Source organism: Cucumis melo, chromosome 11 (assembly GCF_025177605.1).
Source record: "Cucumis melo cultivar AY chromosome 11, USDA_Cmelo_AY_1.0, whole genome shotgun sequence".
Lineage (NCBI taxonomy): Eukaryota > Viridiplantae > Streptophyta > Magnoliopsida > Cucurbitales > Cucurbitaceae > Cucumis > Cucumis melo.
This window is the reverse complement of record NC_066867.1, coordinates 388325-445163: the sequence shown is the minus strand read 5'-3', so window position 1 is coordinate 445163 and position 56839 is coordinate 388325. Positions and strand designations below refer to the sequence as shown.

The window sequence follows — 56839 nt, the reverse complement described above, 5'->3', positions numbered from 1 at the left end:
GAAGGATTCATCGGTTTTCTCAACAAGAAACTCACAATGCTAAAATAGTTTATTATATAACATGATTGAAAATGTATAAATGGTTAGAAAAGATTTTTTTTCTAAATTTTATTCTCTAATTCAATTTTACGAGGAATTTTTTTTCTCTCTATAGATACTATGCATTATTTTTTGTTTTAAGATTTTGTAGAGATCGATGAAACATATTACAAATATTGGGACATGTTTGGATTTGACCAAGAAAAAAATATTTTTTAAAAAAAGTCATTTTTATTCGTATACTTTATATATATAATTACATTTTTCTTTGACATACTCAAAGTGGTTGATAAAAATCAAACAAAAAGTTGTGAATTAAATTAAAGCATTGGCAATGGTTAAGTAAGTAAACAAGTATCTATAAGAGGTAAAGGACAAGTTCATTTCTTTTTCAATAATTATTTTTTTTACACCCAATTCCTTTTTGTTTTATTTTCTTTATAAAAAAAAAGAAAATATTCAAATGTCAAAAAGGATAGTCAAGAATATTTAAGCTTTAATGTTCCCTCAAGATTAGGTAAGTTTGGCCAAAAGATATTGGAAGAGAGAGAGAGAGAGAGAGAGAGAGAGAGAGAGAGAGAGAGAGAGAGAGAGAGAGAGACATATCCAAAGCCACAAAAAAAGACAAATAAATGAGCAAAATACACAATCTATTCAAAATAATAATTTTTATTCTTTTATTTTTTTTTTCTCTTTGAAAAGGAATTAAGAAAATGAACTTTGAACATAATCTTGTCGGCTTCTTCAATAGTTTTAAATTACACTATTAATTCTTTTTAAAACAACTATTAATTAATAATCTTTTTATTAGACTTTTATCTAATTGAAAAAAAAAATCTTTTATTGGACTTTGATGTCTATATTTATATATTTTAAAATGTTTCCTTCTTCTTTTCTCGACCAATAATTATCGGAGATAATAAACAACTAGAAATGCAAACAAAAAATCTTATATGTGATTGTGGATATATATATATATAAATATAAGCAATTGTATGCATCAGTATGAGACTTCTACTTATGGTAATGATTTGTAAAGTTTAACATATATAGGGATGTTCAAGTATTAATATAATGATCCGATGTTTTAAGATAAGTCGTAAAAAATTGTATATTTCACAAGTTTTTTCCCTAGGTAACCACTTTAGGTCATTTTTTCAAGGGGTATTACCGATAATTTCTAAATAACTCCTTTATTCTTTTAGTTTTAGTGTAAATTCAAGTTTTAATTTCTTGACCAAAATGAACTTAGTTCAACAATAATTAACATGACTTTCTATCTTAGAGATGTGAGACGTTCGAATCTCTCAACCCTCAATTGTTATACTAAAAAAAAGTTTCAATTACTTATGTATATATTCGAAATAAATCAATTCGCTTTCGTGCTCCAATTACTTTTATACATTTAGCAGTATTAATACGAAGTGATTAAAACTTTAATGGAATTAGTTGCGTAAAAGTTTATTTTGAACTATTTGTGATAAATTGTTCGATCAATATATGAATTTTGGAATTGATTACTTATAAATTAATTATTTTACCGACAAATAATTGTAAGTAATGCCCTAGAACAAAATTTATAGATTAGTCCCATTTTGAAGTTAGGTTTGATGCATATTCTAATATACTCCTTGTTGAAACTCATGGAGGTCATCATTTTTACTTCATGATATGCTATAATAAAACATGGGTGAGAAAAGAGAAAATAATAATAATCGAAAGGACAAATTAAAATTAAATTAGAGGTTCAATAATTAAGATTATATATTGGGAATTCAAATATCATCTAAACTCAAATACATCTCATCCAAATAAGAAAGTTCACTTTCATTATCATCATCATCATCTTCCTCATAACAAAACATACTTCTTCCAATAATATTATTATTCTCTTTTGCTTCAAATACTCGACACACTACCCATAATCCAAACTCCTGTTCAAATCAGTACAACACAATCAAATTAATAAATCAAACACAACAATTTGGAGACTATCCAATCTAAATTATATGAATAATTAGATTGAGGTAAACCTAAATTTTTAATAATGCAACCAACAACCTAAATCCAACCAAACTCAAATTTTAAAGATTTAGTTCGATTTGATTGAAGATACAAACATTTGGTTGTCAATTTGACCAACCCAAAAATTCAAATTGGCCGTCCGTAATCCAATGCAACTCAACCCTTTTACCTTGAAAGAATTAATTTTTATACATCCAACAACTACTCATTTTGTAGCTTTGTTTTTCTCTATTTAATTTAATCATGCTCTTAGGAAAATACATACACTAGTTAGATTTTTTTTTTCTTGATGCATTTGTATAGTTTTATTCAAGTAAAGCTCGTATTATATATTTAGTGTTCGAACTTTTGGATTCGTCTTTATAGGATCCCTCAACTTTATCAAATAGATTATTGATTTTTTTTCAACTACTTTTGTAAATTTACATACGTTAGTGATTGGAAAACATTAATAAAGTTTGGAGTCTAGATTCGCTATTTTTTAAAATAATTAATAATGTTATCAACTTATTAAACTCAAAATGTCTAAACACATCCTTAATGTATCATTACTAAGTTTTAAATTTAGTTTTTGTTTGATAATACTTCTAAATTTAAAATATAGTTATAAATTTGAGTTTGATTTTTATTTAGTTGATAAGCTTTCTTGATTTTATACTTTTACGTAAGAGACTATATTAATACTAAAATTAATATTTTCACGTATATTTTTTTATTTAATAAGAAATTAAGTATTCGGTACCAACTATGACGAAAATAGTTCATCTAACAACTAGTAAAAAGTTATATGCTATGGAATTCAAGATTAGAACTCGATTGATTATCCGCTCCACATATTCTTTCTCTAGAAAAACATCCACCATACCAATTACTTTGTCTGAATTTGAGGGAAAAACCATGGTGATCGAAACTATAACGGTATGCAAAAGTGTAAAATTAAAGAAAACGAGAAACAAGGGAAAATAGCGAAAAAAAATTAAGATTCTTGAGTTTGTTTCACTTACTGATTTTGTTTGTGATAGATTATTGTTGTTGTTTTGAGATGGATGAGCATGATGAGTGTTATTCAAAAGGTAGTTGTAAATGTGATACTCTTGCATGATCCAGCTTGTTTGAATGGGTGATGGTGATTCATTATTGTTGTGCTTTTCTTTACCAATTCAGATTGTGAAATCAAACTTGTTAATTCAGAATGCACAATTCAGAATAAATCAGAGAATAATAAAAGAACAAGAACGCAGCGATATATAGTGGTTCGACCAATTTGGTCTACATCCACTTTGAGAACCAGTTTGGAGGATTTTATTTAGAGCAAATATGAGGAACAATTACAGAAATTTACAAATCAACTATCTGTAATTTAAGAGACAAACTCAAAATATACCATCAACCAAGAATGAGAGATCCACGGATGCTAGCTGAACTGAAAACTAAAACCCGTTGTACTGACCCCCGAACAACGACGCTGACCGTCGACCACAGCTTGCAAACCGACGCTGCTCGTCGGAACAAACCCCGGAATGAACCCGAAAAACCCAACCAACGGCGCTGAAGGAATGCCGAGACAACACCCCGAAAGAACCACCCGACGCCACCTCTCGCTGTCGCTGTGAAGACCGACCTGTCGTCGGTAAAAAGAAGAAAACGCCGTCGAAGTTCTTCCGCCGCGCCTCTCTCTCTCTCTTCGAAGTTCTTCCGCCGTCACTCTCTTCGGAAAAGATTCACCGCCGTGCCGATCAATCTCACGTAGTCTAACGCCGTCACTCTCTCTCTCTCTCTATCTGTGATGTTGGCCGCCTCTCACTTTCTCTATCTCACAAAATCGGCTGCCTCCTCCTCTCTTCTTTTTTGTCCTTTTCTTGTTGACCTAAAAGAAAAGAAAAGGATTGATATAATTTCAATTATGCCATTAGGCATAATTACCAATCTGCCCTCAATGTTAAATAAAGAAAAAACCCCATTATTTAACCTCTTAAATAATTTGTCAATTTTCACAATTATCTTCTTCTTGATCACCAGCAAAGAAAATATGATATTTTTTGATACCCACTTCATCCCCATTGGCACTGCAAAAGATTGGTTCATCCATTAAAACATCTTTCCAATATCCACTCTCTGTGGCTCTACTTTCTCCCACTCTGCTGAAAAAGTAATGAATATTGTCCCCATTTGAAAGTGTTTTACCTGTAAAACACACAAACTTTTTAACTTTAAAAATGTTGGCCGGTTGTTTCAATTTGGTTGATAGATAGATAGATATATTTATCAAACTCATCGATGAACAAGATCTTATGCTCCAATACCTCATCGATATCTAACTTAAAAAGATCTACTTCTTATACTACCGCATGCATATGGCTAGCTATATTGTTCACATAATAAGAGAAAAGACAAGAGGGGAGGGAGAGAGAGAGAGAGATGTTATGTATATATTATATATATTATACCATGGAACTGCCAAGGGTTATAGAGATGAAGCTGAAGATGAGGAATAATAATGGAATTGGAAAAATGATGATGAGAGTTAGCTTTGTGATAGAGAAAGTGAAGCACAAGGTCTTCATCTGTTGGGCAGAATCTAAGACCAGGAGGCAACAGATTTAAGCTATTATTTCCACTTATGCCACCTTCATCCATATTAACCAAACTCAATCATATATAATAATATGAATAACAATAATAATTTTCCCTTTTTTTTTTTTTGGAGGGGAAGGTATAGCTAGGCCCTAGTAGGTTTCAATGGAGAAACTTTGGCACCACATTTGGCCTATTTATATATAGAAATTAAATGCATGAAATGAAATGAAATTAAATATATATATATATATTTAAGAGAAGAGGATAATGTTAATGCAATGTGTTTTGTTTCATATATTGATTTAATAAAGGCATTTTTTTCCAACACCATGCTTCCTTGACCCACACTTTTGGAATGAAAACAAAATTAAAGTAACTTTTTTTTCTTTTGTTTTTATTGTAAAAGAGACACAAAAAGAAAAATAAAGAAAACAGTAACCCTAATACTTTATATGTCTACTAACACCAACTTGATCATAAACTTTAGGTTTAGGGTTACATTTATATTTTATTTATTGGATACATGGTGCTATAAGATAATGTTTTAAGTTAACGATGGAAAATTAGTTTCAACCAAAAGATGAAATTTTCATTACTTTCTTTGGGGAGAAGCTAAGTGACAAAACAATAGCAATTATTATTATTCTTGTTATTATTATTATTATTATTTCTCTTTTTCTTTTCTATTTTTGGATTTATAGAAGCAATTAATGGTATTTAGTGAGAGTGAAAGGGTGGATTAATTGCAAATGGATGAAATGACAAATGGGTAATCAAATCTGATAAAACATAATGGGTATCGTTGTTTGATGAACTACCTAATCATTTTGTTTAATCTAACACCAATTACGTTTAAATTAATACAATATAGGTTTTAGTACAATATTTAACACTTATAGGTAGAAAAGTCACAACCTAACAATTTAATTGAGAAAAAAATAATATTTTGGAATTGATTTGAACATAGAATCGAATCACCTCCTCTAATACCGTGATAATTAAATCACTAATTGACCTAAAAATATAATTATAAAAAGTGTGAGAAGTGATTATATTAAATACGAAAGAAAAAACCAATATTAATTTACTTAATAATTAAATTAATTAGACGAGATTATCAAGGTATTAAAACAGTAATGTACTTTCTAAATTCACAATAAATTATTAGGCAATACACAAACAAACAGAATGAAACGTTAATGGACTTAACCAATTGATCAAAAAACTACTTTTAAGTTTTTTTTTTTTAAAAAAAGGGTAACAACAAAAATAATATAAAAATAATTATATGATTAGATAAACATAGTTAGCAATTTGTGAAAGGGATCTAATTAAGTGGTGACAAATATATTATTTTATGGAGTTATGTAGAGTCAAATCTAACCTAAGCCCTTCAAATTAATAAGCACTCACGAGATCATTCATTGTTTACAAAATACACCATCATTGTTTATATGAAAGCAACTTCTTCTATTATTTTTTATTCTCCCATCTCATCATTTTGTTGGATGGATCTTAACATACAACAGATTCTGCCATTTAAATAAAAATTCTAGTTCTAATTCAAATATATTTCATATACGAATTTATTAACGATAAGGGTATATTTAAAATTATTCTCAAACTCGTGTGTGAGGTGAAGTGTTAGTACCACTCGAAGACATTTTTTTACCTTGGAAACTTCGGTAATACTACTAGTACTGCTCGTTCTTATCACATTCCTAGAGAGGAGAACAAGTACTATACCTATGTGTATGTGTTTTAGTTGCATTAGAATTTTCTTGTGATCATTGTTGTTTCTTATTTTAGAAATATGTTTGAGTTTTAACAAATATGTTATCTCTATTTCGCTTAATTCAAGTCCATTTTGAGATTTTTCGATCTTATTTGATTATGTTATAGGTTTTAAGCATTTTAGAAGTTCAATTGTCCTACGTTGGAAAAGTTTATAGAAGTGACATGTTTCCAAGCATTATATATACAAAGAGTCTATGTCTTTAGGTTTAAATCGCCTTAATTAAAAACACTTTTAAATTTGTGTGTGCTAATTCTTGTTAAGCTCTCTTTTACGTTTTTTTTAGTTTGAGAGGTGAGATTAAAAGGTGTGAGTAACACAGAAGTTTGAAGACAATACTCTTGTAATCGAGATTGAAAAGAGAACTATTTATTACGTGTGATTATAACAATTTTCACATCGTGAACTTCCTTTTAGTTAGTAGGTCATGATTTTTTTTCTAGGTTAGAGATTTTCTCGTAAATCTTGTATTTCCTAATTTTATATATTTTCTTTTAATTTCTATATCATCTTTCTACTTATTCTATCATAGAAATGATATATCTTTTTCCAACATGAGCCGGTATATTTCAGAGCTTCATGTTCTTCCATATTAGAAAAACCTATATAATTCTTGACATGGAGTTTAGGGTATTATGAATATAGTGCAGGTAGTTCAAACTAATTGCAAATTAATTATATATTTGGAAGCAAAGTAAATCTATGTTAAGGTTTATAAGGTGAATATAGAAAAAGGTATATAAACTTCAACTTGTACTGATAAATTATACACAACAAAGAGTGGTAAGTGCATTATATTTGGTGCCTAAATATTATTATTATGCATGCTTTGGTTTATCAAAAAGCCACATCATTACGTTACAACTCATTAGATATTAAAAATGATTCCCATCTATTGTTTTAGTTGAGACGTCATATCTAAAACCATTTTGAAGGAATAATATTAACCACAAAAGAGAAGGCCAAGTTTTTTGTGCTTATCCCAATATAATATATAGGATAAAGATAAACACTTTGCAATTGATCAGTTGCAAACCCAACTCTCTTCCCCTAGTATCTTATCATTGTGTTTTAACTAATTACTTTGAACACACATTTTAGTCCACCATGATATAACATTAGATCAATAGTTTGGTGCTTTTTTAAAGAAATTAAAAAGCATTGATAAGAGACGAATAAATTGATAGAAAATAATCATAATTATTAATTTTATTTCTCGCTCTTTTTCTCTAACCAACCACTCGCTTTAAAGCTTGACATATGTTTCTTTTTTGATATAGACAAGACATTAATAGTTCAATATAGGTTAGCTAGCTAGGTTTATTCTCAACTCAATGATATAAACATGAAAATAATCTTTCACGCCCTATACTTACCTATAAATTTATTTCATATAGTATCTATAACTTAGGTATTCCATAAAATGAAGAATCGTGCATTAAAAATCACATCGTTAATGCATCTTGTTTTTAATCCTTAGATACAATTGATGCAATATTCTATAAAAACTAAACAATTACGTGAGTTAATTTGATCCTTTGAGAATGATATTCGGTCTTCATAGCTTTTTTATATATATCCAATATATAAGAGATGATTATTAACAATGTTTCAACTTTAATTAAAGTGATGAAATATATGTAACGATCAGTCTGCATGCCAAAGTGCGCCCTAAACTGTTCCATCATGGTTGATTTGATAAGTTATCTGATAAAGTTTTCATTTTCTGTTTTTTATTTTTTACGAATAGATTTTTTTATTATTAATTTTATTTTTTTATGTTCAAATTTTGAAAAAGAAACATTTGTAAGATTGAAGATATACTCAAAATAGTCTTTCATGTTTGATTTTGATTTTAACACATAAATTTAAAGAAAAAAATGGACATTTTTGGTGTTGAGTTGATGTTTATTTAACTGTGTTACATTTTAATAGGTTGAAATTAGAGACTATCCTAAAATCTACATAGTATTGATTAAATGCCATGATATAGAATATCATTAAGATATATAATAAACATATAACTATAATTAAAATAACAATAATATAATATTAGTTTTTTTTTCTTTTGTTAAAATCTAGATCCAAATAGATCAAATACATAAAAATTTAAAATTTAAAAAAAATAAAGAAAGTAAAATGAAAAAATCATCGGAGCAATCGTAATAGGTAACACTATATAACAATATTTTTATAGAATTACAAATATAATATGATAGATTTTTATCGATGATATGATCCATTACTCTACTAAGATTTAAAAGTATGATTGATCCTTAACAAATTTCAAAGTTAAATCTAATTTTACTCTATTTCGTAAATATTTTAGGATGCATTGGATTGCTGTATTTGTAGTTGTCTCATTAGCTATCTCATGCTTTAGGTCGTATGGGCCTAATGGGCTAACATGAGCCATGGCTGATAGACCAACATAAGACAAAAGCCCATATTAGCAAAATGGGCTCGTATGGGCTATAAGCTTGTAAGGCTAATTACCCACGTGGACCATGTGTATCGTGGTCAGCCGCCGACTCCATAATGGGTTGGTATCTTTTTTGGAATTGGGCCAATTGGGCGTTTGGCTAATTGAGAGCCCATTTGACCCTTCATATATTTGGGAGTCAGCAGTGTTTTAAAAAGTCCGTTGTTGAACTCATGGTGATCCATTTAAATAAGATAAATTGCAAGATTACGAAAGTAAGGTTGAAAAAGGCTAACACAATTTTAAGGTTATTATCTATATTAATAAGGTACATCTTTTTTTAGGTGACTTAATCCTAAAACCTTGAAGCATACGGGTAAGAACAAAATATGCAGAAATGATTTATGTTGTTTTGCGGGGATAATGTTCACTTTTAGAAATAGTTCGTGACAAGCAAAAATGTAACTATGTCACAAAAGAGTAGGAGAATGTCAGGACAATTAGGTGTCAAATCAAAATTTTAAATTCTTGTTTGAATTCTAGTTCTAGGATATTGTATCTTTGAAACTATGTTTGCTCCATTTAAATACGAAATTTTCTGTATAACTCCAAAAAGCCCCTAAGATATCCCAAAGGCTTCTAAAGCTAGATTTCCTATAAGTAAATAAGTTTAAAAATTAAATTTCTAAGAACAAGCAGGATTTATATGGACAAGATAGCACATTTAGGTGTTTCCAAATATTTAGTTTAATTAAGCTTACAAGTATTTCTAACCCCTTATGACGGTGAAATGAGACTATCTATAGAGTTCATAGATTGTCGAACATGGACATAACTAACCGTATCAACAAAAGTCATGTGATCGTGAAGGTTTCAAGATTTATGTGGTAGTAAATTGGATTAAGTGAAGCAGGAGATGAGATGTTGTGGTTTAGGGATGCACAGAGTCCTAAGATTGAATTTGTTTGAGTCGGTGGGCAAAATCTGATCCATTGGGTTTAACCAAAAATGAAACAATATCTGGAGATGTCAGAAAGGGTTGAAATATTTGGATGGAAGAAGAGAGATTTTGGAGGGTAAGAAGGGGGAGGGAAATTTAAAGGAAGCATTGAGGGTCGTCACGGGCTAACAAAAGCTTGATATTAAAATAAACAAAAGAGTTGGAAATGGAAGGAGTGAGGGAAAAGTTTGGTTGGGTAGTGATTGACCACAAAACAAATGGTTCACGGGGTGCCCTTTCTACTTTTCTTTTTTTTTTTTAAATCACACGTTCCGACAAACACAAACCCCATTTTTCTTCTCCCTCTTCCATCTCATTCTCATTTTCTAATGAAGTTTCTATTAATATTAACCAACAAATTCGTTTCTTTTTCTTTAAAAGAAAAGGTAATATTATAATTATAAAAGAAATAATACGATTTTACCATTCTAATGATCGAAAAAAATTACTAATTTTAATTCATCTAACCACTCAAAAAATTGTAGTTTAAATCTTCGTTCTATCGTGTACTAAAAAATAACCTATCAAAAAAGTTATTTACACGAGCATATATTCTATATAATAATTAAAAAAATTAAAATTATTCAATAATTGAGTAGTTTTAGTTGTAACTAAGAAATTAATAACTATTATTATTCTGATTTTTATCCTTAATACTATGCTCTCTTAAGTTCGTAACTCTTGGTCCAAAATGATCCGTAACAAATCAATTATTTACCTAAGCTTTTCTTTTGTTTTTTTTTTATTTCTTTCAAATTATCTTGAAAAAAGTACTATTTAAAGAAAAAAGAACAGTAATTTCAAAAAAAAGAAAAAAGGAAGGAAAATTGATGTATTATAATTTCCACACATAAATATTAAATAGTTTAGGGCAAAGGACAAAATAAAAAAGGCAACTTTTGAGGACAACGAAGCAATTTTTGGAAAAAGTGAACAAAGAGCTAAATCTTCTCTTTTGCTCTCATCCACAAAAAAGATTTACCCATTTTTTTCATCTAATTTCACCTTCAAACTTAACCTTTTGTTTGAATAGGAATCAATTCTCCACCACCACAAAATAATGCAAATGCCTTTCTTACAAAAAAATATAATGCAAATAATAACACTAATCATCCCTTGAAATTTTATGGTCCACTAGTTTTTGCTGTGTAAATCCAAATATTTGGGCCCATAGAGTGGAAAAAATGAATAAATTTCTAAATGTTTAACTAATTTATAATAAATATCAAATCATACATAAGTACTAACTTTTAAAAGATAATAACTTTACTACATGAAACATTGATACCTAGCGGAGAGAAATTCACTGAAAGAATGTAAATTGAATTTAAAAGATAGCGTAACATCTTGAGTTTAGGAAAAGGACATGAATGAACCGATATTATATCCTAAATGAGAAGGATTATGAGGTCATGAAAATAAAGGTAAAAAATACTTAAAAGAATTAAAAGTTGCATGAGTGAGAACAAAATATGCTGAAAGAACTCATGTTGATTTGTTGAGGGCAACTTTCACTCTAATAAGTTTTTAAGACACATAAGAATGATGTTGCTATGTTGTACAGAAAAATGTCGAATATCCGAATTCTAAATCATGATCCAAATTCTAAGTCTAAGGTGTTACACATAGTAAATTTAGTAGTTATAAAGTAAGGTATGATTTAATTTTAATTGTTATAAAAATACACCCTTCTTGTTGGCTAAAATAATAACGAAGGACATGCTTGAGTATTAATTTAGGATACCACATACTAAAAGTGCTAAGAAATAGGAGGGATGTTTATATTATTTTATAGTATTGAATGAATTATAGAGGTGAATGACAAAAAATAATGGAGTTGGATTCTTTTATATTATGTCATTTTTTTTGTCCAATTCATCTAATTATGAATACATTAAACTTAATTATTCAAGTTCTTTTTGACATTATTATTTCAATTGAAACTCATCAAACGATTTGGATGAAATGTGCATTTGGAAGATTCCTCATCATATCAAGCTATTTGTATATTTTCAATTTATAGGATGATGTAATTATCATTTTACTATACAATAATTTAACTGAAGAATTTCTTAAAAAAAATGTAAATTAGATGATAACTTAGCATATTTACTCGTTAAGATAAAAAAAAAATAGTTACAAATATAACAATCGAACTTAAAGTAATTACATATATGAAAATAACCATATTTAGATTTTAGAAGTGATAAAAACAATGTAATTACGATTGAAAACATTTTTTTTCTTCATGATTTGAACTAATCTATCTACGAGTAGAAGATTAGAGCTTAACCTAAAACACTACTCTATTCAACTTTCACTTAAATCACATTGCTAAAATAAGTACTCAAACCAAAGACTTCCTAAAATAGAAGATATATAATAACTAAACCAACACGAGATGTTATAACAATTAACAAATGTTTTACTAACAAAAGTAATTAGGTAATACAATATATTAATTTTAATTAAAGATTTAAAATATTAATATTGATGACAGATATTTGAAAATTCTTAATTTTACAAATTTTAGTTTGTATAGAATAATTGTAATTCATCGATGATAATCTAAGGTTACAATCCTACGTGTAATTAATATATAAGAATAATATTTTAAAAAAATATTCTAATTATGTTAATAACCGAAAGTATTTTATAAAAAAATAGAACAAAAAATACTTGACTTATTAGTATGGACGGATTATTTTTCTTTATTTTTCTCGAAAGGGGTGTGGATGATGTTTTTATAAAACTACTTATTTAAATTTTTTTAAAAAAATACAATATACCATATTTTAATAAATTTTAAAAGGTTCTCATAATTATTATCCATACGAACCTAGTTGTCATAAACTAAATTTGTTTTTTCATAATAGTTTTGTTTTTTCTTTTCTTTTATGTATAGATCATAGAATAGAAAAGAGAATCGAAATATAATCTAAACCTAATACATATTTTAAAATTTTGAATGGAACAAAACACATTTTTAAGTCCAAAAAGACAGACATTTTATAACTTTTAAATTATAAAAAGTGGACAGAGTCGTGGGACTCTTTAATGAAGTTGAAAGTTCATCTTTGAGCCTCTAATACGTTTGAAGTACTAAAAAAAAGAAAGAAAATGAAAGAATAATTTTATTTAAAGAAGAGATAGAAGGCCAATGTTGGCACATCGAGAGAGAGAGAGAATGAGAATGTGAAGAGAACAGTGTGTAAGGCTTAGAAAGAAAGCAGTGATCTGAGTTAGTCACAATAACCCAAATCAGAAAGAAGAAGATAACTGAAATGAAGAAGCAAGAAGAAGAAGAACTACATCAAGAACAAGGATGCGACATTGAAGCCATAGGAATCACCTACAAGATCCAAATTCATAACTCCAAATCCCCATTTCTCAAATTCTTCTCCACCTCAAAACCCTCCCTCCGCCATCGCCACCTCCTCTCCGACGTCAATTGCCAAGCCAAATCCGCCCAAATCCTTGCCATTGTCGGCCCCAGCGGCGCCGGAAAATCCACTCTCCTCCAAATCCTCGCCGGAAAAACTACCCCTCACGGCGGCTCCCTCCTTCTCAACCACCTCGCCGTCGACCCTTCCTATATCAACCGAATCTCCGGCTACGTCCCTCAAAAAGACTCCCTTTTCCCTCTCCTCACTGTCGAAGAAACTCTGACCTTCACCGCCCGCCTCCGTCTCTCCCTCCCTTCTTCCGACCTCACCGCCAAGGTTACTTCTTTGATCGACGAACTCGGTCTGACCCATGTTGCCCATTCCCGAGTCGGCGACGACCGAGTCCGTGGAATCTCCGGCGGCGAGCGGCGGCGGGTTTCAATCGGCGTGGAAGTGATTCACGACCCCAAAGTTCTTATTCTTGACGAACCCACTTCCGGTCTCGACAGCACTTCCGCTTTTCAGATCATCGACATGCTGAAAACAACCATGGCCGAAGCTCAGCGAAGAACCATCATTCTTAGCATCCATCAACCTGGATTCAGAATCGTGAAGCTTTTCGATTCCATTCTTCTTCTTTCCAATGGCTCTGTTTTACACCATGGCTCTGTCGAACAACTCGGACTCAACCTCACTCTAATCGGCCTTCAACCTCCTCTTCATCTCAACATTCTCGAATTCGCCATTGAATCCATCGAAACAATCCAACAAACCCCAAATCAAACCCAATTGTTAATCCCTCAATCCCAACTAAAACCCCCTAAATTCACCCTGCAACAGCTATTTCAACAGTCCAAGGTCATCGACGAGGACACCATCAAAATCGGAATCCATAAATCAATCCCTCACCATTTCGCCAATTCCCCATTCAAAGAAACAGCCATCCTCATGCACAGATTCTCCAAGAACATAATCAGAACAAAGGAGCTTTTCGGTTGCAGAACAGTACAAATGTTGGTAACAGGGCTTGTTCTTGGTTCAATTTTCTACAATCTCAAATTCGATTTAATTGGTGCTGAAGAACGCGTGGGATTATTCGCCTTCATTCTCACATTTCTGTTAACAACCTCAATCGAAGCCCTCCCAATTTTCTTACAAGAAAGAGAGATTCTAATGAAAGAGACCTCCTCAGGTAGTTACAGAGTATCCTCTTACGCCATAGCCAATGGATTAGTATACCTCCCGTTTCTACTAATCTTAGCAATTCTGTTCTCAATTCCATTATACTGGCTAGTGGGTCTTAACAGAAACATAATAGCGTTTCTTCATTTCATGCTATTGATATGGCTGATTCTATACACAGCAAATTCAGTGGTGGTTTGTTTCAGTGCATTAGTGCCAAATTTCATAGTGGGGAACTCAGTGATATCGGGGGTAATGGGTTCGTTCTTCCTGTTCTCGGGGTACTTCATATCGAACCAGGAAATACCAAAGTATTGGATATTTATGCATTACATATCGGTGTTTAAGTACCCATTTGAAGGGTTTTTGATAAATGAATTTTCGAGATCAGGGAAGTGTTTGGAAATGATGTTTGGGGAATGTGTAGTGAGAGGAGAGGATGTGTTGAAGGAAGAAGGATATGGGGAAGAAAGTAGGTGGAGAAATGTAATGGTAATGGTGGGTTTTGTTTTGATTTATAGATTTGTTTCTTATGTTATTCTTAGATGTCGATGCTCCTCCAACAGGAAAACTGGGTTTGTTTAACATAGAAACGAAGAAGAATGAAGATGAAGATGAAGATGAAGAAGGAAGAAAGAAGAATAAGAACAAAAATCTCTCTCTTCACGAGTTTGGATTTGAAAGATGCTCTCTTAATTCACGTGGTAGTTTTAATTGTAGCTAAAGATTATACTCACACGTGTTTGTTTGTTCTTTGTGATTTTTAATTTTATTTATTTTTGCCTTGTCTCTCTAACTATATATATATATATGTAAAATTTTCTATTTGGTGTGTGATTATGTTGGTTTTAATTGATCCAATTTCTCAAGATATGCTATGATATTTATCATAGATCAAATGTTAGTTTTTTAGGAAAAGAACAAGCAAAACAATGATCAAACAACAATAAATAGAAAAATTTCTTTTGTATCTTCTCATAATAATAATAATAAATAGAACAAAATAGAACAAAAAAGAAAAGAATTCAAAACTTAGGGTGGAAGAGTATGATGGAATTTAAATTTGAAAAATATACCAAATGGGATCCCCTCACGTGCGAAAGTCACACAACAGTTCTACAAATTGACGGTTATCAAATAGCGTCTCTTCCCAAATTCAGTTATTCCCTCCTTCTTCATCGATAAATTATAAAATCCCGTCCCCATCCCCATTCCTTCTTCTTAAAAACAATGGACGAACACACAGTAACCTCCGATGAAGATCTCGGAATCAAAATCTACACCTCCACGCCGCCGAACGAAGAACCCCCCTCCTCCTACACTACAGACCACCACCCCCCCAACGATGGTGGCCGGAAAAGACGAGCAATGGCAAAAGGAATGCAAAAAACACTCTCAAAAACCTCAATGCTGGTAAACTTCCTTCCAACCGGCACTCTCCTAACCTTCGAAATGCTTCTCCCGTCGGTCTCCGGCAAGGGGGAGTGCACCCCGGTGAACACGATGATGATAAACTTCCTCCTGGGCTTATGCGCTCTATCCTGTTTCTTGTTTCACTTCACAGACAGTTTCAAAGGCGTGGACGGGAAAGTGTATTACGGGATCGTGACGCCGAGAGGGCTGGCGGTGTTCAAGACGGGGGTGAGGGAGGAGGAAGTGCCGAAGGAGGAGAGGTTTAAAGTTGGGATAACGGATTTTGTTCACGCGGTTATGTCTGTAATGGTATTCATGGCGATTGCTTTCTCGGATCATAGAGTGACCAATTGTTTGTTTCCGGGACATGTGGCGGATATGGAAGAGATTATGGAAAGCTTTCCTTTGATGGTGGGAACCATTTGTAGTGCTTTGTTCTTGGTGTTTCCTAATACTAGATATGGTATTGGTTGTATGGCTAATTGACTCTATTAGTACTCCTCCTTTTTTCTTTTCTCTTAATTTTTAGGATGTTTTTCTTTAATTTTACTATTGATCACTCTAACTAGAATGATCAATTCCATCAATTATATCAATAAAAGAAAGAAAAAGTAAGTGGTGAAAGTGTTCTTAGATAATTGAAGTGGTTGATAGTTTCAATAGTTTCTTAACAAAAAAAAAAAAAAAAAGTGAAGCATTACATGGAGTTTGTAATGATAAATAAAATAAAGATATATATTTGAGATCAACCCCACATTAACAAATGAACATTTTGAACCAACACTAAAAATCTAAACATTCAAAATTAATAGCATTAGTTGATTCGTAATCTTGATATCACTTCTCTTATCGGTGGCAAAAAATAAAATATAAAAAAAATTTAATCTTCATGACTGCTCACATTTTTTTATTTTCATTAACTTACATGTTTTTACCAACTAACTTGAAAAGTTCTTTGATATGAAATTGTTTTAGATAAAAATGATTTTGGGTTTCTTTTCTTGAGATTTATGAATTTGGTAAACTATTCCATGGTTAATTTGTACATTGAACGGATCAAAGCCGAGCTTCTCTTGATAGTAGGTTGCCCTGGCCTTTGTTTAGAAAAAATTTTGTGTGATTTTTTTACTTTCAACACATCTCAAACTTACAAATAACAAAGAACTTTCTTTTTCATAATTGTTTGAAACACAGAGACATGCATCGTTTGACTGGAATTTTGTTGATATATAGAGGACGAAAAAACAAAAACAAATGGTCATACACCCGAAAACCAAACTCAAATCGAAAGATATGACCTATAAATTGTCATTTTATTTTTGTGCATTGTCAAATTTTGCCTAATTATTGCTTCTTAGAGTCCAAGTTGGTTCGTTTTAACTCCATTTTCATCCTTACACTCAATCCTATTTCTTTGATGCTCAAAACCTATAAAATAATCTAATATAGTAAGAACTTAGAATTAAGTCGAGCTAGATAACATATTTACGCTACTATCATTTATCTGCAATTTCACACTATCATTTTATTATTTCTAGTTTATCTTACCATCCATGTTAACACTAATATGTCAATTATCTTTTTTTACTCTACTCAATATTTTTTTATTTGCTTCAAGAATTAAAAATAAAAATAAAATAAATGTGAGAGAGTTGAGTATTGGAGGAGAAAATAAAATTAGGTTTTTTTTTTTTTAATTTGATTCAATAATGTTGATTATGTCTCGGTAATAGCATGGAATATTTATAGAAAAATTAGTAAGAACATTTTTGTTATTTATCAATTTAACTAATATGTTAATCTATACAAATCATCTCATCATTTGTTAAGGAGTTAACTAAATCTTGAAGAGAAAACCGTCACAATAGTAAAATCTTGGATAGAAAAAAGAAAAATAGCAAATCCCAAAATTATTTAACCTACAGATTATTTTTTCAATTTTTTGACCAAGTATACCGCTCTATGAATGACAATTGATCAAAAAAAAAAAAAATCATAGAGCACGAATATTTGTAAACACAATCACTTTTAGTATATCTTAACTAAATAAAAAAATATTCTATTTTTACAAAATATTCTATTTTTACAAAATATTCTATTTTTACAAAATATTGAACCAACATCGTTAAAAATATCGCTTTAATTTCAACTTCCCTACTTATTGGGATTTAAGTAATTCGGGATCTTTTATATTTCATATTATTCATAAAAAATATATTAAATAATAGATATTACAAATTTTTAATAACAATTTCATTCGGCTTTTTCACGGGAAGAGTCTAAAATTTGGGGAACAAAATAATAAAAGAAAAAGAAATAATAATACTAATAATTAATGACAATAAAATTTATAACATAATTGGGCAGCCCAAAGAAAGCTTTATAGCCCATTGCGACCTCCATTGCAGAAACAGAACAAAGCTCATTTGGTTGAAGAAAAACCAATACAGCGAAACGAAAGCCTCCCTTGGGAGTTGGATAGTTGAAAATGGAGCTTCAAGATTTTGCGCCAATTTTTGGTGAACCCACCAGAGTGGAGTGGGTAAACAGGGGTTCGCTTTCTTTGCACCAATTTTTGTTCCATGTTTATACTCCAAGTCCTTCGCAGCTCAGATTTCTTGTTACTGATTTCCATTCTAACACTTGGGAATCCACCAAATCAGCTTTCCAGCTTGAGGATATGGTGGGCATCTTTGATTTCTCCCTGTACGTCGTCTCTTTATTGCATCCTTCTTCTTTGATTTCTATTAATATGTTGTTCTTACTTCTTTTTCCCTCTTACCAAGTGATGAAATGGGATTGTTTTTTAGAATTTTTTGGTGCGAAAAGCTCTATTGTTTTATGTAATCTTTGATACAGAGAGATGACATTGGAATTGGAGGGGCTTTTTCAGAGTTTGTTGATTATATTGTTGCATCTATGAAATTTGGAGATGTAAGGCTTTGTATGGAAGGACAATCGGGGAAAGATGGTAATCTTACTAATATTTAACTAATTCAAATTCTCTTTCCCATTCAAATATGGTTTGAAACTCACCCCTTTTGTTTTATTCTACAGGTGCAGCATGTGTCAAACTAATTGCTCAGAAATCAAAGGGAATGCCTGTATTTTCCATTTCTCTCACAAAACTCATTGACTCTGCTGCTTCTGAAGCTATGGCAACTATGTCCTTGGGGCTTTTTAACTCATTAAAAGAAAAGGAATGTTCACTTGTGAAAGGTTTTCATCGCTCATCTGTAGACTACCTATATTCTGTGCTATAGTCAACAAATATATCGATATCGTTTAGTTAGAGAAAAAGAACATTGTTATAGTGTTTGAACAGAAGGAAAAATGTTGGAGGTTCTTATGAAATATAGTGGTCGGGTGGGCTCAGTGTGTGGATCATTCTAATTAGATGGGAGGATAGGCATCTTTAGTTTCTTTTCCCTTTTTGTTCTATCAAGATTTTGGTATTTGGCTTTCATTTCTCTCAAATAACTTCTCACAGAATTCTACAAAATAGTTTGGTATTTGTATCTGAATATTGGCATGTTGTACATCTTTTTGTTATGAATTATGGATATACAAAATAATTGTCTTATACTCAAATGGGTATATTAGAATGTGTCAACTCTCCGGTGTGTCTGTGAACTATAAGAGTATATAATTTTGGTTCCATTTGTATGCGATGGGCCAATCCAGTCTAGCTGATTTGGAGTAGGGGAATAAACACAGTACTCTTAATCAAATCTGTCTTGGGAAGCTGTTTCTTTTTAGTCTCCCATTGGTGTGGTTTGGTAGGACTGACTCAAATATCATGTGCGAACTGCTTGAAAATGTTTTTATTGAAAATTATTTTGGACTTTAGGGTACTGTGTTTATTGAACAACAAACTACATGATGTACATGGTTTTAGTTTTTCATAATTTATTTTTCGTTTTCGTAACTTTGATAGCATAGTTTGATATAATATTCATTTATAGGTTAAATTTAGAACAAGATTTCTCTCAGAAATATTCAATTTTTTGCATGCTTGCATTGAAACTTAGCATCTGCAGCGTTGACTTTTCTCCTCTACTGTTCTTTCAGAACAAGAGCACTCCCTTCAGTTGGCAACCATGATATCAACTGAAAAGGTATATCCATCTTTGTCTCGCACCACTGTAAATAAATATGATAGGTGATGGACACTTTTAGTCTTATACTTAAAAGATAGACTTCATTAATAAACACATTATTATACACAATATAATGACAACAAGATCTCCTCTCCCACAGCCTCTCTCTCTTATATATCATAATTCAAACAGTTTACTCTGGTCAATACTGTTACCTGTTATTTGTTCTGCATATGTTTTGTTAATTTTTGACTTCCTTTGAAACTTTATTTATTAAATGTTAATAAAAAAAGAAAATTTAAAATTAAAAGTAAGAACACGGGTGTTCTTTATGTCTCACTTATTCTTTCATTATATATGACTTTATGTAACTTTGTTAGCCATTTCTTGGTTGAAAAACGTTTTCCATTACAATACCAATTGCTTCCTTATACCCTATGAATTCAACTCATGGGTCATTGAGTTTCTCCATTTTTGTACTAAATATTTCTTATTTAAGATTATACTTTTTGTTAATGTCAGGAAAAGAACGAAAATATCCAAACTCAGCTCGGGCAATATAGAAAGAAACAGAAGTTGCAAAATATGAATGCCTCAAATTCTCCAGGTATGTTCCTATACTCAATCCATTTAAAATCATGAAATAATATGTTATGTACATAAAGGACTGATTGAACTTTTCTGTTCTTCATAGATAAATCTGCCGTACATAATATTGGCTCGACGAAAACCACCAACCGTGTGGTGCCAGCACACCGGAGGTCGGTTTCTCAAGTTACATTCACCAAATGATTCAATTGATTTATTCCCAATACTAATAGATGTACTTAGCATCGTATTTGAACAGGGCGAAAACTAGGGGTGCCCTTCTGCAAGACTCTGAAGATGACAATGGTAGGTAGAGAAGTTGAATGTCTTGTATCCCATCCAATTTTGTGCATAATTTTGATTTCTGAAAAGCTGCTCTAGCCAATCATTCTCTTCCCTATGAATGGAAAAAAAAAAATCCCACGGTATCGAGTCCCTCAATGGTTTGCTTAAAATGGAACTGGAAATCTGTGTTTAGGGTCAGGAGGCTATCACCTTGCCGTAGTTATCCCAAAGTTTTTTATTTCTTCCATGCAAGTTTTACTTTTTTGCACATCCACTTTAAATGGTCTCATATTTTTTCATATATTTTCGTTTAATCTACACTAATAGAGATGTTCCTTCCATTTTTTCCCCATATTTTCTTACAGAACAAGAGCGCTCCCTTCAATCGACATTCGAGGAAAAGGTATATTCAGTCACTTGTCCCCTTTATGAATAAAGCACTTTATCCTTTTATAGATGGATTCTTATTGTCTTGAAATATATCAAAATTAGTACAAGTATAGCCGTGATCGTGGTGTATTTTTGGTGCCTTTGGAGTGTATTTTCATCTTGCTTATTAATTGTTTGTAACTTTTTTTATTTACTTTTGAAAATGTCAGGAAAAGAAAGAGGGGTTGCTAAATACAGATACCTTGGCCATTGTAGACAGGCTTCAAAAGTCTCCTGGTATGTTTTTTATGGTTCCTTCTAAAATTTAAGCTTATTTGTTTTCGAGGTTTAAGGACACTTTTGGTCCCTGAGCTTTCACGAAAGTAATAAATTATTTCCTAAACTTTAAAATGCAACAGTTTTGTCTAATCTGTCAACTTTGTATCGACTTTAGCCTCTATGATGAAAGTGTTTATTCAAATTAAGTGTTAATTTATATTACATGATGGCTTAGTCTTCATAGTTTATATGTGAATTTGATCATCGGTGAGTTTATAAACCTACCGGTGAAAGAAATTTATCAATCACAATAATAATTTTCACAAGGGAGACTTAGTTCTTACGAATTGTGAAATACAAGGACTACATTGTTACATTTTAAAGTTAAACTCTTATACATTTGTAAGAACAAGGACCATATTGTTGTTACCAACTAAATTGAAGGTCAATCGTTAGTGTTTTATGCTAGTTTAGGGACAAATGTTTTTTTTTAATTATTTGCTACACATAACCCGTTATTGAATTATCTTATTCTTAACAGACAAATCTGTTCATGATATCGGCTCGACAAAAATCACCAATCATGTCGTGCCAACACATCGCAGGTCGGTTTCTTGACTAAATGAACGTAATTTTGTTTGTTATTTCCCCACCAACAAGGGTAAACATACCGTAGCATTGTACTTGAGCAGGGCAAGAACACGAGGTGCCCTTCTGCAAGATAATGAAGATGACGATGGAAGGTGAAAAAACAAGACACTTTCAAAATGTCGAGTCCTTGTGTTCGAAACTTGTCTTAGATGTGGAGTAGGTAAACAAAATAATAGATATGATTGTGCAATGCAGATATTTCTTTGTTGTATATGATAATGTAATATTCTCATCTAACTTTGGCTTTCTGCTCAATTTTGTTGTCAATAAGGTTGAGTTGAATCTTAAAACAAGTCAAATTGTGAGACTTTTCATTAATTTCTCAAACAAATCAACTTGTTGACAACTTTAGCTTGAAAATTATTATTATTATTATTATTATTAGAATTTAGATCACTTTTTTATTTCCAATATATCAGGTTCTACGATTTTTTAAACATTTACTTTCAAAAGTCTTGACTTTTTTTTTTAGAAAAAAACAATAATAATAAAAAAGATTCCAATACTTTTTGGTCTTTGAATTTTCTAAACATTTATTTTAAAAAATATTGACATTTTTTTTTATAAAAAATCAAAAAGTTTTTTGAGACAATTACCAATAGGAAAATTAGGTCCAAAGTATTTGGAAATAGATGGGGTATAATGTAAAAGAGATTTACAAATATAACAAATTCATATTTTAAGATTTATGAGTAATAGATCATATCATTACAAATCTATAAAACTAATAAATTTTATTGTATTCGTAATTGTTATTTAATCCAAAAATGATTGTGTAAAAATCAGAAAGATAAAATATAATATCCCCACACATAGTTTCTGTACAATGAGAACCATCCAAATATTGACAAAGACAAAAATGAGATAAGCACAAACCACCATTATTGCAACAACAAACTCAACTCAAACTCACTCACTCACTTAGACACAACTTTTAATGCACTCTTTTTGAAAAAGCTCTCCCAAACCAATATAATGTGTTGTCCAAATCATTCATGTTTATATGCAGACTTGCATTCATCAACACTGATATATATGTTAAGGGTTTAATTTCTCAAAATATACGTTTTTCTCCCAAATTTTAAGAGTGGGTTTAAAATTTATTCGATTGTTTCCATTTAAAATATTTATATGACATTTTAAATTGAAAAAACTAATTTGAGAGAAAGAAAAAAAAGACCAAAATTGTAGAAGAAAGTTTTTATTTTAATATTTCACATAATAACAAATAAAATATTTATGCAGTTCTTTTAATTTTTATCTTAAAAAAATTTAAGGAATCGAAAAGACATATTAACATATTGCACGTTTTATTAGTTGATGACAGATGAATTTGAACTAATTGGATTAAAATGATAAAGTAGCAAGTTTTATCCGATCGATTACTTTATAAATGTTAAGAGGAAGAAAACTAATTAGATAATGTAACGAATTAGAAAAGAAAGAGTTGTTTTCAAATTAAGCAATGTAAACTCTATATTCGAGCACAAAGTTAAAAAGGATAACTTTATAGTATTTTTTTTCTTTTATAAAGCTCTATGATTAGACACACCATTTCACGAGTTGTCGGTGTCCACTAACATTATGCTCAAACCATGGTTGCTCTCACCATATTTCAAAGCATAAAAAGTTGAACATCAACTCCTACTTTTTTTTCCTTTTGGTCTTACCTAACTTTTATTTAATTAAAATCAAGATAAATAAAATCACAAAGAGTGAGTGAAATAGTGTTTAAATTTTTTTTCTCACTATTTTTTATGACTTGCAATTGTATTGTTTTATATATATATATATATATATATATATACTTCAATTGATATATTCTGTTTGTGAGTTGTAACTTGTATATATTATGTTCATATTAGATTATGAACATATTTCTCCTTCGTCCTTTGTTTAATAATTGAATAGATTATGTTCATATTAGAGATGACATAAGCAGATTTGGGTGTGGGGGCACCATGGTCACAACCACTACCAATTTTCTTAAAACCACTTTAAGAACGGAGAATTTATTTACACACATAGCCTCTAAATTTATATAATTGTTAAAATTAGATTCTTAAACTAATAAAAAAAATATAGAAATTAAATCCATAAATGATAAAAGATGGAACTAAATTATACAAATCATTTGACTTATTTTTAATACTCATATCATATAAGTTTGTAAATTTCGATCGTTTTAGGACCTTTTGGTAACTACATTATCTTTTGTCTGTTCTTTTAATTGAAAATTCGACCTATAAATACATTTCTACCACTGAATTCTGTTACTTTATTATCTGTGTTTTACTATTAGAGAGTGAAACCAAATCTTTTTTAGGATACAAGAGTAACAAAAAAACTAAAAATTAACCAAGCAAACCTTCAATGTCTACCTATTATCGCGATTGTTTAAATAATATATAAATTCTAACTCTCAGATATCTTGTGATAGTTTCATCGAATAATTTTTAATAAAAGATGTGTCGAGACTCTACAAAGACCCATCCAAAATAGACGAAAAATCCCCAAATACACCGAGAATGAGAATGAGAATGGGAGATGGAGTGGAGAGTAGGAAAATTTGTGGGGATGGAATAGGGAGTGGGACGGACGGGTAGTGACATCCCGGCCCTCCCTGTCCTGTGGACATCTCTACTCTCAAGGCACCGTTAATACCGCATAAGGACTGATCCATTTCCAATGACGAAATGGATGTGGGGATATATATATAATTTTAACTAAGCAGGAGAGATTGATGAGAGGAATGAGAATTTAGAATGATATTAAAACATTATATTTGGTAGATGAAACTTCAAATTAATTATTAAAGCACATAGAAACTAATTAAAACAGAGAGAGAAAGAAAACAGAGTTGGATGAATAATTTATTTGTTGGTGGTAGAGGATGAGTTGGCGGCGATGCCGATGGTGCCTGTCTTGAGAAAGTTGTTTTTGATTTTGCTCCTCGACGCCGGAGTTTGAGGAGTAAAGAAAGGACCTGGATATGGATATGGATATGGATACAATTGCCGGTCGCCGCTGGACTTCATCTGTCCTCCGTCTTTCTCTTTTGAGTTTTGCCATTCCCCTCTCTCACTCATCTTTTCCCCTTCAATAATCTTATCTTCCACTTTCAAATGATAATAATTCACCCACCATCATATATTTATATCTAAGTTCCTACGGCCACGTTAATAGAATTTAGCCGCCGGTGACGTCATCTTAGTGACGTCATTTACTTACTTTTTTTTATTATTATTATTATTATAATAATAATATCCACTATGTATATATTTGATTAATTTATTGCTTCCCCCAACTTTTTAATAAATTACTTTTAACTTTTAGTGAATTCAGCTTTCATTATCGGATTCTTTTGAGTTGTTTCTTTGAGAATGGAAAAAAAAAGAAAAAAAAACAAAGTAAACTATTTACATTATATAGAAAAAAATTATTATTACATTCAATAAAGATTAAATGTAACATTTATCAATTTTTTATTTTTAATAATTTTCCTTTTTTAAAATATACAAATTTTAAACATTTCCTTTTTAACAAAATTATTTGTCTTTATTTATTTATTTTCCTTCAAAATAAAGGGTAAGATGCATAAATAAAATAAAATTTATCTTATTCTCTTTTTGTGTATGCGATGAGAATGAAATGGAAACATACATAGTTTAATCCACTTGGTCAAGACATGTCCTTTTCTCATTCGTCCACTTGTCTGCAAGAGAAAATAATATTTGATGTTACATTAAAAATGCCAACTTACAAGTCAGAAAGAAACCTTTGCTTCTTTTGTTTTATAGATAAAAATTAATCTTTGAAAAGAAAAATAAGACCAAAGAACAATTATCTTACTATAAATTATATATATATGTTAGTTCAAAAGATTGTGGGCAAGTTGGAAAAATTAAACTACCCTAAAACTTAAAAGTCAAAAAGCTAAATTTTTACGATCGAAAATTTGGAAAGGTAAATTTTAGCTACTACCTTCCATATTTTAATGATGATTTTTGGAAATTCTTTGAAATAATTGTTGTAGTGTTGAATTTTCGTAAAATATTAAAAAAATAGCGATATCAATATACTATAATTAAAATACGTCAATGTATTTGGTTTTAAATTGTCTTAGTTAGAAAACATTTTAAACTTAAGTATGGCAACTCAACTTAAAATTAATTAATTCCAATTAATGCCTCTTCAAAGCTAGACAAAGGATCCTTTTTATTCTTTGAATGAATCTTGCTCTCTTATCTACTTCTCTTGTGTTGACAATTCTCCCGTTATCGTAGAGGGTTTGTATTATCTAGTTTGAGAATAGATTAAATGATGTTAGTGGTACAAATAAGTTTTAAAAGAGTGCGTTTGTAAAAAGTAAAATTCTACAAAGAATGTTTATAATTGATTACATAATTAATATAGTTGATATGAACCATTACAAGTTGAGTGTTTTAAGAATATATATATATATATTATATTTAATATCTGCATGTTTTTGTCGGTGTGAATTATTTTGAGAATTTATTTGTCTGTATCATTTGCCCTATTTTTGAAGACTTTTATTATTCAACACAAAAAGTGGATAAGTTTGTTTCAAAATCCATCTAATATAGAATTCTTCATTCAAGTTGATGATGAAAAGCAGTCATTTTAGTCTTTTCTTTGACTTGTTTTTCTAAGCATGCATGTGATGCGTAATGTATTTTTGTTCCTCTATTTAACTTTTCATCATTATTTTATATATTCATAATATTTATATATATCATTTGATGATCTTCCTCTTTTCAAAAGACTGCAAAAGATACCTAAAATAATTAATGCAAATGGGATGAGGATGAGGACGAAGATGAAGATGAATCAAACTACACTATTTGAATGATAATTTTATTCAAATCAAGTTTGACGATGGTGAAGGTTTTATAGATGTAGACAAAGAGAAAGTATAACTGTTGGTTAAGGAGACAACAACGATGGAAATGAAATCAGAATCACAGAATCAGTCAAGTATGGAGGTGATAACTTTGGCACAACAATGACGACAGAGATCTAGATGACGCTTTTTATTCGACAAAGTGAAAGTCGAGGAGTTTGAGAAATTCGGATGAAGCAATAATTCCAATAGAAAACTAGTCGGAGAACTTGATGCAATGCGAATATGGTGTTAGAAGAAGAAACCAACAATAATAGAGATAATAGGCGTCGTCTCGACGATTAAAGTTAATTAATTCGTTTTTCTTTTTTTATCTATCCACGTTTGGTTTTGCTCAACTTAATTCAAAATAATCCTGTTAAAGAAAAAAAGAAAAAACAAGCCTATGTTCTTAAGTCTAAAACATGGTTCAAAAGAAAAAGTATATAAAGAAAAACATCAAATCATTAGTGGGGGGTGGGAGAGGCAGCTGAGAAGATTAGTTGAATTCAAAAGTTTTGGTGTCTCAAGTCAAATCATTTTCAAATAAATTAAACATATGAAGACCAAAAGAATTTGACAAATTAATTTGATTATTCAAAAAAGAATAGCCCCTAACATCACTCACTATTGTTTTTGGTCAAAGTCTCTCTCTCTCTCTTTAATTTCTTTCAAACATTATCCAATCTACAAGGAATTGGAACCAAAGGTCTTCTTTTCAACATTCAAAAAGAAGAGAAAAATTATAAATTTTAAAGTTACTACAAATGTTATTTGTCCTCTTATATTTTTCCTTTTCAATTTGTTTTTTACCTCGTTATTTTGGTCTCAATTACATGTGTTGTGGGTTTGAATTATATTTTCAAGTGTTTAATTTAAATAATAAGTTATTTTGAAGAAAAAAAAATAGAGTATTTGGAAACTACTCAAAACTATTTTTTAAGTTTTACAAAAATAAGTTTCTGAAAGGTAAATTTTTATAAATATAACAAACCGTTAAAATATTTACAACTTGTGTAACAAGGCAAGTTAGCAATTTTTTAAATATTTCAGGTTTGCCCTTTCGTCTTTCTTACCCGTTTGTCTATTCCATTGTCTTTCTTTTTTTTTTTTTTTTCTTTCTTCTCGTTTTCGTCTGTTTCATCGTCTTTCATTCTTTTCCTTTTCTTTTTTCAAGATCTTGTATCAAATATAAAATATCTATTTTTCTTTCAAACTTTTATTTGGTTGTTCAAGATCATGTATTGAATATAAAAGACTGGAAAAAAAAATGTCATTTAGATTTGGGTAGCCAGATTTGGCTACCTAAACTAAACGATCAAATATAAACAATCGGGTACCAAACAATAAATAGCCAAATATGAACGAACGTGTACCAAATATATTACGCGCATTGTTGACGACGTGGTTGACAGGACATTTTTTGTATTTTCCATCGTGGGCCTGAGAACTTTTTTCGATTTTGGAATTGTTCTATACAATATAAATATTTTACCGTTTTGTTATATTTTGTAAAAGATCCATTTCTAAAAAATACTTTTTCTTAAATCAATTCAAACATAACCGTAATATAGGTCAAAATTAGTTTTAGAATTCTCAATTTTGAAGCCCCCATTTTCTAATTTTCAATTGGTCTTAATTATTTAGTTTGACTTGGTGGAGTCAAGCACTATAGCTAGCCAGCTCTTTTTAATTAACCCATGTTTAAAATGAAATTTCTATTCATATTAAAGAGTGTATTTGACTCTTTTGTAAGGGTGGTTTTGAGAGAGTGAGGCTAATTAATTAAAGGGAAGAACTCAATAGACATAATAGAAAAATTAAGAAAAAGGACACATTGATGTTTGATATATATATCTATATATATATGCCTAACTTGTAAGAATATGATAAAGTGTATATGAGGTCAAGTCTCAATTCATTTTAAGAATCAAATTAGTATTTGTCTTTCTTTATTTAAATTATTAATATGATAATAGCCATGTAGGCCACATATTTTAGTACCAAATGCAATAAATTGGGTAAAAAAAAAAAAATACAGATGTATGTTATCGCAACAACTGTGGAGATGTGAGATCAAAAAAACGTATTGATCTTCCCTAAAATAAAAGATTATGTCAATGATCGTTAAGCTTTATCATTCGATTAGATAATTAGATGAAAGACAATAATTTCTCCGTTATTTGAATTTATGAAATTACTATAAACATAAGGTTTTATGGATATGAAAAAGAGCCTCCAAATATATCCGAACACCCCACCAACAAAAAAAAAAATTCGATCAATAAAATGATATCCAAAACCATAAAGGTAATTAAGACCAACATCAACAACATAGAGCTAAATTCAATTGTAGAACTAAGCTCTTTTCCTTTTCTACATCTCCCAAAATTATTTGACTTTCACATAATTTGTGGGATCTAATGGGTATAATAAATGTTCTGGAGGTATAAATTGAGTTTTAAATTCAATTTTAACCAAATTTGACTTTCATCCATCTTTTCCTTTTTTGAAATCTTAATCACAAATAATAATCCAATTAACATTAATACCCATTATCTCTTTAAATTAAAAACTCAATTTATTATTCATCCAAAATCCAAAATTTATGGATAACTAACCCCAAAAATGGTATTGTGTATTGTATCCCTATGTCGTTATGCATTTACTTTGTGTCTTTAAAGTGAAAAAGCATTTTAATTAACAAAATAAAAAGAAATAATAATGGGTAATTTTGATCTCCCTTTTACATCCTCCCGTTAGTGTATATATAGATATTATGTGATCTTATGAGATATTATTTTATTTGCATTTATTACCATAGAATAAAACAACATCTTATGTAAGATTTTGGTTTGACTTTATCTATAATATATAATAATAATAACTAAAAACATCTTATTTTCTTTTAAAGCTTGCCTGAGACTCCACCCTTAGAGCTCATTCTCTCAATCTCTAGCCTCACCGTGTCGGTCGCCGTCTCTCTCCTCCCTCATTCCGTCCTCGCCCTCGGTAATCTTCTCCTTCATCCTTTTCTTTCTCAACATCATGATTTCGATATATATATATATATATATATATGTTATTCAATTTGATTAACGTTAAGAAGATATAATTTTTAGGGTTTTTTGTTGGAAGAAAATTTAAAATTATAGCGATGGGGAGAGGAAAACTGAGCATGAAACTGATCAGTAACGAGAAATCTCGAAAGACAACTTTTCATAAGCGGAAAGCAAGTTTGTTGCGAAAAGCTTACGAGCTTTCCACTTTGTGCGATGTTCGTGTTTGTGTGTTTGTCCATGGCCCTAACCAATCAAACGATCAATCTCCCCTCCAACTTCATACATGGCCGCCCTGTCCGGATGAAGTCAATAGCATGATTGCTTCTTACAAAACTAATTGTCTCCACAAACGTGCTCGCAAGGCATTTGGTCTTATCGACTTCTTCTCCGAGAGAAAGAAGAAGGTCGAAACAGACATGTCCAAGCTTCGTAAGGATGTTGCTGAAGCAAGGTAATTATAATTTTAATTAAATGCATGTTTGGATTTACTATCAACAATCTTGTGATTTAATTTATTATTAAATTATTCATGTTAATTAGGTTTACAAAGTGGGATGAACGTCTAGATCATCTCTTAGAAGATCAATTACGGGTTTTAATGATGGAATTGGATTCAAAGATCGAGATAGCGAAGAAAAGGATCGAGATAGAGACGGAGTGTTATAATGTTGAGGAGGGAACGTCAGTGGAGAGTAGCCAAACCCTAAATGCAAACATGAAGCATAAACAAGTAATGAGATTTGATCCTGAAGAGGAAAGTACTAATTATGGGATGTTTGGAATTAGGTCATCAATGGAGCAAACACAAGGCACTATGCCATTCCATCAACAGTATCATCATCAACAACAACTTCAAACGATGGCACAAAGCTGTCTTCAAATGGATCATGAGATTGAGACTTTGTCTCCATTCCTATTTGGATCAAATGGGTCAGCACCACAATTTCAGTTAAGTTGTGGAAGTAATAATAATAATAATAATAATTGTTTCCAAAACTACCCTCATAGTTTTTACAATGATCCAACAAATGGGATGATTATGGAGAACACACAAAGCTACTCATCAATGTGTCATTATGGAGTTCCATTTGGTACACAATCAGTTGTTCCAATATCATATATGCAAATGCAACAACTCACAGGCGCTGATGATCAAATGATGATGGGTTATGCTTCAAGCTCTCAAATGCCTTTGCCCAATAGTGCTTCTTCTCAAGTGATCAATGATCAATTTGATTTCTACAATAGTTATGAGTATTTTATGAAGCCTAACAGCTTCTAATTAAGCCATTACTGATTAGTTCAAACGCTTTGAGGTAGAAATTATTCATTTGTATCTTTGTTTGTTGATCACTAGCTAATTTAGCTCTAAGCTGTAATGATTTTGGACATATATATCATTTCTGATCTCAATTGCTTTTCTTTTTGGTTCGAAGTTTTGATATTGGTTTGTGTGGTTTGAGTAATGGATCTGAGATCTCAATTGTGTCATTAGTATATTATTTAGAGAAAATAATTACGAATACTTTTTGTTGGAGTAAAAAATTATACAATAATAATGTCTTATCCCCTATTAACTCCATATTTGTCATTAAAATAAATATAGGAAGGTTGATTTAGATTTTTTTACCATTTATAAAATGATTATACCCTATTTTCCTTATTTATTGAGAGACTCCTTTGACTTTATTTCTTTATTTCTTTTCTTCCATGAATGACCATTATATTAAAATTGACATTCCACGATTTAAGGTAAGATTAATTTTATCATTTTCAAAATTAATTTGAATCGGTTCAAATCAAATGGTTGCTTGACGTATAATTTGAATAAAACACATTTAAATTGATTTTTTTTTTTTTCCGATTAATGAGGCTTGAATCCTTTGGCCTCCACCATACTGGTAATGTCACTGTATCAAGCTCACTTTTACAAATTTTAAATTAATATATAATTAAAAACTTAAAATTCTAGAATGTTTATCTCAAGCTTTAAGTTAATTATAAGGATTTTTTTAAAAAAATATATAACAAACTAGTAAAATATTTAAAACAATTTTGAAAAGTGAAAAAACCCACGATTGGAAATACTAAAAAAATACCCCAGTCAACATGCGATTAATCGCCCACACGCGCACGACTGAATTTCTTCTAAACAATCGTGTACTATAATCTACTATTGTTTTGGGTGTTGATTATGGTAAGTGATCGTTTAGATCATATTTACACAATCCTTTAGTTCTTTTAAAAGATGGAAAAATGACTCCAAATCTAAACGGTCGATCGTGTTGACTATTATGGTGATTAGCGATATCGTTTAGATCATATCAATACGATCGTGTAGTTCTTTTTAATTAATGATGGGAGAAGGACTTCAGATTTAAATGATCGCATTGACCATGGAAGTAAACGATAGTGTTGACAATGGTAAACGATCGTTTAAATCATGTTAAAATAATATTTAAATAATCTTGATATTCTCGAATATGAGAAAGATAAAGTAGTTTCAAAGAATCTTGTCGAAAATAGTGAAAATGTAATAGGAGATTGAAACGGAAGAATAAATCATTTAAAAATAGAATAAAAAATATGGAAGAGGAGATGATCAAGAAATTTGGAAAAGAAGAAATCACAAAGAAGGAAGAAGAAAAAAGAGAAGTGATGCAAGGGCAAACCTGGAATTATGAAAATATTTTGCTCGGCTTCATGGACTTTTGTTTTTTTATTACATGGATCATAAATATTTTTGGATTTTGTTATATTTATGTAAATTAACCTAATTATAATAAGTAGCAACATTAAGAATAATAATTAAGTATATATCAACATTTTAAAAGAATTACAAATATAGCAAAATCCATCCGGATTAGGCTCTTATGATCTATTAGTGATAGAGTAACAAATCAATACTTGCATCATGGTCTATCGGTATAAGCTTACGTTGAGTAATTTTTCTATATTTACAATTTTTAAAAATGTTGTTATATATGTTAATATTTTAAATTTAATTACTATTCGCAACCATCCCAAACTTTATCACCTTGTTTTCTCTGTGAAATTTTCAATTATTTTGTTTTATTTTCTTCTGAACATGTCTTAAAAAATTAAAAATTGGAATGTAATCTCAAATATTAAAATAATAGAAGATAAAATGAATCTTTTAATTAAGTTAAATTATAAATTTGGTTATAATTTAGTCTATATAGTTTGATAAAATCCAATTCAACAATTCCAATGACAAAAACTATTTATAAGATTTTACCGATACATAGTATTTAAATTTTATTTATAAATCCTACGATACGAAAGTAATTTAATGGTAATTAATATGATTTTTTAAAAAATAGTTAAATTAAAATTATTAATCAAATTTTTAATGGTAAGTAAATGTCAAAATTCAAAATGTTGAATAGGGGGCTAATTTTGTCAATTCCCCTAAGAGAAAAACCCTAGTTCTTATTTCCATCAATATTTCCCCATATTTCTTCCATTTCAGCACAGCCCCTACCTCCACATCCACAAGGTTCTTCAAATTTCTGTTATTTCTTCGATTTTGTTTTTGAATCTTTTTGTTATGAGACTCTACTGATTCGTTTTTTAAGAAAAGGGGGTAATCGCAATGGTGGACATCGAGGAGGAAAAGGGAGGAGATAAGTTAAACGGTGTTTCTAGTTCGAGTAGTTTTTCGGGCAAATTGGTACACAAGTACAGAGAAATCAAAGAGAATGCAGAAAAATATCCTTATGTATGGGGATCATACATTATTGTCTATGGGGGAATGTTTCTTTGGGCTGGGTATAGATGGAGAAAGCTTCGGAAGACGGAGGACAGAGTACGTATTTTACAAGAGAAGCTTCGACAACATTATGAAGCAGAAAAATCATCCATCAAACAATCAGCAAATTCAGTTGATAAAAATTCAACTCCTTCCAAGCAGTAGCCAGATTTTGAATACGTTCTTCTTCTTCTAAAGATATTGGTTAGATTTTGTATCTCATTTGTTCCGCTGTTAGGTTTTGATTTTGTTTTAATTTAACAGGGATCCCATTTCCATTGATGACAAGTACACTGCTCTGTTGTTGTTCAAAATCAATTCTGCAATGCAAATTTAGGAGATAAAAGAATAATGTTTTACAATGACTGGAATGCTAGGTTGCGTTCTTAGTTTTCCACTGATAATACAAGGAAACCATTTGCTCAAACGTAATACGATTTGAGTGATTGAGGCTTTGTTTCTCTTTATGGGCTGTAACTTTTTCAAAGTTCTATCTGCTAGTTCTTCTGTTTGTCATTTAAGTTGATTTAGTTGTTTGGCTTTCTTAGTGTTGTTAGAGAAAATAATATCATTTCAGAGCTCTGAATTAATGTTGCTTTCATTGGTTAATGATGAAGTTAGTAGAGGAATACTTTTTGGATTTTATTGTATCATATGATGAACTGCTGGAATTGTTTTTCTTTGGTTATTGACAAGTTTTAGGAAGAGCTGTGTCTGAACTAATACAGATTACTTTTCATCTTATAAGGAAGGTTAGCACCATTTCCTTTCAAACAATTGTTCTCCTTTCGTTAAAAAGTTATATCTTTTTGTTTTGTGTTTTTGTTTTCTCTCCCCCGGGCTTGGTAGAGAGTAACTGAGATTGTATTAATTTTTCCAAAACTTATACCGAATTTGGAGAAATTTTGAAAATATATAAAATTTGGTATAATATTTTTTTGGTTTATTTGAAAAAATTACTAGAATGTGTAATCTTGATGGTCAATCTTGCTTAAGTTGGACGAGAAGAATTGGAAAACTCAATCATGTTATTTCTTATGTTAGGTAGTCACAAAGGGGGTCGACCTGACTATGCCTCAGGTTTGTGCAAAGTCGTTCTAGGTCTATGCAAAGTCGGTGTTGGAAGGTTAAAGGAAGTTGGTGACCTGATGACTAAAGATCCGACGATTGAAGCCTATTCGAATTTGCATATCTCCTCGTCCTTGTATTTATGTTAGCTTTTGGTTTTAGTTTGAGTTTGAAAATTTAGATAAATGATCCAAACAATCTACAGCGAATCAAAAGAAAAAAAGATACATTCACTAATGTTTGTGTAAAAGGAACTTCATATGATATCTAAGAACAAAACTTGGGTTGCTAAAGATCATAATTCCAAGAGTAGAAACACGGTTCAAAATATGCAATGAAGTAAAATTTCAACTATTACAAGGAGTTTGAAAAAAAAAGAAAATTAAAACCATTCACCACCTAGCTATATCCTATTACCTGTTGTATGCAACATTTGAGAAAAACAAGTCTAATGTTTCCAAGTTTATCGACCACCCTTGATGCTCAATCGAGGACTGCTCTTTTCTTACATTTGCATGGACAACATCGCTACCATATATACACTCATTAAAGATCAACAAAGATCAATGTTCTCATTTTAAACGGAGGTAATTAATGACTTAAATTCTCTTCCTCCATATGGAATAACTAAACCCATCTTCAATGGAACTCAAATCTTTAGCTAGCTTTACGATGCCATTGTTATGGCTAATGGCATTTCACTCTCACGAGATACTATTGAGTTGTTGGACGATGAATTGCTTTTTCTTTGATCAACATTGTTGTTGTCCTCATTACCTCGTTCTCCCACATCCTGCCGAGGGGATTCAGCAGATGATGCATTATTGTTGTTATTGTTATTATTGTCATTTACGTTATTGGTGCCTACATCCGCACCAGTACCAAGGGAGACTCTATAACCACATGCACGTGAGATAACTCTATAGAAGAAAGTTAATAGCCAGAAGAACCAAGGGAGGCAAACCAAGGACAAACCGGTGATAGGTAGCCATTCGGTGGATTCGCTTTCAGGGAGGATCATGTACATCAAAAGACAGCCGCCACCGCTGATAATGGAGAAGAAGAGAAAACAAGTGACGATCCATATGAATGCACGTCCAGCTGAGGGATTCACCAAAGACATTAATTTTGGCGTTTTAAAAGAATGTGAGTTTGATCAAGAGATAATGGATGAAAGGTAGAAAACAAGAGTTAGTAACATGATGATGTTCTTCCTGTGATGATGATCATCTTCCATTTTCTTCATTGAGAAACAAACTGGTTGGAGATTTGCATGGAAATTTCTGTCTTTTGTGAAGGAAAAAAAATTTTGTGGAGAGATCCTCGAGAGTCTGTGTATGGAGAAGAAACACAATATCTAATTTACTAACTTTTTTTTTGTCAAGTTTTTTTCTAATGGTGTTACGTGAATTCAGCTCTCTCAAAATTAGTCAGTTTCTTTCCATTTACGGCTTTGAAATTCTTTTCTTTTATGAAAGAAAGAAAAACATTTTTATTACATTCTAATTACACACTATATAAAATAAAATTATAGATCTCATACGATATTTTTTTTAAGAAAAAAAACAATATACGTATACTAAAATACTAAAGTAAATATTTGAATATTTTTCGTTGAGAAAATTGTAAAATGAAAAAATTGAAATTGAAAATTAAACTTGGTTGAAAATTAACACAAAAACTAAAATATATCTAATAATAATTCGAACCATACACGTGTCACCTATCATGGAGTTGTACATTTTTTAAGAAAGTGAGAGGCAGTTCATAACTACATGTTGAGGTATTTGGGTTGTTGGAGAGTTGAGATAAATCGGTAATTAATATATGAGAGAGTAGTTAATTTAAAAGAGTCGAGACCATTGACAAAATGAAAAATATAAGTTAACATAAATAAAAGTTAAGAAATGCAAGATAACATGAATAACAAAGTATTAAACCTCTTCGATTGTTGATATATCAAACGGTGAATGAATTTTTTTTACCCATCCAACTCAATTACATGTCAATTGTCAACCGCATTAGAACCAATTTTGGGATGGGAGCTACTTTATAAAAGAATAAACAAAGTTTCTATTATATCACCAAATTAATAACTTAATTTAGGGGATCCCATTAGATACCTACAAACCTAAAGGTCAATTTTAGGATGTCTAGAAAAATGTTTCTAGAAAAGTCATTTCAATTAAACACATTTAAAATGAAAAACCTTCTGTTTAGGTACACTTTCACATATATACATAGATATATATATACACACAAATTTGTTTGATTTATTATACATTAAAAGTATTTCTATTGATGCCAAATTATGCTAAAAAAACAACATTTTCAAAATGAATTTTAAACCAAAGACTTAAAAATGGATTCTTTTCAGAAAAACATTTCCCAAACCACTATATATTGAGTGTTTGTCAAATGCTTCAATTTATTTTCAAGACTAAACGACTAAGAGGTTAAAACCAAACACACTTTGCAATCAATGGTTCGTAGATGATGGAATCCAAAGAAGAAAATGACAAACAAGAGTGGAAGATGATGCATAAGAAATTGAGAATGAAAGAGAAGTAGTGGAAATGGACTAAGTAGAGGTTGGAGTAGCGTCAGGCTGCTTCGCTGGGGCTGCATCTTGAAATGCTGCTATACCATTGTATTCCTCATTCAACCTGCTTAATAGAGAAAATTTGGACTGCCAAAACCAAAATATAAAACATTGCTTAGCAATTTTACAATTCCAAATACTAGAGGGAGAGATTATCAATTTAATTTTGACCATAGACAAATGATTAATAACAATGATATGGTTCTCATTTCCAATGAATAATATAGTCCATTGAGAAAAGAAATTTCAGGGTTATACCTAATCTTTTCAAAAGTATATGATAAGCTTAAGAGACCAAATAAACAGGAAGAAACAAAGTTTAAGTAGGACTTATCTCGTAATTTATCCTAAAAGTTAATACTATATATATATAAGCACTTCAAGAGGCTTGGACTTTCCCAAAGTAACGACATGCCAAACTCTTCCCATCCCAAACCCTCTAACCTAATTCTAATAATAGCAATGCAGTATTTCTTAGCACCTATTGCTCTCTCTCTTCTAAATAAGATTCTGGAAAATGTAACTATGCGGAAGATGACCAATGAAGGTGGGCCTATGGACAGTGATCGTAAAAAGCATTGAACCAATTACAAACGGACTAACCGAAGATGTAATAGAAATTGTTATATTTATTAATGAAGCATTTCAGAGCAATGACTCAAAGCTCTAATAAGTTAGGAACCAGTAATACCATGTCAATATTGAATCTATTGATGGCGCCATGAATTTGAGGAGCCAAGAACAAGTCCGCCTGCAGATGATAAGAAATGGTTAATCTTAATATTTATAAAAGAAATTCAATATAAATTACTTTTTCTAGTTCTATAAACATAAGAAATGTACTGTATTTTCTTGGAAAAAGGAACATGCATCATTATAAAAGGACTTCAGAAGTAGGATGAGGCATACTGAAGAATTCCTAAGAACTTACATAAAAGCACTCCATTTGGCACTAATGTCTAAAGGAGAATGAATTCAAAAAGGTTTATAAAGAAAAGAAGTCCATTTGGAGACTGTACTAATGTTAACCCTACTGAAAAGATACAACTTTTAACAGAGTATTCTAAAAATTATCATATTTCCTTCTAACCAAGCTTTCTAAAGAAAAACCTTAAGAACATAGTTCCAAGGATCTACTCCTTTCCCATGAGGGAGTCTCTCTGATTGTTCTTGAAAAGCATCATTGAACTCCAAAAAGTAATTAAATAGACGGCCGGCAAATAATCACAAAATCACAATTGGATAATAAGTGTTCCAGATTCATTCTCTCTTTTTTATTTTTTGAACTTTTTTCCCTCCAGAAAACGCACAAGGTGGGAGAAAATAGGTTCAGATCCATTGATAGAGTTTCACAAAGGACTACAATAGAAAAAAATATTGGTCACCTTTAAACCCAAGGCAAAACTGCAATTTGATATTCAGATGAGACAATCACTTGTATTTTCTAATCAGAGCTATCATCAGTATCATAATACTCATTTACACAAACTCAAACTAACCAGAGAGATTTCATCTCCAGTAGCATATTTCCCAGCATGAGGTTTTAGCAGCTTTTCAAGTGCTGAAGCACATAAATGCCAAAAAAAAACTATTAATAATAAAATAACATTGAGCAATATATAAATTAAGAGTTGAGAGACCATGAGCTTTTAGCAGATTTTCAAGTGTTGAAACTGAGTGAAACAAGCATTTATGGCATAAAAAAGTAACTCTTTCAGCAACTATATAATCAAGAGTTGAGAAAACTGAGTTTTTAGTAGCCTTTTTCTTTTTCCTCTCTCAAGTTGAGGGAGGGTAATTGAAGCTAACGGATAACAACTAACCCAACTCGACATCAGTTATGTAGATTAAAACTGGACATGAGAGTGGATAGTATCATTGTATATATTGTCTATATCCATTCCATGTGCTAAATTTGTCTTCTGTAGGAATTTGAAGAGAACTAGTACAGCAAACTTGTCTTAAATTCGGCCTAAGTTCTGTTTTTTATCATGCACCAAGTCCTTTCGTGGTCTGATTATTTAAAAAGAATTGATTTCTAAATATGACCAGTAAGTACTTGTCAAGTGTGTGGACACTGGACAGAATCATCAGAGCTACTACTCAGGAATCTTTTATTTTTCCAATATACCGATCTTTACTTGTCCAGGAAGTCACTTGGATTTCATCACAACAGAGATTTTCTTATGTTTCATCACAACCCAATCTTACCTGTAAAACCTTTTTCAATATGATGTAGAACCCAACGAAGTTTTTCTTCTGGACCAGATTTTTCCTCAATGTACTTCTGTAAAGTGAAAAAATAAATCATTAAAAAAAAAGCAGAGGGAGAAAACAAAACAAGTGAATGAAAAGGATTAAAAATATAACATTTACATCCGGGAGGAAATAAACGACACCAAATCAACTAAATACCAAAAGAATGTACGTTGAACACTCACCAGAACAGCTAGATTTTGAAGAGGCTGTATGCTGGAAGAAACGATATTTGCAGCCTGAAGAAAAACGTGGAGAAGTTATTTAATGTCAGGTACGTTTACATACAACAACAGCTAACATGTTTCTCAAATTTTCAATAACAATCCTACATCAGTAACACTGTGCTTAAGAAAGAATCATCAGGCTCACTCCAATGCGATCTCGTAGCTTCTATACAATCGCAATTTTCTTAGACAGATATTAGTCCCAGCCCCCATACGTAGTAGTCCCACATTATTTTGCCGCATTTCTTGCCATTTGCAGGTACTAAGCGTACATTAATCCCATGTATGATTAACAAACACAATATACCTGGTAATTAATAGCTCTTTTACCAAGGTCACGAGGCAACAGAGGATTCTGAGGGTACTTCTCCTCCAAATACTGTAAGTTTAAAACAAGTAGAAGAAATCAATTAAAAGTAAACAACTGAAAACCGCGAGCTAATTATATAGATGAATTGAAAACAAAAGGCACAAACCATGATTATAGCAAAAGAGTCGGCAACAACAACATCACCATCCACAAGAGTGGGTACATAACCAATAGGATTAAGCTTCTCATACTCTAAGGGACGGGAAAACAAAGTAAAGATAGAAATCAGCTTCAAGTTCCTCAATTTCAAAGCAGAAGAAGGCTTATTAGAGAAGAAAAAAATGCGATCCTGAGAAAGAAATTGAGGAAACGTAGAAAAATAAAAATTACCGGGAGAGAATTGCTCTCCCTTGAGTAGATTAACAGCCTCGTACTCGTAATTTAGACCTGAAAAAAGAAGGGAAAAACAAAAAAGTATAAGTAGAAAAAGGAATATGAAAGAAGCAGGGTGAGGTAAGAATGGATAGGTTAAGCATGAAAAGGGTGAAAAGAGGAAACACGTTTCAAGTTGAGGGCAATTCGAACACGGTGAGAACAAGAGCTCCTCCAGTAAGAGTAAAGCTTCAAGGAAGAAGCTGCGGCCGGCGAGGTCTAGAGTTGAAGAAACAGAAAAAAATGAAGTGAGAAAGAAAGGAAAAAGGAAATGAAATGAAATGAAATGGAAGAGTGAAAGATGAAAGAAGAAAGTAAGGAGGATGAACCATGGTGATCCGATGAGCGGAGAATCCAGAGAATCAGAAAATGAGCTGATGATTGAGAATGAGAAAGATTCCGGTTTGTGTTTCCAAAATTTATTGTGTCATTCCAATTCCCTTAGGACCCCTACTAATATCCAAATTTTCAAATAATAAAAGTTAAAATGTAAAAAGATTGATTGAACCGAAAAAAGTTGACAGTCCGGTGTAAACCGGTTTTTTTAAGAAACGAGAGAGCCCGAGGATCCCCAATGGAGGATTGCCTCGACTTTGACTTTGACTTGGACCAATGCATTCATTTCGCTTCTCACATTGTCTTCTCGCCTATGCATGTCTTCTCCTTTCTGTTTGCATCCACGATGCCTCTTCTTGGGAAGACCAACCAATTTTCATTGCCAAAAAAAAAATATATATTTGTTGTCATAAACATTTTGATATTTTGTTTATATTTCAAAAATTGTTTATTTAGTTTTTTCAACTTGTGTAACTTCTTTCCATTAAGAAAAAATACAAACTATTTATACTAAAAAAAAATCACCAAAAGAACAAAAGTCCATTAGAAGATATCAATGAAATTCTATCAGATGGTTTCACGCGTTTGAGCCAAGTGGAATATCATTGAAAAATATTAGGAATTCATGTTATCAAAAGATTTTCTAATGGATAAACTCAACTGACATCAATGTATGTTAAAGACCAAAAAAATCTTGGTTCGAATATCCCAAACAATAATTAATGTAAGATATGATTTAAAATATTTAACTACAAAAGCGATAGGTAGCACTAAGTTAAATATTTTGCAAATATGGTTGTGTAATCTCTATTTATCCATGTTTGGGATGCAACATTTCTATTACACAAAGTGCATCTCAAATGGAGTAAAATAATACATTTGTTAAAGAAGAAATCCCCCTCTTCTACTACATTTGTTTAGATAAATCCACAATTGGTTTTTGCGATTTTCTAACACTCTATTGCTTGAATTGTGTTCTTGTGTGTTGGTGGAGGGTTGGGTATGAAATGTTCCCGATTTGGGTTTGTTCAATGTTTAATTTGTAGAATTTATCGAAGTGGCTTGAATTGTTTCTGAGTATAAGTTCGTGATTCTTTTGTGTTTGTGGATGGATAGCTTGCATTTGTTACTAATGTCACAATTAATCATATTGTTGTATAAATTTGATGTTACTTGGAAGTGTCTTTTGGAGTCATAAGCTAATGTAAATTAAACACTAGATTACTTAATAAAATAAATTTATGAAATTTATGTATTGGACCTACATTATATATTTTAGAAAGAAAAAAAATACCATAACACTGCTATCATAACCCTTCTCCAAACGCATACTATCATAACACTACAAATCATAATCCTTTTCCTAATACATACTGTCATAACACTACCTATCATTCCCCTAAACGCATACCATCATAACACTGTGATTATTATAATACACTGAAATTATCATAACACTAACCTACCATAAATCAATCCTTCTCCATGACGCTCCCCAAAAGATTTTATCATTGTTAAGTAAGATGCAACATATTATCTATATGACTTGGAGTTGGGTCTTTTCTTCTTAACTTCTATTATTAAATTATAGGTTAAATTTTATAAAATGCATCACAAGCCCTATAGAATTAAAGAAAACATTTTGTCCTTCAATTTTGAAGAAAAGATGTGTTTGACTTCTAAAATTTAGTTAAAAGCTTTCCATTATATATAAAAAAAGGTTGGAGACTAAAAACAAAAAAAATTCTCTCGAACTTTAAAGAAAAAAAATATAGAACGAAAATGAAAAAGAAAAAAAAAAGGTATAATTTGCAATTGGGCCTTTTCCGAGCCAGTAATAGTGAGCCTTTGCCCAAGCCGGTAATAGTGGGCCTTTTCCCAAGACGGTAATAATGGGCCTTTTCCCAAGCCGGTAATAATGGGCCTTTCCCCAAGCCCGTAATAGTGGGCCTTTTCCCAAGCCTGTAATAGTGGGCCTTTTCCTGAACCGGTAATAGTGGGCCTTTTTCCAAGCCGCAAGCCGGTAATAATGGGCCTTTCCCCAAGCCCGTAATAGTGGGCATTTTCCAAAGCCGGTAACAGTGGGCCTTTTCCCGAGATGGTAATAGTGGGCCTTTTCCCGAGCCGGTAATAGTGGGCCTTTTCCCAAGCCCGAAGCCCGTAATAGTGGGCCTTTAGGATATCCTCTTCAGAAACCCTAGTTTATAATCCACCTTCGTTTTCACAAAAAACCCTAATCTAGCACTCGAAGTTCTCCAGCGACACAGAGCCATGGGGAGAAGTATTGCCCTCTACTCTATCTACAAATTGCAATTCAAATGTAGATTTTTTTTCTTTTATCTGTTCTCATTGTTTTTGCATTTGGTTTTGCAGGACCTGCTAGATGTTACCGCCAAATCAAGAACAAGCCTTATCCCAAATCGCGATTTTGTCGCGGTGTTCCCGATCCTAAGATCAGGATTTATGATGTTGGAATGAAGAAGAAGGGTGTTGATGAATTCCCCTTCTGTGTTCATCTTGTGAGCTGGGAGAAAGAGAATGTTTCAAGTGAAGCTTTGGAAGCAGCTCGTATTGCCTGTAATAAGTACATGGCGAAATTTGCTGGGAAAGATGCGTTTCATTTGAGGGTTAGAGTTCATCCCTTCCATGTTCTTCGAATTAACAAGATGCTTTCATGTGCTGGAGCTGATAGGCTCCAAACTGGGATGAGAGGTGCTTTTGGTAAGCCACAAGGAACTTGTGCAAGAGTCGCCATTGGTCAGGTTCTTCTTTCTGTTCGATGCAAGGACAGCAACAGCCAGCATGCTCAGGAGGCTCTCCGCCGTGCTAAGTTTAAGTTCCCTGGTCGTCAAAAGATCATTGTTAGCAGGAAGTGGTATGCCCCTTCATTCTCTTCTCTTCTCTTCTCATTTGATCTATATTTAGTTTCAATTCATCTCCGTGGGGTTTATACTTGATTGAATCATAAATGTTCAAATTTTTCTCTTCAGGGGATTCACTAAATTTAGCCGAGCTGATTACCTCAAGTTCAAGTCAGAGAACAAGATTATGCCAGATGGTGTTAATGCTAAGGTATTTGATGCCTGATACTTGCATTCCTGTTCTATTCTAGGAGAATTACTTCTTTCTTCAATTTTTTGCATTTAGCTGCAGATTGATTTACAAACTAAAGAAACATGGAGGGGTTATTCACTAAAAATGCTTTCAAGGGGGCATCCTTGTTAGACCTTAGGGCCATATTTTTAATTGTGATCTCTTGTCTTTGTGGTCTGTTCATCACTTTTAAGGCACAATCACTGGATCAATATATTTATATATTTCTATCGTTTTTTCTGAGTTGCATTCTTGTTAATTTATTTTGTGTTAACTCGTGGTTTGGAAATTGGACTATGCAGCTTCTTGGATGCCATGGGCCTCTTGCAAACCGTCAGCCTGGAAGAGCTTTTCTACCTCAAACCGCCTAAGCTAAGCTAGTTAATTTTTGGTTTTCGAAATTATGTGGAATTAATGTCGACATCATCACCATTTTCTCTGTTTGAACATTGTGAAATGAGCTAGTCTCTTTTTTTTTGTTTTTTTTTTTTTTTGTTTTGGTTTACTACATTTTGATATTGGAACGAAACTTTGTTTCTTTTCTTTCGAGTTCTATTTAAGAACGATAGGTTTCTTGCTTTTGAGTTCTATTTAATACTGCTTAATAACGCTATAGGTAGAATTTTTTTCAAAACCTTAATGTAAGAATCTCCAAACTTTTGGGGCTTCAACATCATTAACAAATGGTTTAGAAAATGGAAAATCCTAAGAATAGAACATTTGATAAAATATTAGAAAAATATGAATTTTGTCGGTTTGTCAGTTTAAAAGAACTCTTAAAAAAGGAACTATTTTCTTAAATCTATGATATACTAACACTGAGAAAGTTTTTAGGTCATACTAGTGTCAAATGACGCTCAAGGGATGAAAGATATATGGAACTTTGGGATTTGAACAATATATTACATATCAAAATTACTTAATTGAAAATATATTTCAAATCAAGTTACTGAAAAATTTAGATATTACTGAGATGGAAGTAAATTGCATATCTTGTAACAACTAGTTATCTTGATATTTTAGAGAATATTTTGTCTTTTGTCACACAATGTTTTATGCCTTTAATTTGGTATAGCTTCGATGTGGTTTATGTCGCTCTCCATTGTTTACACAACTGTGCAACGGAGGGTCACCTTGGATGTGCAATGGAGGGAGGAAAATGATATCTTAGAATCAATTTTTAGTCGCAATATGTAGCTTGGTGAGGAAAATGATATCTCAACAATATGTAGATTGGTGGCAAGTTAGGGTAATTGAAACCAAAGTAATTGGGAAGGTCGCTAAAGGTCTAATGTGCAACAATATGTGAAAGATGATCTAAAAAATGTAATTGGTTGAACTCAAGGTAATGGAAGGAAAGTGGTTAGTAGAAAAAGGAAATGGAATATAAAAGGATTTGTAACAAAGAAAATAATATGCAAGCTGAATTTAACCTAACAAATAATTGAAACAAGTTTTTTTAGATAAATTTAATCCACAAAGAGTTTATTAAAAGAACGACAAGGGCTATGGACATTATTCAATTTTTATCGTTGAGTTAAAAAAACATGAAGTTCTATTAGAAAAACGACGACATTTTTCAATTCTTATCATCGAGTTAAAAGAAACATTCTTGGCCAAGGTCCTTCAAGATCAAATGTGCTTGATTCTTGCGGGTATTCAATCTTTAATTAAATAAAGACATATCATTGATCAAAGATATGTGAGAATCAAAATCTTTACCAAAAAATTAAATAAGTAGCTGCGACTTATACTCTCAACTAGGAATGAAAATGTGCGTAAAATTAAAAATCTTTACCAAGAAATTAAATCAAGTAGACTTGCCTTAAACTTATCCTCTCAACTAGGAATGAATGAAAAAGTGCAGAAAATAAAGGAAAATTTTGTGTGCTTTTCAATGTTAGATGGTATCTCTTGAGTTTCAAGGTTAGTGATAAGAAAATCAAGGAGTAAAGGTTAGTGATAAAAAAACCAAGGAGAATATCATTCAAGTAAAAATGTCCCTCATCACAGTTTCGGTTGTCTTCTTTATACAAAAATGGATCATCAAAGACACAATTTGAAAATCTAAAAGTGAAATAAAACTTGAAATTATTGCAAAGTATTTCATTTATTCAGATTACCTACCCGACCCAGACCAGCCTGAGGTTACTTGTATATATTTCTAGACAATAAACAAGCAAATCATTTTATTGTCTTTTCGAATAGCCTGCTACGTGAGAACAAAGGAAAACAACAACCGAAATCAAATTGACATACTTTTTGAATTCTGAGGAGAAGACTTGCCAAATAGTCAGAGTGTGAGCTTTCTTCAATATGTAACAAAATATAATAAACAATAAAAACGATTTTATTATGTAACCAAGATGATACAAAGTTATATTCTACAATGTTATAATAATGTAACAAGAAAAACATCAATTGAAAAAGAAATGACAGTCACGAGCAGTATGTACGCTTGATATAATCTGATTGTTTTGTTTGGATGAAACTTTGGATACTTGCCACATCACCATGCATGACGACTTTCCCGTCTTCCATGTAAATAGCTCCATCTGCATACTCGAGTTCTTCTAAGCGATGGGTCACCCATAATGCTGTAACATCTTCAGAATTGTGTAAAGAATTCCTAACTGCTTTGATCACCCCCATCTGATTTAGAAAAACAAAAGGAGAAAGAAATAAGAGGATAGATGCAATTTGTTTTGAAATAAGAGAAAACCTACATATTTTGTTTGTCACCTAAATTTTAAATGGTCTATTTTAGTTCTGCCTCTTTAAAACGGTGTATTTTAGTCTCCATACTACATGTATTCATTTAGAAACTAAATTGTGCATAAGAAAAGGCTATTTCGGTCCTTATCATTATTTGTTGGGAAACTTTGATACTACATACCCTTGCTCAGGTAGGAATTTAAGGATTAAGTAAATGAAAGCTTTCATATTACATATAACATCAAAACCTTGCAATAATCAGCACAGCGTGTCAAATTCTACCGTTGGGGTTAAGAGACAGAAGATTCATAAAATCTGCTTATATGATATCGAATACCTGATCATTCTCATCAAGAAATGTGGTCAGTTCATCTAGTAGAAGCACTTTACATGCTTCAGCCAAAGCACCAGCAATGGCAACTCTTTGCTTCTGACCACCACTCAGTGTTTGGACAGATCTCTGAGGAACACGAATAAGAGATTTTCAAATAAATTAATTCGGCAGTTCTTTACAACTTCCAAATTTGATAAGCACAAATATATTGCTTGCCTGAAGGTAGCTAGACATGCCAACTGCACTCAGAGCTTCCAAAACTCTTGATTTAACTTCATCATTGCTCAAATTTAACTTACCGAGGCCAAATGCAACATCAGCTTCCACAGTAGGCATAACTACCTAGCAAAAAGAAAAAAAAGAAAAAAACAATTATTGGCATCAAATGTTTGTTACAACAACAAGCAAAAAGAAAGATGAAAAATCAGTACAACTTTTTTGTTTGCAAGAATAGCATACGTATTTTTGAAATTCAATAGATTTTCTAAAGCTGGCAACTTCGCTCTTTCTGTTTCTTTACCATCTTCTAAAGAAATATTTTAGGTCAAATTTCAAACCTAGTCCTTGAATTCAGTCGTGTTAACAATAAACAATCAAAAGCTTCAATTACATCCCTAAACTTTTGATATTGATTTAGTAAGTTCAAACCATTAACATTGTTACTAAAGTATTAACATAACTTACCAATTAAACTAACACATGATCGTTTGTAATGACATGACACAAGAGAATATGTCAACTACGTAAAATAAGGGTAAAATGGCAGAAAAATCTGGTGGGAAGAACGAGCTATAACGCGTGACTATTTAATCCCACTAGTCCACTCTCCCATGCTACTTGCTGCCACATCATGTTAAATGATTACTCCATTGTCTAGCCGACACGCCACATCAACATTTAAGTAGCAATATCAACAGGAAGAATGAATTAAAATTAAATTGAAAGTTCATAAATGTAATTGGAACTTGTATAGTCTGGGAACTAGACACAGCTCACCATCAAAGTTCAGGGCTTGCAGGCTAAATATGTAATTAAGCTAGACTTTATGCGTGAATCAGCTAAATATTAAATTTATTTCGCATTTTGATCCAAAGATGAAATCAATCATGTTAGAGTGAGCTATGAGTCATGTACTTCTTGCATTTACATTTAATGATTATAGAGCTCACACATTATTTTTCCAGTGCTTTTTCTGACAAAGTCCATTCTTCAAATCAGTAAAGTGGCATAAAATTTTGAAAATGAATTCAGAAATAGAATACAGAAATCCTATAGAGGATGGATGAGCCGCCAATACCTAGTTAGTAGTAACTAACACAGTAACGTTCACAGCTAAAGGCTCTGATGCAAATGCGCAACTAAGTCAAAATAAACCAACAATTACTTCAAGTGCAACAAATATTTACTTAAAAAAGGAGCTTTCCCATAACAGTAAATTCTTTTTCAAGGTTATCAAATCGGCTGCAATGTTATTATATACCAACTGAAGCCTGAAGGTTAAAATAATGAAGGTAACCTGATAGTCCGGGTTTTGGAAGACAAAGCACTTTGGCTTCTTGACGTATACTGCACCAGATGTTGTATTCAAAAGACCAGCCAAGACCTACATAAGTGAACAATTCAAGGACTTATAACTGCATCATCTAGATCAAATGAGCTACAAAAGTACAGTGACACATTAGGGCCCATTTGATAATCGTGTTAAATTGTGTCCTCTTTTGGGATACGAAGAAATACTAGTCATAAATGGCATTGGCAATACCTGAAGAGTTGTTCCAATAAGAGCTTGAAATGTAAGAAAGCTACACTCTAAAGTTGAAGGTTCAAGACCGTAGGTTATAAACATAAAACCTAGCATCCTTATTATTTCCCGAAGCTGGCACTAGAATAGGTGGAGCCACCACAGAGATTGGTGTCATGGCATACTTGTTTAGTTACTTCACCTTTCGCCATATTGGGCAAAATACAAGTACTTGTTTGATGAAACGCTTGGAACGGTTTTCAAATTCGTTTTCGAAACTGTTAAATTCAAAATGGTTAGTGTATTATGCATAGTGAAATCACTATTTTCGTGTTTCTTTTCGAGAATAGTAATCAAACATGTATGGACTCAATCTAAACAACATACAACTCCTTTGAACAAAACAAAGTAACTAAACCACAGCCATTAGGTCCAAGAAGATCAAAGGTGAGTGAATTTCGGTGATACCTTCAAGAGGGTGGACTTTCCACAGCCATTAGGTCCAAGAAGCATCCAAAACTGTCCTGAAGGAATGCGGAGTGAACAATCCCTAAGAATAGGCACAAAATTGCCCTGCTTCGTGGTGATCGAGAAGCTGAGATTGCGTCCCTCAATGGCTATATTCTCAGTAATATTTATCCTGCATACACAGATACAAGAATCCAACAAAATAAAAGGATGAGACTGGAGTTAAGGGAAAGAAAAGAAGGAAGAAGAAGAGAAAAAGGAATAGCATTAAGATTATAATGATGGAACCTGGAGGGGGGATTGGAGAAGAGAGGGGAAAGAAGAGGTGGCGATGGCGTAACAAGATTGAAAGAGGAACTCTTCAAAACCATTGCTGCTGCAGAAATGGTGAAAAAAAAAATTCAATTCTTCAAAATGAAAGCACCTTGAAGATTGAAAGTATTGTTTGGGAGTGATCGTTGAAATGAGGTGGGTGCGGCGCTGCTTCACAGAGAAAGAAAGAGAAAATGGAGGAAAGGAGGGCTCACCGGCGGTGACGTACGAGGGTTGGCAGGCGTGGGGGCGGAAACTGACCGGCGGAGAGGTGGCTGGTCGTCGTTAGCGCGCTGGAGAGAGAGAGACGGGGAGCTGCCGCGTTTACTCCTCTTTTTTTTTTTTTCTTTTCCTTTTTTTCTACATTACACAAAATTTCCTTTTAATTTTATACTTTGGTTTAAAAAATGTCCTTTTAACAAATTAAAGCTTCTAATGTTGTTTTTAAAAAACATTAAAAGGGTTAAAAAAAACACTTTGTCCCTTACTAGTTCCTAATAATTTATTCAATCACTCCCATTAGTCATTAATTTTTAATACGTTATAATCACGATAAAGTCTATGTATTTTGAAAAATATCGACCTCTAATAAAATTATCAATTTATTTATATAAAAAAATTTATTAAGTTTTAACACTAATTTCTACCGGAGTAAATGATTACGTAATAAAGTCCAAAAACTAAATTGTTACGAAATTGAAAATATATAGGCTAAATCGTTATAAATTAAAGTTCAAGAACTAAATTATTATTTTCACAAAAGTTGAAAGAACTCTTAAATTTTAAGGAAACATATGTATATAGATATACATATACATATTATATGTATGTCCATTGGTCTAGGTTTGATGATGAACGATGGATTACCCAATTTTCAACTTTCATGCCAAACTTACAAAATACATATTTATATTTTGTTATTAATGTAGGTGTATGGATGAACATTTGTTTCGTGGATTGCCATTTATTTATTTAATAAATTAACTTAACAACTTATCCATTTTAAATAAATAAATAAATATTAGGTTTTAGTCAGGGCAGCACTTAATACTAAATTAAATTTAAAAATTGTTATAAATTACAAAACCACTAAAATATTTGTGAAAGCTATAGTTTAAAAATATAATGGTGAGTTGTAATTAGTTATGTAATTTTCTATCAAAGTAAAAGAAGCGTAAATATCCTAAAATTGCGAGATCGAACCATAACCATTTGATATTTTTGTCTTCTACACTAACTTTATATTAATATGATATATCTATTTCATCATATTAAAATCATAATATTTTCAACTCACAAAGTCTTGGATATAACTTGGTAAAGAAGATAACTACTAATTTGATATTATATCATCAGTTTTATCATTCTGTGATAACTACTAGAACGATACATCTTGAGATCTGATAGGGGAGGAATTAAAGAGCAGAAAACTGGGTTGAAAGATATGGTGCTTCTTTTATTCATGTATAGGATATGAATTTATCAAATTTATTAATATACATCGACTCATTGAGCAACCAAGAATATGGGTTTAAGAAAAAACGAAACAGGAATGCTATTTTCACAAAGCTTACCCAACTTTGAAGTTAAGTAAACAATAATCATGACCTCTATACTCCAATAATCATGACCTCTAAACTCTTTTACTACACAACAAATAACATTTGTGTACCTCATTCGCTTGGAGAATCCCCAACAGGGAATGAACTATGGTGTGTTTCCTTCTTGCTAGAGACTCACTCTTACGGAACAAAGGTCGGAGAGATTGAGAAAAATGGGCCAAAAGGATTAAAGCACGTGGCTAAGAACCACTGTCAGGGTTTGAATCCCTCACCCACAACTGACCAAAAAAGGAAGGATGTTTCCCTTAGAGGTAGGAAGATCAGTTGACTATTGAATCCAACTTTGGCCATTATTTTCACTTTCGTATCTGTAATCAATTCCAAGTTGTTAAAGAATAGTGGCGTTGTTAATATGCAATAACTAGAAATATCCATTCCTCTTTACCCGTTTTCTAGATTTCATAAGTTCCACCAGCGAAGGAAGAGGCTCAGGCACAGGGACATTCATTGACCTATACAACTTTCTAAACTTGTCGTTAAATCCCTTTGAAGAACCAACACTTAAAAGATGTGAATTACTACACGCTGCTATTCTGTCATTATTAACCATCTTTCCGACGTGTGTTTCAAGAATAATGGAGACATCTTTACAGTAGTCTGATGACTCTTTTTCCTTTACTCTACTTTCCTGCTCATGGACATGTTCTTCTACATCACTGTTGAATACTTCTGGCAGATTATTGTTCGTCAACAAAACTTGTATCTCAGAAATAGGGAGCTTAGCTCCATCTGAGTAAAGTGAGGCGTTGACGTCAGCTGATAATGCATCATTCGCAAACTTCTTGTGTTTTCCTTTGCAGTGAACTTCATTTTTAGAATTTGCTGATGATTTGTCGCTCAGTTTAACCTTGGCATCATGAATGGACAGGTCTGCTATATTATATCCAACTGCTTCTACAGGCTCGTTCTCAGTAGATGGATATGAAACTTCTTCTGGAAACAAAGTGGCATCTTCAATGGCAAGTCTAGCTCGTCCAAATAATGTGAGAGGTGGCAAGTTGCTTGAAGACAAAATGTTTAACATTTCTTGAGGAACAGGATACACTTTCACTGATTTTGATTGAGGGTCTACGTTTCTTTGAGTGGGTGCTTCAACTACAGAAGAACAACTCACTTCAATCACAGATGCATCTAAATCTGAAGAACTATCCTCAGCTATACCAAAAAGCTTCCATATTAGGCCATTTGAAGTTAAACTAGAACCACTGAGTTTCTTTTTTACGTAATCCAAATCCATGGCTCGACAACCAGGAGTGGTTGAAACAACCCATTTTGGTGCTAAAATTTGCAAGGCCCATTCTAGTTCTTCCTTCGACGAGTGCATCGAGTAACAAACATGCCAAATACCATGTTGATCTTTAATTGCTTCACTAATTATTTGTTTCCTTGAGTTCCAAATCTCTGACACTTCCTCACGAACATACCACTGGGTAGAGGGTCGGATTACGAGAGGTTCAGAGAGATTCTGAGCATCTGCAAGCAGTGTTCTTGCAGTCTGACATAGTTTAGGGAATCCATCAAGTAGATGAAACCGGGAGGACGAATCTTGAGTGAGGATGTCAGGATCTATAAGTTCAAGAGCCTTGTAGCCTGCTTTCGTGGATTCATCAGCAAATATCTTTGAACCAAATGTCTGGGACACTTGTTGCAATATATCTTCCTGTCCTAGAAGATTGCAAATCAGATATACCAACGGAGCATCAGGGTGTTTCCATATGCAATTAATAATCTGAAAAGATAAATTATCTTAAATTATATACTGGTTATATATTATAAGAATGTAAATACTTAATATCCATTCTGCCAAACAACCAATAATATACAGCCGGACTAAAGGTTTAAGCAGAGCACAAAACAATGAAAAGATTACCAGCCACCGAGATGTATGCCATGAACTATAGAAATTTATTGTCTTAAGGAAGGTGAAGTTTAAAATTAAAAGAATTGTCAACAATTGAACAACCGCCAGAGTATGAAATTTTGAAGGATCCAACATAAGAAGTCTGATTGAAACATGGTTTTGTGCACAATTATTATGGGCTCCAAACATTAGTAAAGTGGTCCAAAATGACGGCATCAGCCAACAACTCAAACGAATAGATACCACATGGTGCTACTTGTTCCATGATAATAATAAAAGGAGAAAAAAAAGCAGCAGCAGCAGCAGAAGAAGAAGAAGAAATATGTGGTACATGAGCTGCTTCCCATTACCATCGGCATAAAAGGATCAGGGGGAGAAGACATATCAAATACTTGAAAAGATTTAAAAATAATTCAAAGAAATTTGCAGATAGGAAAGCAAACTCTTACCATTTCATTACATTTGCATATGTCAAAAGGTAAAATTCTATGAATCATCCAGTTACTCTATCAAAATTATTTAATCAGCAAACCAATTATGTTGAAGAGAATTACAAATAACGTTAAAAAAACTTTCTGGTAGAGTGATATGGAGGCTAAATCTAGTAGATTGACTAATGCACGTGAATCTTGTATTGGAGGAAGCTGCTTAGGCAAGGTTAGGAAAAGGACACCTCAGAAACATGGTTGTTGATGATTTTGGCCTACATATCATTATTCTGCAAGGAACAGAGAAGCACAGAGAAACTTGAAGTTGAAGCTACGAGCACTACAAAGCAAGAATATAGATAAAAGGGGCTAAGAAACCAAAAAGGTTCTGCAGAAGATCTTACATATAGCTAGAGTTATGTGATAGACATACACATCCATGAACATAAAATACAAAAAGGAAATTTTGTATCTTGACATGACATTAACAGACAGATTTCATGATTGAAAATCTACAGAGCATTCACTTGATTCTCAAATCTCAACACATATCAAATATCTGAACAGTGTTACCTGATGTATTGATGAATGCCTGCTAGGGAATTGTTGAAAGAATCTACCAAATGTGCAGTCTAGAAAAATCAGATCCAGTTTACATCTCGGCTCTTTACCACTTTTTCCACGATACTTCTCAGGTAAGTTCTGTAGGCACTCGGGAGTTAATCTACAATCACCCGTATGTAGAACATTGCCAAAATAGCCTTCAAATAAGAACATAACAGCTCCTAGTCCATGCCAGAGAAACATATCATTTGTCAGCTTCTAAATGATGATAACATTAAATATTCGAATGCACATAATAACCCCCACAAGATCTCCGAGAAAAAGAATGACAAGAAAAAAGGAAGAATAAACTGAAACCAAAAGATATGTGATGAGACTAAAAATGAAGTGTAGAAGTCTTAACATAAACCTAACAAAATACTGGTCTAGATTTATAATATACAATACTAACAAATTATAATCTAAGTATGAAATGAGAGAGCATTAAAAGTTTTGCTCAAGACATAAATTAAAGGATCTGCAGATGAATGGAAAAACAAAACGTAAGGGATAATGTAGAGTGCAATAGCTAAAGGAGATGATCTCAAGATTTTACTTTATAATATAGCTTCAGGGAGAAGGCAGGAATTTGAACCAGTAGGTTATAGTCAGATAATATATCATTCTTGCCCCTGCCTGCAGGCTAAAAAATTAAAGGAGAGATACTTAACCTTTTCCTTTGGTAACATGTACCCAAGGGCCTAAATCATAATTCATAAATTATCCAAATAGAATTAGAATTGTCTCCCAACTCTTCCACAGCTAGAATCTAAGGAGGCACAAACTTTGTGCTATTGAAAATTACATAGTTAACGATTTTATTGATATATGCAAGTCTAATTCTTCAAATTTTGGTGCTAATAAGATGTGAGATTTTAATTTGTTAAGGGGGTGTTTGGCCCAAGGAGTGATGGGGGGGGGGGGGGGGGGGGAGGTGGGAGTTGTAAACTCCACTCCTTATTTGATCCAAGGAATCTTTGGGCCACATAACAAGAAAAAAACATAAACTTATGCCTTATTAACTCCTTACATTGTGGGTCTCACAACTTCACAAGTCCCCTCCTTGCTCCAAGCACCCCAAGTTTCAAACTTGTCTATATAAATGCACTTGGAAAATAAGGAAAGTATATGGAAAATAAGGAAAGCCTAAAAAAGGTTTGCAATCACATTCTTTTTTCCATAATGTTCTTCTAGGGAAACAAAAAGTTTTGTGAAGAACGTCCAGAGACAGTAGGTACTCGAATTTCTCTCTGTCCCAATTGACAAGTTTTCTTTCTTCCTAAATGCATTTTTTTAAATGGAAAAAATAGATGAAGAACTTATGCTCTTATATGTTAAAGACAATAAGGCAACCCTTGTCTACTCCACATTGATATTCACAGTTGGGCGTCTACAGCATATTATTTTTTCTTACAAGGAGTCAAGGAGAAGATCTTTATTTGTTCCTTCATGCTGGAAAAATCACAACTTATAATAGAACTAAAACAATAATGCACAAAACGGGGTGCACCCTATAATGGTAAAATTCAAATATAATTTCACCGACCGATGTACCTTTTCTAAGAAAAAATGTTATATTGTCTTTCAAGACACTCCTCTTAAGTGGTGCTTCTGCTATAACTTTTTATAATCTTCACTCAAACAGCCAATAGTTAAATGTCACTTTAAGTTAAAATACAACCCCAAGAAGCAGCTAATTGCTTCATTCACTCGTAACAATAATCTTAATCCTAAAAGTGTGTAAGAACAGTAGGTCTGCTAGTTGAATTTAAAAGGAGCCCACCCGAAAAATGATATGCGCACATCTAAGCCCTAATAAAATCTGTTAAATCACTTAATTCAAAAAACTGGGTGGGATGGAAAAAATACCAGGGCAGTGATGAGCATCGAAAACAGTAACGGTGAAAGCTCCATCGGGATCTTTGACGACCAGCGATTGCCCCACCTCGATACATACAAACAAAGAATCATGTAGCTGCGAAAAAGAAACAACAATTCAAAGTCAAATTAAACCTCCCGAAAAAGAAAAGCGATTGGTTGATCGATAGTGAAGAGAAACCTGAGGAAACTGGTGAAGAACGATGGATTTGGTGAGAAAAGTAGAATAAATGGGGAAGGAAAAATGGGGGACAATGCCAGTGGTGTGATCCCTGTGAGCGTGTGTTAGAAAATGGTGGCGCTTTTGCTTGGAAGATGGGGTCCATGTATCCACTGAAAAAGGGAGGCCTTGGGGCATTTCGATCGGCATGTTCGAGTTCTGAGGGGAAATTGGAAGAGGAAAATGGAAGTATGAACCCTAATGGGAAATTGCCAAAAATAACTTAAAAAATGAGGGTTAAATGACTTTTGGGATAGTTTTTGAAAATAAAGAGTTTTAGGACAATTTAGGTGTGAATGTACAAAAATGTCCTTCATTAAATTTCTCTTTCCCTTTCCCTTCTCTTCCACGTAAAAACTTTCAGCTTTGGCTTTCCCTTCTCTTTCGCGTACAGTTGTTTCTCTTTCCTTTCTCTTTCGCGTAGAACACCTCAAGTAAAAAAAAATCACCTTTTGTTGGCTTTTGAAATTTCCCGCTCTATTCCT

The 56839-nt window shown here is 32.0% G+C and overlaps 11 protein-coding genes and 1 long non-coding RNA gene across 19 annotated transcripts; 6 read left to right on the top strand and 6 right to left on the bottom strand.

Moving 5' to 3' along the window:
* Positions 1-1748: 1748 nt before the first annotated feature.
* On the bottom strand, positions 1749-3202 carry LOC127151703 (uncharacterized). Its single transcript, XR_007824821.1, has 2 exons — positions 3069-3202; positions 1749-1973 (listed from the first exon to the last, which is right to left on the bottom strand). It is a non-coding gene; the product is annotated as an uncharacterized LOC127151703 (long non-coding RNA).
* Positions 3203-3310: 108 nt separating this feature from the next.
* On the bottom strand, positions 3311-4841 carry LOC103499626 (NAC domain-containing protein 104-like). 2 transcript variants are annotated; one of them, XR_007824820.1, is made up of 3 exons: positions 4512-4841; positions 4034-4248; positions 3311-3931 (listed from the first exon to the last, which is right to left on the bottom strand). XR_007824820.1 is itself a non-coding variant. In XM_051091644.1 (2 exons), exons 1-2 carry the CDS (start codon positions 4699-4701, stop codon positions 4049-4051), a joined length of 390 nt encoding a protein of 129 aa, XP_050947601.1. In that variant the 5' UTR covers positions 4702-4820; the 3' UTR covers positions 3311-4048. The 2 variants fall into 2 exon arrangements, 1 of the variants encoding a protein (XP_050947601.1); XM_051091644.1 differs by having other exon boundaries at positions 3311-4248; positions 4512-4820.
* An 8117-nt stretch (positions 4842-12958) lies between these two features.
* On the top strand, positions 12959-15261 carry LOC103499625 (ABC transporter G family member 5). Its single transcript, XM_008462660.3, has one exon. The coding sequence runs from the start codon at positions 13143-13145 to the stop codon at positions 15009-15011; it is 1869 nt and encodes a 622-aa protein (XP_008460882.1). The 5' UTR covers positions 12959-13142; the 3' UTR covers positions 15012-15261.
* Positions 15262-15656: 395 nt separating this feature from the next.
* Positions 15657-16325, top strand: LOC103499624 (protein DMP9-like). The gene has a single exon (XM_008462659.3). It carries the CDS (start codon positions 15657-15659, stop codon positions 16323-16325), a length of 669 nt encoding a protein of 222 aa, XP_008460881.1.
* Positions 16326-18233: 1908 nt separating this feature from the next.
* On the top strand, positions 18234-22442 carry LOC103499622 (uncharacterized). 2 transcript variants are annotated; one of them, XM_008462657.3, is made up of 11 exons: positions 18234-18522; positions 18699-18810; positions 18897-19058; positions 19911-19957; positions 20462-20546; positions 20634-20700; positions 20787-20833; positions 21178-21215; positions 21412-21478; positions 22002-22065; positions 22153-22442. In XM_008462657.3, the coding sequence occupies exons 1-11, from the start codon at positions 18328-18330 to the stop codon at positions 22205-22207; spliced, it is 939 nt and encodes a 312-aa protein (XP_008460879.1). In that variant the 5' UTR covers positions 18234-18327; the 3' UTR covers positions 22208-22442. The 2 variants fall into 2 exon arrangements, with proteins under 2 accessions (XP_008460879.1, XP_008460880.1); XM_008462658.3 differs by having other exon boundaries at positions 18379-18545.
* Positions 22443-30171: 7729 nt separating this feature from the next.
* Positions 30172-31358, top strand: LOC103499621 (floral homeotic protein APETALA 3-like). The gene is made up of 2 exons (XM_008462656.2): positions 30172-30527; positions 30617-31358. Exons 1-2 carry the CDS (start codon positions 30172-30174, stop codon positions 31356-31358), a joined length of 1098 nt encoding a protein of 365 aa, XP_008460878.2.
* A 2189-nt stretch (positions 31359-33547) lies between these two features.
* Positions 33548-35166, top strand: LOC103499620 (uncharacterized). Of its 2 annotated transcripts, none has more exons than XM_008462654.3 (2): positions 33548-34052; positions 34897-35166. In XM_008462654.3, the coding sequence occupies exon 1, from the start codon at positions 33693-33695 to the stop codon at positions 34011-34013; it is 321 nt and encodes a 106-aa protein (XP_008460876.2). In that variant the 5' UTR covers positions 33548-33692; the 3' UTR covers positions 34014-34052; positions 34897-35166. The 2 variants fall into 2 exon arrangements, with proteins under 2 accessions (XP_008460876.2, XP_008460875.2); XM_008462653.3 differs by having other exon boundaries at positions 34893-35166.
* LOC103499619 (uncharacterized) lies at positions 35136-36336 on the bottom strand. The gene has a single exon (XM_008462652.3). The coding sequence runs from the start codon at positions 36037-36039 to the stop codon at positions 35584-35586; it is 456 nt and encodes a 151-aa protein (XP_008460874.2). The 5' UTR covers positions 36040-36336; the 3' UTR covers positions 35136-35583.
* Positions 36337-37286: 950 nt separating this feature from the next.
* Positions 37287-41237, bottom strand: LOC103499611 (glutathione S-transferase zeta class-like). The gene is made up of 10 exons (XM_008462641.3): positions 41073-41237; positions 40872-40962; positions 40702-40758; positions 40478-40563; positions 40309-40380; positions 39960-40013; positions 39730-39805; positions 39018-39079; positions 38210-38269; positions 37287-37605 (listed from the first exon to the last, which is right to left on the bottom strand). The coding sequence occupies exons 1-10, from the start codon at positions 41073-41075 to the stop codon at positions 37498-37500; spliced, it is 669 nt and encodes a 222-aa protein (XP_008460863.1). The 5' UTR covers positions 41076-41237; the 3' UTR covers positions 37287-37497.
* Positions 41238-43257: 2020 nt separating this feature from the next.
* LOC103499612 (60S ribosomal protein L10) lies at positions 43258-44751 on the top strand. Of its 2 annotated transcripts, none has more exons than XM_008462642.3 (4): positions 43258-43360; positions 43453-43954; positions 44070-44151; positions 44475-44751. In XM_008462642.3, the coding sequence occupies exons 1-4, from the start codon at positions 43351-43353 to the stop codon at positions 44541-44543; spliced, it is 663 nt and encodes a 220-aa protein (XP_008460864.1). In that variant the 5' UTR covers positions 43258-43350; the 3' UTR covers positions 44544-44751. The 2 variants fall into 2 exon arrangements, with proteins under 2 accessions (XP_008460864.1, XP_050947599.1); XM_051091642.1 differs by having other exon boundaries at positions 43292-43360; positions 43453-43951.
* A 1750-nt stretch (positions 44752-46501) lies between these two features.
* Positions 46502-50120, bottom strand: LOC103499613 (ABC transporter I family member 10). 3 transcript variants are annotated; one of them, XM_008462643.3, is made up of 7 exons: positions 49958-50120; positions 49719-49806; positions 49431-49602; positions 48738-48824; positions 47438-47563; positions 47225-47347; positions 46502-46824 (listed from the first exon to the last, which is right to left on the bottom strand). In XM_008462643.3, exons 2-7 carry the CDS (start codon positions 49799-49801, stop codon positions 46612-46614), a joined length of 804 nt encoding a protein of 267 aa, XP_008460865.1. In that variant the 5' UTR covers positions 49802-49806; positions 49958-50120; the 3' UTR covers positions 46502-46611. The 3 variants fall into 3 exon arrangements, with proteins under 3 accessions (XP_008460865.1, XP_016902606.1, XP_008460866.1); XM_017047117.2 differs by having other exon boundaries at positions 49719-49803; positions 49958-50107; XM_008462644.3 differs by lacking the exons at positions 49719-49806; positions 49958-50120 and adding an exon at positions 48984-49240 and having other exon boundaries at positions 49431-49580.
* A 1053-nt stretch (positions 50121-51173) lies between these two features.
* LOC103499615 (uncharacterized) lies at positions 51174-56570 on the bottom strand. Of its 2 annotated transcripts, XM_051091641.1 has the most exons (5): positions 56316-56570; positions 56126-56231; positions 54227-54438; positions 51750-53093; positions 51174-51672 (listed from the first exon to the last, which is right to left on the bottom strand). In XM_051091641.1, exons 1-5 carry the CDS (start codon positions 56502-56504, stop codon positions 51661-51663), a joined length of 1863 nt encoding a protein of 620 aa, XP_050947598.1. In that variant the 5' UTR covers positions 56505-56570; the 3' UTR covers positions 51174-51660. The 2 variants fall into 2 exon arrangements, with proteins under 2 accessions (XP_050947598.1, XP_008460868.2); XM_008462646.3 differs by having other exon boundaries at positions 51174-53093.
* Positions 56571-56839: the final 269 nt, after the last annotated feature.

Bases quoted from the DNA above. Each gene is read 5' to 3' on its own strand.
- LOC103499621 (XM_008462656.2), top strand. From the start codon at position 30,172: ATGGGGAGAGGAAAACTGAGCATGAAACTGATCAGTAACGAGAAATCT. The intron at 30,528-30,616 runs GTAATTATAATT...CATGTTAATTAG, and splicing joins AAGGATGTTGCTGAAGCAAG to GTTTACAAAGTGGGATGAAC.
- LOC103499612 (XM_008462642.3), top strand. The intron at 43,955-44,069 runs GTATGCCCCTTC...TTTTCTCTTCAG, and splicing joins ATCATTGTTAGCAGGAAGTG to GGGATTCACTAAATTTAGCC. The intron at 44,152-44,474 runs GTATTTGATGCC...TGGACTATGCAG, and splicing joins CAGATGGTGTTAATGCTAAG to CTTCTTGGATGCCATGGGCC.
- LOC103499611 (XM_008462641.3), bottom strand. The intron at 40,564-40,701 runs GTAATTTTTATT...CCCGTCCCTTAG, and splicing joins GGGAGAGCAATTCTCTCCCG to AGTATGAGAAGCTTAATCCT. The intron at 40,381-40,477 runs GTTTGTGCCTTT...TTAAACTTACAG, and splicing joins ACTCTTTTGCTATAATCATG to TATTTGGAGGAGAAGTACCC.
- LOC103499622 (XM_008462657.3), top strand. From the start codon at position 18,328: ATGGAGCTTCAAGATTTTGCGCCAATTTTTGGTGAACCCACCAGAGTG. The intron at 18,811-18,896 runs GTAATCTTACTA...TTTATTCTACAG, and splicing joins AGGACAATCGGGGAAAGATG to GTGCAGCATGTGTCAAACTA. The intron at 21,216-21,411 runs GTATATTCAGTC...TGAAAATGTCAG, and splicing joins AATCGACATTCGAGGAAAAG to GAAAAGAAAGAGGGGTTGCT.
- LOC103499619 (XM_008462652.3), bottom strand. From the start codon at position 36,039: ATGTCTTTGGTGAATCCCTCAGCTGGACGTGCATTCATATGGATCGTC.
- LOC103499620 (XM_008462654.3), top strand. From the start codon at position 33,693: ATGGTGGACATCGAGGAGGAAAAGGGAGGAGATAAGTTAAACGGTGTT.
- LOC103499624 (XM_008462659.3), top strand. From the start codon at position 15,657: ATGGACGAACACACAGTAACCTCCGATGAAGATCTCGGAATCAAAATC.
- LOC103499615 (XM_008462646.3), bottom strand. From the start codon at position 56,504: ATGCCGATCGAAATGCCCCAAGGCCTCCCTTTTTCAGTGGATACATGG. The intron at 54,439-56,125 runs GTATTTTTTCCA...GGCATGGACTAG, and splicing joins CGATGCTCATCACTGCCCTG to GAGCTGTTATGTTCTTATTT. The intron at 53,094-54,226 runs GTAACACTGTTC...TTATCTTTTCAG, and splicing joins GGCATTCATCAATACATCAG to ATTATTAATTGCATATGGAA.
- LOC103499625 (XM_008462660.3), top strand. From the start codon at position 13,143: ATGAAGAAGCAAGAAGAAGAAGAACTACATCAAGAACAAGGATGCGAC.
- LOC103499613 (XM_008462643.3), bottom strand. From the start codon at position 49,801: ATGGTTTTGAAGAGTTCCTCTTTCAATCTTGTTACGCCATCGCCACCT. The intron at 48,825-49,430 runs GTATCACCGAAA...TCACTTATGTAG, and splicing joins GAAAGTCCACCCTCTTGAAG to GTCTTGGCTGGTCTTTTGAA. The intron at 47,348-47,437 runs GCAAGCAATATA...CGTGTTCCTCAG, and splicing joins GCATGTCTAGCTACCTTCAG to AGATCTGTCCAAACACTGAG.
- LOC103499626 (XM_051091644.1), bottom strand. From the start codon at position 4,701: ATGGATGAAGGTGGCATAAGTGGAAATAATAGCTTAAATCTGTTGCCT. The intron at 4,249-4,511 runs GTATAATATATA...TGTGTTTTACAG, and splicing joins TAACCCTTGGCAGTTCCATG to GTAAAACACTTTCAAATGGG.